Source organism: Mobula hypostoma, chromosome 8 (assembly GCF_963921235.1).
Source record: "Mobula hypostoma chromosome 8, sMobHyp1.1, whole genome shotgun sequence".
Classification (NCBI taxonomy): domain Eukaryota; kingdom Metazoa; phylum Chordata; class Chondrichthyes; order Myliobatiformes; family Myliobatidae; genus Mobula; species Mobula hypostoma.
Window position 1 is genome coordinate 5,696,709 of NC_086104.1, and position 72,089 is coordinate 5,768,797.

General features: G+C 44.9%; 1 protein-coding gene across 1 annotated transcript; it reads right to left on the reverse strand.

Moving 5' to 3' along the window:
• Nucleotides 1-614: 614 nt before the first annotated feature.
• LOC134350346 (interferon-inducible GTPase 5-like) lies at nucleotides 615-22,202 on the reverse strand. The gene is made up of 3 exons (XM_063055416.1): nucleotides 22,100-22,202; nucleotides 19,983-20,056; nucleotides 615-5,542 (listed from the first exon to the last, which is right to left on the reverse strand). Exon 3 carries the CDS (start codon nucleotides 5,534-5,536, stop codon nucleotides 4,316-4,318), a length of 1,221 nt encoding a protein of 406 aa, XP_062911486.1. The 5' UTR covers nucleotides 5,537-5,542; nucleotides 19,983-20,056; nucleotides 22,100-22,202; the 3' UTR covers nucleotides 615-4,315.
• Between the last annotated feature and the right edge of the window lie 49,887 nt (nucleotides 22,203-72,089).

A 72,089-nucleotide genomic window follows, 5' to 3' on the forward strand; every position in this document is an offset into this window, starting at 1 on the left:
AAATTGAAAAGGGTGAATGGAGAAACACACTCAAAATGCCGGAGGAAATTCCTCCAGCACTTTATACGGGTTGCTTGGATTTCCTGCATCTGCAGATTTTTTCTTGAAGGGTGAATAGAGGACTGAATGTGTTATATTGAATTGGCGCAGGATACAGAATAAGTTAGATGAACTTGTAGCACAATTACAGATGGCATATATGATGTTGTGTGTATCACTGAATCATGACTTAAAGAAAATTATAGCAGAGAGCTTTATGTCCAAGGATACACATTGTATCGAAAGGATAGACAAGGAGGTAGGAGTGGATGGTGTAAACAAAAATGAAATCATATAATAAGAAAGAGGTGACAAAGGGTCAAAAGGAGTTGAATCACTGTGGGTGGAGCCAAGGAACTGCATGCATAAAAAGGCTCTGATGCGAGTTCTATACAAATCCCCAAACAGTAATAAAGATCTGGTCTACAAATTACAATGGGAAATAGGAAATGCATGCCAGAAGTACAATGTCATGACAGTAAGAGGGGTAGGTCAGGAAAATCAGGTTGGTGCTGGATCTCAAGAGGGTGAATTTGTAGAATGTTTACAAGATGGTGTTTCATAGCAGCTCATGGTTGAGCCCAGTAGGGGGTCCCCGACTGTCGACTGGGTGTTAAAGATTTCGGCAAGGACTAGCTGGGCCGAAGAGTCTGTTTTTATTCTGTGCTACTCTTTGCATCTATGACCCTATGTATTGTATTTTGGGCCAGTAATGCTGCCACCTGCTGTGCAGTAAAACCTCTGTGTTGTTACCCTGCCCTCTCTCCCCGATACACTGAGTTACCTGGTTGCACTGGAGACCGGGATTCCTGAAGATGGATGGAATTCATCGCTGTTCACAAAGAATGAGCACTGACAGAGAGGCAGTTGCTTGCTTCTGTCAGATCTTTTAATCACAATTCAAAAGTACATCGAAATATTACAGAAGAAAAAAAAAACAAACATAAGCTGGACTATGATGAAATGTGTGTGCACAGTACTTGTCAGATTTAGCTACAGCATCGATACTTGGACTCAACAACAGAGGAGATTGAATTTAAATTCCAGCAGGGCTGAGGAAGTTAAATTCATTGAGCTGAACGATTCGACATTGAAGCCGGGAACACTGACATGAATCCATATCTTACTGGACCCGGCACTGAATAGGGGGAAGGATGTAATCATTGCCAACCTGCTGTCGCTGGAACTGGTCATTGGTAGGTGGACCACCAAACCCTCCAGTTCCGATGAAGTGTCACTGCTCAAACTGTCAACTGTTTATTCTTTTCCATAGATGTAGGATGCGAGTAGATTGGGAAAATCAGGTCAGCACTGGATCTCAAGAGAGAGAATTTGTAGAATGTCTGCGAAATGGCTTTTTAGAACAGCTTGTTGTTGAGCCCACTAGGGGATCGGCTGTACTGGATTGGGTATTGTGTAATGAACCGGAGGTGATTAGAGAGATTGAGGTGAAGGAACCCTTAGGAGGCAGTGATCATAACATGATTGAGTTCACTGTGACATTTGAAAAAGAGAAGCCGAAATCTGATGTGTCGGTATTTCAGTGGAGTAAGGGAAATTACAGCGGCATGAGAGAGGAACTGGCCAAGGTTGACTGGAAAGGGACACTGGCGGGAAAGAAGGCAGAGCAGCAGTGGCTGGAGTTTATGCGAGAAGTGAGGAAGGTGCAAGACAGGTATATTCCAAAAAAGAAGAAATTTTCGAGTGGAAAAAGGATGCAACCATGGTTGACAAGAGAAGTCAAAGCCAAAGTTAAAGCAAAGGAGAGGGCATACAAGGAAGCAAAAATTAGTGGGAAGACAGAGGATTGGGAAGTTTTTAAAACCTTACAAAAGGAAACCAAGAAGGTCATTAAGAGAGAAAAGATTAACTATGAAAGGAAGCTAGCAAATAATATCAAAGAGGATACTAAAAGCTTTTTCAAGTATATAAAGAGTAAAGGACAGGTGAGAGTAGATATAGGACTGATAGAAAATGATGCTGGAGAAATTGTAATGGGAGATAAGGAGATGGCAGAGGAACTGAACGAGTATTTTGCATTAGTCTTCACTGAGGTAGCCATCAGCAGTATACCGGACACTCAAGGGTGGCAGGGAAGAGAAGCGTGTGCAGTCACAATTACGACAGAGAAAGTACTCAGGAAGCTGAATAGGCTAAAGGTAGATAAATCTCCTGGACCAGATGGAATGCACCCTCATGTTCTGAAGGAAGTAGCTGTGGAGATTGCGGAGGTATTAGCGATGATCTTTCAAAAGTCGATAGATTCTGGCATGATTCCGGAAGACTAGAAGATTGCAAATGTCACTCCGCTATTTAAGAAGGGGGCAAGGAAGCAAAGAGGAAATTATAGACCTGTTAGCTTGACGTCGGTGGTTGGGAAGTAGTTGGAGTCGAGTGTCAAGGATGAGGTTACAGAGTACCTGGAGGCATATGACAAGATAGGCAGAACTCAGCATGGATTCCCTAAAGGAAAATCCTGCCTGACAAACCTATTACAATTTTTTGAGGAAATTACCAGTAGGCTAGACAAGGGAGATGCAGTGGATGTTGTATATTTGGATTTTCAGAAGGCCTTTGACAAGGTGCCACACATGAGGCTACTTAACAAGATAAGAGCCCATGGAATTATGGGAAAGTTACATACGTGGCTAGAGCGTTGGCTGATTGGCAGGAAACAGAGAGTGGGAATAAAGGGATCCTATTCTGGTTGGCTGCCGGTTACCAGTGGTGTTCCACAGGGATCAGTGTTGGGGCCGCTTCTTTTTACATTGTACATCAACGATTTGGATTATGGAATAGATGGCTTTGTGGCTAAGTTTGCTGACGATACGAAGATAGGTGGAGGGGCCGGTAGTGCTGAGGAAATGGAGAGTCTGCAGAGAGACTTGAATAGATTGGAAGAATGGCAGAGAAGTGGCAAATGAAGGACAATGTTGGAAAGTGTATGGTTATGCACTTTGGCAGAAAAAATAAACAGGCAGACTATCATTTAAATGGGGAAAGAATTCAAAGTTCTGAGATGCAACGGGACTTGGGAGTCCTCGTACAGGATACCCTTAAAGTTAACCTCCAGGTTGAGTCAGTAGTGAAGAAGGCAAATGCAATGTTGGCATTCATTTCTAGAGGAATAGAGCATAGGAGCAGGGGTGTGATGTTGAGGCTCTATAAGGCGCTGGTGAGACCTCACTTGGAGTACTGTGGGCAGTTTTGGTCTCCTTATTTAAGAAAGGATGTGCTGACATTGGAGAGGGTACAGAGAAGATTCACTAGAATGATTCCGGGAATCAGAGGGTTAACATATGAGGAACATTTGTCCGCTCTTGGACTATATTCCTTGGAGTTTAGAAGAATGAGTGGAGACCTCATAGAAACATTTTGAATGTTAAAAGGCATGGACAGAGTGGATATGGCAAAGTTGTTTCCCATGATGGGGGAGTCTAGTACGAGAGGGCATAACTTAAGGATTGAAGGGCGACCTTTCAGAACAGAAATGCAAAGAAATTTTTTTAGTCAGAGGGTGGTGAATCTATAGAATTTGTTGCCACAGGCAGCAGTGGAGGCCAAGTGATTGGGTGTATTTAAGACAGAGATTGATAGGTATCTGAGTAGCCAGGGCATCAAAGGTTATGGTGAGAAGGCAGGGGAGTGGGACTAAATGGGAGAATGGATCGGCTCATGATAAAATGGCGGAGCAGACTCGATGGGCCAAATGGCCTACTTCTACTCCTTTGTCTTATGGTCTTATGATCTTATGTTGCCTGGCGTGTTGAGTTCCTCCAGCATTTTGTGTGTGTTGCTTTGGATTTTCAGCATATGCAGAATTTCTCGAGTTTGTGACATTAAACATCTACACCAGGATGACTGAATCTAAATTAAATTGTGAGGCATTCTGATGCAAAATGCTGCAGATGCTGGAAATCTGAAATAAACCAGGAAGAGGTGGGTTGTTCACTGGGTCAGGAAGTGACAATAGAGAAACAACTCCCGGAAATGATGGTAACAGAGATCGCCCGCCTTATAGGGGTAACGGGAAACACTTGGACTCAAGAGGTGTGAGGATTAACAGGAGTCCTGATGAATTGTTTATTCCCCTCCGCTGATGCTGCCTGACCTGCTGAGTTTCTGCTGTGTGTTGCTCATGATTTCCAGGATCTGCAGAATCTCTTATTCAGATGGGGATGGGGTGCCAGAAAGACCTTGATTTCGGGTGATAGATATCAGGATGATTTGGCAATCCCTCCGGGATAGAGTAAGAGGGGCGCGCTGACAACAGCCCTCAGTTACCGATGCCTTCAGAGGAAGCGGCTGCCTTGGCATTCTGCAGCACAATTTTAGCTGTCTCCACCATTGTATCCAGCGAATTGTTCAGCATCATGAGAGTCACGGCAAAGGATGATGTTGCCCCAAAGATAGAGCCCAGAATGGGGACAAAGTCAAGGAAGGGCTCGGCAATTGTCAGAGCCATTGCCACGGTGCATCTCTGGATCAACAGCAGGACCTGCTCACGTGTGATCTCTCCGAACACCCAGTTGTGCTCTGTACCTCTCCACAGATCCGTTACACTGGTCCCCACCCTCTGGGCCAGTTTGCTGAGAGACGCCTCATCCAGACCAAGAATCTTCCGTATGAGCAGGATACCAGAGATAATGAGCACCAGGTCACAGGCAAGAGACAAACCCGGAATGGGAACTGCACCGATACCCCCCGATACGGCGGACAGCATCTGGATGAATGGCCGCAGAGCCTCACGTTTTTCCTCTATAGCAGCTTCAGATGTGTTGGGGAGAGCCGTGATGAACAGATTCTTCTGTGTCTCCGAGAGACTGTGTACCACAGCCTCCCTAAATTCAGGAAAATCAAACTCATCAAGGTTAAAGGCGGAATAGAGGAAAACGGAAGTATTTTGTATCCCTGCTGCCCGCAGTGAGGAGATGCAATACTCTCTCACTTTCCGGAACATATCCTCCTGGTTGTAACCCTTCTTGCGGCTTTCTGCCCTGACAGTCTCGTCGATCTTAGAGCGCACCAGGTAGAAAGGTTTGCCCGCCTTCTTCAGTGCTTCAGCCAGTAACTTGTCATTCTCCGTGAACCGAACAGCTGTGACAATGATGCCCAAATCATACTGGGAAAAGTTGGTTTCCTTCATGAACTTTTTCACTGGAAACTTTGGTGTGTTCAACCCGGGGAAGTCATAGTACTGAACGTTAGGAAGGGTGGGGTGGGGGTAACGTGTTATTTCCATGGTGGTCTCTGTAATGCCACCGGTTGGGGCAGCCCCTTCCTCATTCTCATCCAAACCAAGCAGAGCATTGATCAGGGTCGATTTGCCCGATCCTGACTCACCCATCACCGCAATCTGGATCTGTACATTTTCGAACTGCTTGGATTTTCTCTCGATGGCCAACTGAAAACCCTTCTGTCCTTCACGTTTATAGGCAGCCACCAGGTCCTTCACATCCTTGGCGTTGTAATACAGGTTGGATAGAACTCCAGCCATTTCCCACTGAAAGAAAAAAACATGTTTATTACGTTGGAGAAGGAAGTCGTCAGGAGATCTCAAGGGATCCATTGTGAACGAGCCAAATAAATATAAGATCAGCTTGATAGTACATGTAAGAGAGTGGTTGCTTTTCTAATTAGAGGGTGGCAACCACTGGTGACTAAGAGGTCTCCTGCTTCTTGTAATTATATTAATGACTTGCATGAGAATATAATCAATTTGTGGAAGATAGCAATGCTGGTGGTATAGCAGACAGTGGAGAAAGTTGTCTGAGATTACGACACGATCCACATCACTTGGGAAGTTTGGCCAAAGAGCAGCAGATGGAATTTAACGGACATGGGCAAAGTGAGTAATTTCGGAAACACAAGAAGTGCAGGGAAAATACAGTATTGACAGTTCCCTGAAAATGGTGTCACAGGTAGACGGGGCAGTGACATAGAAATTTGAAACAATACACACAAAATGCTGAAGCAAGTTAGCAGGCCAGGCAGCATCTATATAAAATATAAAACAGTTGATGTTGCGGGCCAAGACCCTTCAAGAGGAGAAGTCAGAGTAAGAAGAACAAGATGGTAGGTGATAGGTGAAACGGGGAGAGGGGGAGGAGTGCAGTAAAGAGCTTGCAAATTGATTGATGAAAGAGATTAAGGGCCAGAGGGAGATGATGGGCAGGTAAGTGAGAGATGGAAATGGGGTTAGTGAAGGTGGGGGGGTAATTACCAGAAGTTCAAGAAATTAATGTTTATGCCCTCAGGTTGGAGGCTACCCAGATGGAATATAAAGTATTGCTCCTTCAACCTGAATGTGGCCTCATCACAGCATTAGAGGAGGCCATGGATTGATGTATCAGAATGGGAATAGGAAGTAGATTTGAAATGGGTACTTTCAATTCTATTTTCAATTTCACCCATCTTTGAGGATGTAACAAAACACATAGATGAAGGTAGAGCAGTGCGTATAGTGTATATAGATTTTAGTAAGGTATTTGATAAGGCTCCCCATGTGATGCTTATTCAGAAAGTAAGGAGGCATGGGATCCAAGCACACTTGATTTGTGGATCCAGAATTGGCTTGCCCACAGGAGGCAAAGGGTGGTTATAGATTGTTCGTATTCTGCACGGAGGTTGGTGACCAGTGGTGTTTGGCAGGGATCTGTTCTGGGACCCCTCCTCTTTGTGATTTTTATAAATGACCTGGATGATGAAGTAGAAAGGGGGGGAGGGGCGGGTTAGTAGGTTTGCTGGTATCCTGAATGCCAAGTGACTGAATCTTCCTGACCAAACTCCCATGAGAGGTCTTGGTGAAGGTCTTACTAAAGTCTATTTAGACTACATCCTTCATCAACTTTCCTGGTAGCCTCTTTGAAAAAAAATCTATAAGCTTTGTTAGATGTGACCTACCACGCAAAAAGGGATCTAGACCATCTCTAAACAGTCTCTGTCTATCTAATGCCTGTCAAGAGGAGGGGAAATACACAGCCAACGCAGAATATACCTGTGGCTGATCCCCACAAAAATGAGTATATGACTTTAAATAGCTTTGAAGGGGACTACAACAAGAGCAACAGTGACCAGGTCTCTGGCACTGAGTCTGATGCTGTGGTTTGGAAGAGCAGAGAGATGAAGAGGACTATATATATAGGCACTAATGAAATAGGTAGACAAAGAGAGGAGGTCCTGAAGAGAGATTTTAGAGAGCTAGGTAGAAAGCTGAGAAACAGGAATTCCAGGATAGTAATCTCTGGGTTGCAATCTGCGCCATGTGCCAATGAGGGTAAGAAGAGGATGAGTTAGCTGCTGAAAGCATGGCTGAGGAACTGGTGCAGGAGGCAGGGGTTCAGATTTATGGATCATTGAAATCGCTTCAGCGAAAGGTATGATCTTTATAAAAAGGGACGGGTCATATCTGAACCCAGGGGTTCAATATCCTTGCGGGCAGGTTGGCTGGAATTGTTTGGGTGGGTTTGGGAATTTGGCAGGGGGGATGGGAATTGGAGTGATGTTGAAGAGGTAATTGGTTTACAAACAGAGGCAATGTGTAGTGAGACTCCTCGCAAGAAGATGCTGATGACAGCACAAAATTGCAGTCAACAGGATGGTTTGCAACATAAAAGGCAGACAAAATCGAAAATGGTGACTTCAGGACAAAAGGCGTTATATTGGAATGTGTGCAGTATATGGAATAAGGTCTAGGAATTTGCAACACAGTTGTGGATTGGCAAGTATGATGTTGCAGGTATCAGTGAATCATTAATGTGGTTGTCCAGTTCTTATTCCTCAGTTGCACCCATATGAGCTCAGTAGATGAGTCCTGTCTGTCCGGTCTGAGGACAGGGGGACATTGTCTGTGACTAGTAATGCCTCTCTTCCCTCTTTCATATTCCCCCTCTATTCATCCCTGCAGCATCAAGCTGCCAATCAACTTGCTCAAAGGAAATTCTGACCCTCGGTTCTTGTACCGCATTGCTCCACATATTATGTTATTTATCTGACACAGACAGCAGCAGCTCACCCAGAATGAAATCGGTTCCTTTGTTAATTTTATTGCAGATTGGATAACAGGGAAGTTCACACAACTGGCAAAAGTGTTCCATGTGCTGCTTCCAGCTCCAGGACCATTGGTAACACCAGAGTGCTGGCACTGAGCAAAATGAAACTGGTTCAGGGAGACAGATCACAGGGGTCAAGAACCGAACAGGGAAGGGAGAGGTCCACAGTGAATGACTCACTATGGGGGATTGCTTTACAGGGTTGATCTCAATGCAGAAGGAGAGACCCACAGCAAAGATCACAGCACAGAGAGAAGAGTCCACAGGCAGGTGTGCAGATGCCAGAACTAGGAAGATGATATAGTTTAATATTTGGACAAGGAGTTGATGTAGGACGGAGGGTTGAAGCAGTATCGTAGGAAGGGTGGATAACAGTGCAGCAGATGAAGTAGCTGATTTACAAGCAGAGGCAATGTGTGGTCAGGAGAGTCTGTTATTAGGGCAAAATTGCAGTCAACAGCATTAGTTGCAACATAAAAGGAGGACAAAAGCAAAAAGGGTGTTGTATTTGAATGCCTGCAGTGTATGGAATAAAGTAGATGAACTTTCAATACAGTTGCAGATTGGCAGGTATGACGTTGTAGGCATCAATGAATCATGACTGAAAGAACATTATAGCTGGGAGCTTAATGTCCAAGGATACACATTGTATCGAACAGATAGGCAGGAAGGCAGAGGGAGCAACGGTACTCTGCTGGTAAAAAATGAAATCAATTCATTAGAAAGGTGACATAGAGTCAGAAGTTGTTGAATCATTGTGAACAGAGCTAAGGAACTGCAAAGGTAAAAAGACTATGATGGAAGTTATATACAGACCCCCATACGGTAGGAAGGATGAGGTCTACAAATTACAATGGGAGATAGAAAATGCATGTCAAAAGGGCAATGTCACAATAATCATGAGGTACTTCAATATGCAGATGGATTGGGAAATCAGGTGGTGCTGGATTACAGGGGAGGGGATTTCTAGAGTGCCTACGAGGTGGCTTTTTAGAGCAGCATGTTGTTGAGCCCACTAGAGGATCAGATCATCTGGATAGGGTGTCGTGCAATGGGCCAGAATTAATTAGAGACCCAAAGGTAAAATATCCCTTAGGGGCAAGTGATCATAATATGATCAAATTCACCCTGAAATTTGAAAAGGAAAAGCTAAAGTTAGATGTATTAGTATTACAGTGGAGTAAAGGAAATTACAGAGGCATGAGAGAGCTAGTGACCAGAATTGTTTGGGAAAGAACATTGGCAGGGATGATTGCAGAGCAGCAGTGACTGAAATTTCTGGAAGCAATTCAGAAGGCACAGGATACATACATACCATAGAACCATAAAACATTACAGCACAGAAACAGTCCTCTTGGCCCTTCTTCCTAGTGCTACTGACCTGCACCTGGACCATATCCCTCCATACACCTCCCATCCATGTACCTGTCCAATTTTTCTTAAATGTTAAAAGTGAGCCCGCATTTACCACTTCATCTAGCTGCTCATTCCGCACTCCCACCTCTGTGTGAAGAAGTCCCCCCTAATGTTCCCTTTAAACTTTTCCCCCTTCACCCATGTCCTCTGGTTTTTTTCTCCTCTAGCCTCAGTGGAAAAAGCCTGCTTGCATTCACTCTATCTATACCCATCATAAATTTATATACCTCTATCAAATCTCCCCTCATTCTTCTACGCTCCAGGGAATAAAGTCCTAACCTATTCAACCCTTCTCTGTAACTCAGTTTTTCAAGTCCCAGCAACATCCTTGTAAACCTTCTCTGCACTCTTTCAACCTTATTTATATCCTTCCTGTAATTTGGTGACCAAAACTGTACATAATACTCCAAATTCGGCCTCACCAATGCCTGATACAACCTCACCATAACATTCCAACTCTTATACTCAATACTTTGACTTATAAAGGCCAAAGTACCAAAAGCTCTCTTTATGACCCTATCTACCTGTGACGACACTTTTAGGGAATTTTGTATCTGTATTCCCAGATCCCTCTGTTCTACTGCACTCCTCAGTGCCTTACCATTAACCCTGTATGTTCTACCATGGTTTGTCCTTCCAAAGTGCAATACCTCACATTTGTCTGTATTAAACTCCATCTGCCATTTTTCAGCCCATTTTTCCAGCTGGTCCAAGTCCCTCTGCAGGCTCTGAAAACCTTCCTCACTGTCTACTACACCTCCAATCTTTGTATCATCAGCAAATTTGCTGATCCAACTTACCACATTATCATCCAGATCATTGATATAGTTGACAAATAACAATGGACCCAGCACTGATCCCTGTGGCACACCACTAGTCACAGGCCTCCACTCTGAGAACCAATCCTCCACTACCACTCTCTGGCTTCTTCCACTGATTCAATGTCTAATCCAATTTACTACCTCTCCAAGTATACCTAGCGACTGAATGTTCCTAACTAACCTCCCATGTGGGACCTTCTCAAAGGCCTTACTGTAATCCATGTAGACAATATCCACTGCCTTCCCTTCATTCTCTTTCCTGGTAAGCTCCTCGAAAAACTAATAGATTGGTTAAACATGACCTACCATGCACAAAGCCATGCTGACTCTCTCTAATAAGTCCCTGTCTATCCATGACCTACTTTTAGATCCTATCTCTTAGTACTCCTTCCAATAACTTACCTACTACCAACGTCAAACTTACCGGCCTATAATTTCCCGGTTTACTTTTAGAGACTTTTTTAAATAACGGAACAATATGAGCTATCCCCCAATCCTTCGGCACCTCACTCATAGATACCATCATTTTAAGTATATCTGCCAGAGCCCCTGCAATTTCAACATTAGTCTCCTTCAAGGTCCAAGGGAATACCCTATCAGGTTCTGGGGATTTATCTACTCTGATTTGCCTCAAGATAGCAAGCACCTCCTCCTCTTCAATCTGTATAGGTTCCATGACCCTATCCTGCTTGTTTGACTTATTTCCATTGACTCCATGCCAGCTTCCTTAGTAAATACAGACGCAGAAAACCCATTTAAGATCTCCCGCATTTCTTTTGGTTCCATATATAGACAACCACTCTGCTCTTCAAGAGGACCAATTTTATCCCTTACTATCCTTGCTCTTAATATACCTGTAGAAGCTCTTTGGATTATCCTTCACCTTGACTTCCATCTCAAAGAGGAAGAAGTAAAGGAAAGTTGACACAACTGTGGCTAACAGGAGAAGTCAAACCCAGCATAAGAGCCAAAGAGAGGGCATATAATAGAGCAAGAACTGGTGGGAAGTTAGAGGATTGGGAAGCTTTTAAAAAACAACAGAAGGCAACTAAAAAGTCATTAAGAAGGTAAAGATGGAATATGAAAATAAGCTAGCCAAAAAATTAAAGAGGATCCCAAAAGTTTCTTCAGATACATAAAGTGTAAAAGAGAGGTGAGAGTGGATATCGGACTGATGGAAAATGATGAGGTAGTAATGGGTGGGGGGGACAAAATGGCAGATGAACTGAATGTGTGTGAAGCTATCATAACTACAGAGAAAGTTCTTGGGAAACTGAAAGATCGGAAGGTAGATAAGTCACCTGGACCGTATGGTGTACACCACAGAGTAATGAAAGATATGGCTAGACATATCATGGAGGCCTTAGGAATGAGCTCTTAAGAATCATTAGTTTCTGGAATGGTTCCAGAAGTCTGGAAAATTGTAAATGTCACCCCTTTCTTCAAGATGGGAGACAGGCATAAAAAAGGAAACCACGGGCCTGTTAGTCTGACCTCAGTGGTTGGGAAGATGTTGGATTTCATTATTAAGGATGAGGTTTAACGGCACTTGGCGGCACATGATAAAATAGGCCATAGTCAGCATGGTTTTCTCAAGGAAGTATCTTGCCAGACAAATCTGTTGGAATTCTTTGAAGAAATAACAAGCAGGATCGACAAAGGAGAATCGGTTGATGTTGTGCACCTGGATTGTAAGAAGGCCTTTGACAGGGTGCTACACATGAGACTGCTTAACAAGCTATGAGACCATGGTATTTCAAGAAAGATTCTAGCATTGATTGGCAGGAGGCTAAGAGTGGGAATAAAGGGAGCCTTTTCTGGCTGGCTGCTGGTCAGGGATCTGTGTTGGGATGGAGACTTTTCACATTATATGTCAATGATGTAGATGATAGAATTGATTGTTTTGTTGGAAAGTTTGCAGACAATATGAAGATGGCCAGAGTGACAGTAAGATTTGAGGAAGTAGAGAATCTGCAGAAGGAATAATACGGATTAGGAGAATGGGCAAAGAAGTCACAGATGGGATATAATGTTGGGAAGTGTTTGATCATGCACTTTGGTGGAGGAAAAATGCAGAGAAAATACAAATAACTGAGTCGCAAAGGGACTTGGGAGTCCTTGTGTAGGGATTGCCTATAGGTTAATATGCAGGTTGAGTCTGTGGTGAAGAAGGCAAATGCAATATTAGCAATCTTTTCAAGAGGACAGCCTCAGGGTAGAGGGGCAAACTTTCAAAACAGAGATGCAGTGAAATTTTTTTAGTCAAATGTTCCTCGTATGATAACCCTTTCATTCCTGGAATCATCCATCCTTGTGAACTTCCTCTGGACCCACTTCAATGCCAGCACATCTTTTCTAAGGTGAGGAGCCTAAAACTGTTCACAATACTCGAGGTGAGGCCTCACCAGTGCCTTATAAAGCCTCAGCATCACATCCTTGCTCTTGTATTCTAGACCTCTTGAAATGAGATCATAAGACCATAATATTATGAGCAGGAGTAGGCCATCTGGCCCTTTGAGTCTGCTCCGCCATTCAATCATGGGCTGATCCACTTCTTCCAGTCATCTCCACTCCCCTGCTTTCACCCCATACCCTTTGATGCCCTGGTTTAGTCGTCTCATTCCCAGCTGAGTAGATCTGGTCATTTGCCGCTACTCCAAGTTGGGAATTCTGTCTCTTTGTATCTAGCTGAGGATTGCTGACCATTTGCCGCTCCTCCGAGCCAAGATATGAATTGTCTGTCTTTGTTTGGTGTTGTCAGCTCCGTGTTCCATGTTCCAAGACCCGGCTCCTAGTCCAAGTCCAAGTTCCGAGCCCCAGCTCGGCTCTGGGTTCTAGTCAAGTCCAGGTCCAGGCTCCAAGTCCAAGTTCAGTCCAGGTCCAGGGCTCCAAGTTCCAGTCCAGTCAGGGCTCTGAGTTCCAGTCCAGTCAGGGCTCCGAGTTTCAGCCCAGTCAAGACGTCATGTTCAGGTCAAGTCCCAGTCCAAAGACTGGTTCTGAGTCCAAGACAAGTCCTAGTCTGTCTCCGTGCCTGTGTTCTGCACTTGGGTTCACCCCCAGTCACTCCTTGTAACATAAACTATCTAAGTCTCTCTGCAGGCTCTCTGTTTCCTCACCATTACCCACTCCTCAACCTATCTTTGTATGATCGGCAAATTTAGCCACAATTCCCTTAATACTGTAATCCAGATCACTGACATACATCGTAAAAAGTAATGGTCCCAACACTGACCCCTGTGGAACTCCACTGGTAACCGGCAGCCAGCCAGAATCGGATCCCTTTATTCCCACTCTGTTTTCTACCAACCAGCCAGTGCTCCACCCACTTCCCTGTAATTCCATGGGCTCTTTTCTTGCTAAGCTGCCTCATGTGCGGCACCTTGTCAAAGGCTTTCTAAAAATCCAAGTACACCACGTCTACTGTATCTCCTTCGTCCACCCTGCTTGTAATTTCAATCTCATCCCTAACAATCAATTCCCAACCATTGATGTCAGGCTAACAGGTCTATGGTTTCCTTTCGGCTGCCTCCCACCCTTCTTAAATAATGGAATAATATTTGCAATTTTCCAGTCATCCGGTACAATGCCAGAATCTATTGATTCTTCAAAGATCATCGTTAACACCTCCGCAATTTCTCTAGCTACTTCCTTCAGAACCCAAGGGTGCATTCCATCAAGTCCAGGAGATTTATCCAACCTCAGACCATTCACCTCTTTCAGTCGTAATTTTCACTGCATAAACCCCACTTCCCTGACATTCTTGAATGTCTGGCATTCTGTAGTTTTCTTCCACTGTGATGAAAAATACGCATTCAGTTCCTCTGCCATCTCTGCATCTTTCATTACAATATCTCCAGTGTCATTTAGTATTGGTTCTATATCTACCTGACTCTCTTTTACCCTTTATATACTTAAAAAAAGCTTTTAGTATCTTCTTTGATATTAGTCACCAGCTTCCTCTCACAATTCATCTTTTCCTTCTAAATGACTTTCTTAGTTTCCTTCTGCAAGTTTTTAAAAACTCCCCAATCTTCTATCTTCCCACTAGCTCTGGCTTCCTTGTATGGCCTCTCTTTAGCTTCTGAGTACTAACATTGAGTCAACACTGACTCACTCTGTAAGTTAATCTTCAGGGTATTCTGCACAAGGACTCGCATGTCCCTCTGCATCTCAAATTCCTGGATTTTCTCCCCGTTTAGAAAGTAGTCCGCATATTTACTTCTACTACCAATGTGCATGACCATGCATTTTCCAACATTGTATTTCATTTGCCACTTTCTTGCCCATTCTCCTAATCTGTCTAAATCCTTCTGCACCCCACCTGTTTTCTCAACACTACCTGCCCCTTCACCAATCTTCGTATCATCTGAAAACTTGGCAACAAAGCCATCTATATCATCATCTAAATCATTTGTATACAGAATAAAAAGAAGCGGTCCCAACACCGACCCCTGCAGAACACCACTAGTCACTGGCAGCCAACCAGAAAAGGATCCTTTTATTCCCACACACTGCCTCCTACCAATCAGCCAATGCTTTAACCAGGTTAGTAAGTTTCCTGTAATATCATGGGCTCTTAACTTGGTAAGCAGCCTCATGTGTGGCACTTTGTCAAAGGCCTTCTGAAAGTCCAAATATACAACATCCACTGCATTCCCGTTATCTATCCTGCTTGTAATTTCCTCAAAGAATTCCAACAGGATCTTCAGGCAGGATTTTCCCTGAAGGAAACCATACTGAATTTGTACTTGTCACCACCACTAGATTCGTAGTTGTCGTAGTGATTGTTGAGACTTGGACACAGCATAGCAACTCTTCGCTGCCTGTTTGCATTTGACTTTGCCTGAGAAATTGGACTGTCGAGTCAACTGACTCTGAAGACTAGTGGTATTCATTTAGTATTTAGTTGTTCTTTTCAGCCACAGTGTAAGCTTCATTTTCCATTTGAGAGTTTCAATTAACAGCCCTGTTTGGCCTAGTGTTTATTGTTTTATTTTCCCTTTAACACTGTTCACATTAAAGTTGGTGAACTACTGACCCACTTCAGTGTCTCTCAATCCGCACTTGGGCCATATCTGATCTACTGACAGTACTATCTTGTCCTGTGTCACCAAGTACTCCATCACCTCATCCTTAACGGCTTCCCAATCACTGAGGTTAGGCTAACTGGTCTATAATTTCCTTTCTGCAGCCTTCCTCCTTTCTTAAAGAGTGGAGTATATTTGCAATTTTCCAGTCCTCTGGCACCATGCCAGAGTCCAATCATTTTAGAAAGATCATTTCTAAGGTCAGTACAGTCTCTAACATGACCTCTTTCAGATCTCTAGGGTGCAGTTCCTCTGGTCCGGGTAACTTGTGTACCTTTAGGTCTTTCAGCTTTTTGAGCACCTTCTCCCTTGTAATAGTAACTACACCCACTTCTTTTCCTTCACAAACAGCAACCTCAGGCTGACTACCAATGTCTTCCATAGTGAAGACTGACACAAGATATTTATTTAGTTCATCAGGCACCTCCTTGTCCCCTATTATTATTTCTCCTACCTCATTTTCTGGTGGTCCTATATCCACTCTTAAAAAAACTTTTCCTATCCACTTTGATATTATTTGCTAGCTTGCTTTCATATTTCATCTTTTCCATTCTAGATATTTTTAGTTACCCTCTGCAGATTTTTAAAAACTTCCCAATCCTCTATCTTTCCACTAATTTTTGCTTTGTTCTATGCCCTTTCTTTTGCCTTTACAATAGCTTTGACTTCGCTTGTCAGCCACACTTGTACTATTTTACCATTTGAGTATTTCTTCATTTTTGGAATGCACATGTCCTGTGGATTAGGAAGATGTGATGGAAGATAACAGATGAATGACAGATGAAATCAAAAATCTAATGGAAGAAAGGAGATGGAAGAAAGCAAATCCTATAGAATATAAGTCCTTAGATAAAAAAGTTAAAAGCTTATGTCAAAAAGCCAAAGAAGAATGGTTAAACCAGGAATGTGAGCAAATAGAAAGAATCCCTATTGCTGATCCAAAAAGGTTACATCAACAAATCAAGAATATCACTGGTAAAAAGCTCCTCTGTTCTTCAGGTGGATGTTTGAAAGCAAAGAACGGTACCATTATCATGGAAAAAGATGAGATTGTGAACAGATAGACTGAGTATATTCAGGAATTGTTTGAATATGATCAAGCAAAAAAACAGAAATTAAGGAAAACATTCAAGGTCCAAGTATTTTAAAATCTGAAGTTCGTAATACAGTAAATAAGATGAAGAAAGGAAAGGCAGCAGGTGCTGATGAATTAGTAATAGAACAAATTATTGCCCTTGAAGATTATGGAATTGAAAAACTTACTGATTTAATCAATGACATTTATGAGACTGGAATAATACCAGAAGAGATGGAAAAACTCAGTATTTATCACTCTTCCTAAGAAAGCTGGAGCAATAGAATGTGAATTACATAGGACCATAAGTTTAATGAGTCATATCAACAAGATACTTCTAAGAATTTTGATGACAAGAGCTAAAAGTAAGATACTAGCTGAAACAGGCAAAGAACAATATGGTTTTGTGAAAGACAAAGGTACAAGAAATGCAATATTGATGTTAAGGATATTATCAGAATGAGCTATTCAAGTGCAAAAAGATTTGTTTATTTGTTTTATCAACTACACAAAAGCATTTGATAAAATGAAAATAAGTTATTTGAAATATTACAGCAAACTCTAGATCTAGATTTGAAAGACCTCTGCCTAATCAGAAATCTGTACTGGGAACAAACTGCCGCTGTAAGAATAGACAGAGAAGTGAGTCAGTTTACGAAAATGAAGAGAGGCTTTAGAGAAGAGTGTGTTTTCTCCCCGATTTATTTAATGTATTCAGTGAAACAATATTACATAAAATAAGAGACATTTTGGGAATCAAAGTTGACAGTGAAAACATCAATAATTTCAGATATGCAGATGACCCTGTGTTAATTGCAAGTACAGAGGAAGAACTACAAAACTTAATTGATATAATTGTTGAAGACAGTGCAAAGATGGGTCTATCTATCAATTGCAAAAAGACAGAATGTATGGTGATATCCAAAAAGAAGGAGAATCTTATCTGCAGGCTGAGAATAAATGGGAAGACATAAAACAAGTACAGAACTTTTGCTACTTAGGAAGCTGGGTGACATCAGATGCAGGTGCGACTTGGACATCAAAAGAAGGATAGGGATGGCAAAAGACACTTTTATGAGAATGAAGAGTATACTGACCATCATTAAACTAGGCATGACAACCCGCCTCAGAGTACTGAAATGTTATGTTTATCCAGTTATGTTACATGGCTGAGAATGTTGGACAATATCTAGTAACACGAGGAAACGAATTGTAGCAGCAGAAATATGGTTTTTGAGGAGGATGCAAAGAATATCATGGATGAAACGAATATCTAACAAGCATGTCATGAACAGAGCAAACACAAAAAGAGAAATAATGTATGAGATCATGAAAAGGCAACGTAACTTCATTGGACATGTGATTAGGAAAGAGGAGTTAGAATACACGGTAATTATGGGAAAGATTGAAGGGAAGAAAGCAAGAGGAAGACAAAGACAAATGATGATGGAGATAGCAGCCAGAGAACTGGAAATGAATACCAATGAATTGATCCACTTGACCCAAAACAGGAGTGTGTGGGCCATGGCAGTCAAAGCTCAAACTGGGCACGGCACCTGATGATGACGATAATGATGACGACATGTCCTGTACCTCCCTTATTTTTTCCAGAAATGCACACCATTGCTGCTCTGCTGAGATCCCTGCCTGCAGCTCCTTCCAATTTACTTTGGCCAACTCCTCTCTTATACAACTGTAACTTCCCTTACTCCACTGAAATACTACTACATCAGACTTTACTTTCTCCCCGGCAAATTTCAAGATGAAGACATATTGTGATCACAGACCCTTCAGCTCATCTAGTCTATGGCGACATGACCTGCTTATTCCCACTTCCCTGCAACCGGATCGTATGCTGCCAAACCCCTCCTATCCGTGTACCTATTCAAACTTCTGTTAAATATTACACACTTGATCCCGGATTCAACTCTTCCATTGGCAATTCTTCCCACACTCTCACCATCTCACCACTCTGCGTGAAGACGTTTCTCCTCAGATTCCCTTAAAATATTTCGCATTTCATCTGAACCTATGACCTCTAAGTCTAGTCTCACCCAGCCCGAGGGGACGAATCAAACAAGCATTCACCCTTTCTAATTCTGTTGGATCATCCCTCAATCTTGCTGCGCTCCAGGCAATAAACTCCTAACATTTTCAATTTTGCCTGTAAGCCAGATCGTGAAATCCCGTCAAAATTCTTGTAAAATTTCTCTGCACTCTTTCGATCTTTTTGATATCCTTCCTGTAGGCAGATGACTAGAACTGGACAAAATACTATAAATTAGTCTTCTAAACTTCAACGTCAAAACAGCAGCCTAACCTCTGTACTCATAACTTTGATGAATGGAGACCAATGTGCCAAAAGTTCTCTTTGGGACACTACGTGTGATGCCACTTTCAAGGTATAATGGATGCCATTGACATTCTATTCCTGTGCTAGTTCGTCCTTCCAGTGTAACACCTCACACATGTCTGGTTCAGCTTCCAACTTCCAACTTCCTGCTCAATTTTACCAGATAGTCGAGATCTCGCTGCAAGCTTTGATATCTTTCCTGCCCGTCCACTACGCTCCAAATCTTGGTGTCATCATCAAATCTGCTAAACTGGTTACCACATTCCCGTCTAGATCACCAAAAAGCAACAACGGGCACAGCAGGATCCCCGGCAGCACATCATCAGTCACACCGAGGTGATGGGCCGGTAGTGACGCCGACTGGGATTGGCTCTGAGAACATCTACACTCTAATCTGCTGCAATAAACAAGATATAAGATCTCCCGGTGGCATAGCATTTCAATTCCAAATTCCACTCCCACACTGCTATACTCATCCACAGCTTCCTCTACTGCAACGATGAGCCAAACACTGGTTGGTGGAACAACGTCATATTCCCTCTCAGTAGTCCCCAAACTGCTGTCATGGACATCAATTTCTCTAAGTTAACCTCAGTCACTGTGTCCTCCCCGTTTGTCTCCGCTCGATGCCATCATCCTCTTAATCCTTCGCAATCCCTTTCCCACCCTCACAACCAGATCATCGCGCACCTCGTGTTCGCCATGTCCTTCCCTTTATTAAATGCTTCACTGTCCTCTCCTAACAAAATCCTTCCCCTTTCAGTCTATCAGTCCCGTGCGTCTTACATAATTATGTCTTATCACCTTTCCCTCCCAACCACCTTTTCTTCACCTGAAACTCAACTATCACCTGCCAACTTGTACTCCTCACCCTCCTTCAACATTTTATGCTGGCTTCTGCCTCACTCCTTTCCACTGCCGACGAAGGACCTCGTCCCGAAAAGTCAACTCCTCATTTCCCTCCATAGCCTGACCTTCTGTGTCCTTCCAGCATTTTGATTGTATTGTTAATTCCAGGGGGGGGGGGGCGAAGGGTGTCTACGGGGTTGGTCAAGGTGTCCTGTCAGTTCGAATCCCAGAACCAAATTTGGGAATATTCAGGCAATGGCTGCGAAACTATCACAAATATAAACAACTTACCTGTGTAGTGTTCAGTTTCCCTGCAGTATCACGGTTGCTACAATCGGGGGTCTATACGGCTGGTTGCAGAAATCCTGTCAGTTTCAAACCCAAACAAAGATTGTTAATACTTGGAAACTCGCAAAAATGTAAACATTTTACCTGTATAGAGTTCAGTTTCCCTGCTGTATCACGCCTGTTTATAGAATGGTTTAGAATGTCACTTAGCGCTCCCAATCCAGGATGAAATTAATTCTGGGCACTTGCTGGATAAACATAGAACATAAAACATTGCAGACTCTTGGCTCACGTTACCGCGCCGATCCTTCACCCTAAATCACACTGATCCAAAAACCAATCTAACCCTTACCCCAAGGTGGCGCACTATTTTTTTTTCATCCATATCCTCATGTAGAGCCTCTTAAACGTCCCTAAAATATCTGCCTCAGCCAGTATCCCGGCAGTGTGCCCCAATGTAAAAGTCAAATGTACATACCCCTCCCACAGACCAATACTTTTCTCCAATGACTTTAAAACTATGCCTTCTCCGATTAGCCATTGCCAGCTGTCCGCTCCACTCGTGTATTTTTTTCATGTTACGCAACTCTGTCAAACCTCCTCTCATCCGCCCTCATGCCAAAGAAAAACAACCCTATCTTGCTCAAACATTTTCTCGCAGGGCGTGTCCAGGGAGCATCCTGGTATCTTTACCCCGCAGCCTCTCAAAACCTGACACATCCATCCGATAATGGGGAGACCGAAACTGAACACAATACTGCAAGTGTGGTGTGATAAGAGAGAAATGATCTCATGTCACGCCCCGATTTCTGGGCGCTGTGACTCACGTAGCCCCCTCCTCTCAAACTTATCACCCAGACAAGTCACCTGATCGTGTGTCCCAGTCGCCCCGACACATTCACTGGGAGCGCAGACCATGCCTGAGGGGTGACACAGCGAGACGAACGGTCATAATTTCACCAATCGGAGGGGTGAAGAATATCGAGGGACAAGGACAGAAGCTACAAAGATCTCCCAAACTGGGAAGAATGGGGATTGATGGATCTCCAGCCTTTAACAGGGGGTCGGTAGCGGAGGATAGGGGCCAATAGAGGTCCACAGGATTGGTCACAGATAGCTCGTCAGCTTGAGAATATCGGATAACATTTGGCTCTTGTGAGAAAGTTGTTCAGTATCTAGTACAAACAAAAGGTGGTATGCGCTGAATTGTTGCACAGTGATCTTAATCCAAAACGAAACTAATTCTACGCACTCTCCGAATAACAGTTGAATTACCCCAAAACACACCACAGCGTGATGGGCGATGTTACACTGCAAATGAAATGCCCTCAAATTCATCCACACAGACCAACCACCTCACCGTTAGTCTCAGGTGAACTAAGAAAAAGCAACTCCTTCGTTACACAGTATGTTCCCAGTCTCAGCAATGACCACTCACGCACTGCCCAGTCTAATTTGAAATAGATCTCAGCTCGGGGCTTCGCCCAACAGAGGGAGCCAGACCGCGGCTACACTGCTCAAGGTAAGATTAACTCAGAGTCGGAATCAAGGGGGAAAAGAACAGACCCGACAGGGGAGCTCCCAGCACTGGGAGAGCTCCACAGTGGCGACCCTATACAGGGAGAGAGGTGTTCGTGGATCCCCTTTCTAAAGTCGGTGAAACCCCTTTGGGGGAACCATTTTTTTCCAAAACCTCTACATTAGCTTACATTGGAGAATTTGGTTCTTGACACGGCGACATCCCAGATTCTAGATGGTGTTCACCTATCTCTCACTCGGAGCCACAACATTGCTTTGTTTGAATTGGGAACGAAGACTGTCAAGATCCGTTCATTGACCTGTGAAACTAGATCATTACTTCAGCAACGAAAGAAGTCCGGGCTACTGGGGGAGCAAAAGAAGCTGGGAGACGGGAACAAGTGCAGGACCAACAAGGCAACAGACAGACGGGGCTATCAGAAAGTTCAAGGCCTTGTTAAGTAGTCCTTTAGAGAAGATCCATCTGAATGAGACCATGCACGGGGTCGGTCAGATATATCACGGCAGTTTGAAGTATTGGACAGATTTTGGGATGACTCAGTAAAAGTTTTCTGAAACTGGTGAATATATAAACAATTTACCTGGGAGGAGTTTCCTGCAGTGTCAGTGTTGGACAGAGAATGAAGCTGGAGTGTTGTTCACCGCTCTCAGTCCGGAATGAAACCAACTCTGAACACTCCCTGAAATTTATATGGGTTATTTTAGGACACGCCCAGTAATCTACAAACATTTCCTTACACAGTATGAACAAAGCAGATAAGCATAGAACATGGATCAGTACTTGGAGCTATGATGTTGTGGCCATTACAGAGACTTGGATGGCTCAGGGACAGGAATGGTTACTTCGAGTGCCAAGTTTTAGATGTTTCAGAAAGGACAGGGAGGGAGGCAAAAGAGGTGGGGGCTTGACATTGCTGATCAGAGATACTGTCACAGTTGCAGAGAAGGAGGAAGAGATAGAAACATAGTAAACCTACAGCACAATACAAGCCCTTCGGACCACAAAGTTTTGCTGAACATGTCCCTACCTTAGAAATTACTAGGCTTACTTATAGCCCTCTATTTTACTAAGCTCCATGTACCCATCTAAAAGTCTCTTAAAAGACCCTATCGTATCCACCTCCACCACCGTTGCCGGCAGCCCATTCCACTCACTCACCACTCTCTGAGTGAAAAACCTACCCCTGACATCTCCTCTGTGCCTACTCCCCAGCAACGTAAACCTCTGCTCTCTTGTGGCAACCACTTCAGACCTGGGAAAAAGCCTCTGACTATCCACATGATTAATGCACCTCATCTTATGCACCTCTATCCGGTCACCTCTCATCCTACATCGCTCCAAGGAGAAAAGGCCGAGTTCACTTACCCTATTCACATAAAGCATGCTCCCCAATCCAGGCAACATCCTTGTAAATTTCCTCTGCACCCTTTCCATGGCTTCCACATCCTTCCTGTAGTGAGGTGACCAGAACTGAGCACAGTTCTCCAAGTGGGGTCTGACCAAGTGAGGGTGGAAGCAAAAAATACTAAGGAGAAAAGTAAAAGTGGCAGGCCGACAAATCCAGGGCAAGCATTAAAAAGGGCCACTTTTCAACATAATTGTATAAGGGCTAAGAGAGTTGTAAAAGAGCGTCTGAAGGCCTTGTGTGTCAATGCAAGGAGCATTCGTAATAAGGTGGATGAATTGAAAGTGCAGATTGTTATTAATGATTATGATATAGTTGGGATCACAGAGACATGGCTCCAGGGTGACCAAGGATGGGAGGTCAACACTCAGGGATATTCAATATTCAGGAGGGATAGACATGAAAGAAAAGGAGGTGGGGTGGCGTTGCTGGTTAAAGATGAGATTAACGCAATAGACAGAAAGGACATAAACCGGGAAGATGTGGAATCGATATGGGTAGAGCTGCGTAACACTAAGGGGCAGAAAACGCTGGTGGGAGTTGTGTACAGGCCACCTAACAGTAGTAGTGAGGTCGGAGATGGTATTAACCAGGAAATTAGAAATGTGTGCAATAAAGGAACAGCAGTTATAATGGGTGACTTCAATCTACATGTAGATTGGGTGAACCAAATTGGTAAAGGTGCTGAGGAAGAGGATTTCTTGGAATGTATGCGGGATGGTTTTTTGAACCAACATGTCGAGGAACCAACTAGAGAGCAGGCTATTCTGGACTGGGTTTTGAGCAATGAGGAAGGGTTAATTAGCAATCTTGTCGTGAGAGGCCCCTTGGGTAAGAGTGACCATAATATGGTGGAATTCTTCATTAAGATGGAGAGTGACATAGTTAATTCAGAAACAAAGGTTCTGAACTTAAAGAGGGGTAACTTTGAAGGTATGAGACGTGAATTAGCTAAGATAGACTGGCAAATGACACTTAAAGGATTGACGGTGGATATGCAATGGCAAGCATTTAAAGGTTGCATGGATGAACTACAACAATTGTTCATCCCAGTTTGGCAAAAGAATAAATCAAGGAAGGTAGTGCACCCGTGGCTGACAAGAGAAATTAGAGATAGTATCAATTCCAAAGAAGAAGCATACAAATTAGCCAGAAAAAGTGGCTCACCTGAGGACTGGGAGAAATTCAGAGTTCAGCAGAGGAGGACAAAGGGCTTAATTAGGAAGGGGAAAAAAGATTATGAGAGAAAACTGGCATGGAACATAAAAACTGACTGTAAAAGCTTTTATAGATATGTAAAAAGGAAAAGACTGGTAAAGACAAATGTAGGTCCCCTACAGACAGAAAGAGGTGAATTGATTATGGGGAGCAAGGACATGGCAGACCAATTGAATAATTACTTTGGTTCTGTCTTCACTAAGGAGGACATAAATAATCTTCCAGAAATAGTAGCAGACAGAGGCTCCAGTGAGATGGAGGAACTGAGTGAAATACATGTTAGTAGGGAAGTGGTGTTAGGTAAATTGAAGGGATTGAAGGCAGATAAATCCCCAGGGCCAGATGATCTGCATCCCAGAGTGCTTAAGGAAGTAGCCCAAGAAATAGTGGATGCATTAGTGATAATTTTTCAAAACTCGTTAGATTCTGGACTAGTTCCTGAGGATTGGAGGGTGGCTAATATAACCCCACTTTTTAAAAAAGGAGGGAGAGAGAAACCGGGGAATTATAGACTGGTTAGCCTAACGTCGGTGGTGGGGAAACTGCTGGAGTCAGTTATCAAAGATGTGATAACAGCACATTTGGAAAGCGGTGAAATCATTGGACAAAGTCAGCATGGATTTGTGAAAGGAAAATCATGTCTGACGAATCTCATAGAATTTTTTGAGGATGTAACTAGTAGAGTGGATAGGGGAGAGCCAGTGGATGTGGTATATTTGGATTTTCAAAAGGCTTTTGACAAGGTCCCACACAGGAGATTAGTGTGCAAACTTAAAGCACATGGTATTGGGGGTAAGGTATTGATGTGGATAGAGAATTGGTTAGCAGACAGGAAGCAAGGAGTGGGAATAAACGGGACCTTTTCAGAATGGCAGGCGGTGACTAGTGGGGTACCGCAAGGCTCAGTGCTGGGACCCCAGTTGTTTACAATATATATTAATGACTTGGATGAGGGAATTAAATGCAGCATCTCCAAGTTTGCGGATGACATGAAGCTGGGTGGCAGTGTTAGCTGTGAGGAGGATGCTAAGAGGATGCAGGGTGACTTGGATAGGTTGGGTGAGTGGACAAATTCATGGCAGATGCAATTTAATGTGGATAAATGTGAAGTTATCCACTTTGGTGGCAAAAATAGGAAACCAGATTATTATCTGAATCATGGCCGATTAGGTAAAGGGGAGGTGCAACGAGACCTGGGTGTCATTATACACCAGTCATTGAAAGTGGGCATGCAGGTACAGCAGGCGGTGAAAAAGGTGAATGGTATGCTGGCATTTATAGCGAGAGGATTCGAGTACAGGAGCAGGGAGGTACTACTGCAGTTGTACAAGGCCTTGGTGAGACCACACCTGGAGTATTGTGTGCAGTTTTGGTCCCCTAATCTGAGGAAAGACACCCTTGCCATAGAGGGAGTACAAAGAAGGTTCACCAGATTGATTCCTGGGATGGCAGGACTTTCATATGAAGAAAGACTGGATGAACTGGGCTTGTACTCGTTGGAATTTAGAAGATTGAGGGGGGATCTGATTGAAACGTATAAAATCCTAAAGGGATTGGACAGGCTAGATGCAGGAAGATTGTTCCCGATGTTGGGGAAGTCCAGAACGAGGGGTCACAGTTTGAGGATAAAGGGGAAACCTTTTAGGACCGAGATTAGGAAAAACTTCTTCACACAGAGAGTGGTGAATCTGTGGAATTCTCTGCCACAGGAAACAGTTGAGGCCAGTTCATTGGCTATATTTAAGAGGGAGTTAGATATGGCCCTTGTGGCTACGGGGATCAGGGGGTATGGAGGGAAGGCTGGGGCAGGGTTCTGAGTTGGATGATCAGCCATGATCATAATAAATGGCGGTGCAGGCTCGAAGGGCCGAATGGCCTACTCCTGCACCTATTTTCTATGTTTCTATATAGCTGCAATGTTACCTCTCGGCTCCTAAATTCAATTCCAATATACCGTACGCCTTCTTAACCACGAAGTCAACCTGTGTAGCTGCTTTGAGCATCCTATGGACTCAGAGCCCAAGATCCCTCTGATCCTCCACACTGACAGGAGTCTTACCATTAATACTATATTCTGCCATCATATTTGACCTACCAAAATGAACCACCTCACACTTATCTTAAGAGACTCCTGGATGTCTACATGGAGCTTAGAAAAATAGAGGACTATGGGTAAAGCCTAGGTAGTTCTAATGTAGGGACATGTTCAGCACAGCTTTGTGGGCCGAAGGGCCTGTATTGTTCTGTAGGTTTTCTATGATTCTATGTTTCTATGTTTCCTTTACCATAGCATTGGAGAGGGATAGGAACAAACAAGTTAGGAAAGCATTGAATTGGAGTAAGGTGAAATATGAGGCTATCAGGGGGGAACTTTGAAGCATAAATTGGGAACAGATGTTCTCAGGGAAAAGTATGGAAGAAATGTGGCAAATGTTCAGTGGATATTTGCGTGGAGTTCTGCATAGGTACGTTCCAATGAGACAGGGAAAGGATGGTAGGGTACAGGAACCGTGGTGTACAAAGGCTGCTGTAAATCTAGTCAAGAAGAAAAGAAGAGCTTACAGAAGGTTCAAAGAACAAGGCAATGATAGAGATCTAGAAAATTATAAGGCGAGCAGGAAGGAGCTAAAGAAAGAAATTAGAAGAGTCAGAAGGGCCCATGAGAATGCCTTGGCGGACAGGATAAAGGAAAACCCCAAGGCAATCCACAAGTATGTGAAGAGTGTGACGGGGTCCTGAATTACCCCTATGAACTGTTCTCGTTTACCCCTAAGAGAGAGAGGGAGTTATTTAACACCAACAACTTGTTTTTAAAACAGAGAGAGAGAGATGAAGACTGCTCACAGGTTGTTTATACTTTCTTCAATGACATTGCCTGCTTTTATTCTTACACATTCAGAGAAGGGCAGAGTTATTTGAATGACACGTGGTACCCAGTACGGTGAGATAAATAGGAGGTCAGATGATGTAGACCTCAGATACATGCTTTGGACACTGAATGAGCTTTGTTGTGCCGCAGGAAAATTGGGTTTTTTGGAGGATCGATCAGGCGGATGGATCAGTGGCTCTTGCAGTGAAAAGGAAAGGCAGTGACTGGTGGGGAGTTGTCCATGTGTCCACCCTTGCCTGGGTTGATAACTCCACCACAGAAAACCGGACCCCTTTGTTGAAGTCACAGTCGGTGACTTTTAAAGGATTTCGGAGGACAACGAGAAGATCGACGGCGTCAGCTCACCTGAAGACTCAAATCTCTCCCTCTCTCTCTCCCTCCATCACTACTCAACTCAAAACCATGAACTGAACTGAACTTTACTCATCATCGTAAGACTGTATCTTTTTACCCCTAGACTTGAAGAAGCTTGGTTTTCATATATATTCCACACTTTCTTTTATATAATCGTTGCTAACCTGTTTGATTTATCTACAGTTATATTACTGTATTACGTAGTTACCAATAAATATTATTAGTTAACAGCAATACTGAACTCCAAAGTGTTTTCTATCTCTGCTGGTTCTTTATTCACATCACGGGGTATGTGACAAGAGCAAGCAGATATTCATGAGAGAAAAGGACGAAGGCGGGAGGAAAAGATGGCGGCATGACACAGCGCGCGCAGCCTCACCAGTGAAATAATATTGTATTTGTTAAATCTGGTACCGTGCACAATTCTGATTTGATGGAGACAGCCGTGAGAAGCACAGAGGAACATTTGGAGAAACTTCTGAAATGCTGGGTTTACTGCTGTTGCTACTGTGCGATCGAGAATCTCCAGAGGGAAGGCCTGAAATCCTTGGATTTGCCTGCTGCTGGCAGCCGGGGATGGGGCCGAAGCGCTCGGCAGAGATGGTGCTCGGTGCTCGGTGTCGGAGGGCTGGTCGGAGGCTCGAAGTTTTCGGATGAGTCGGACTGTGATCAGGCATGACAGTGAGAGTTCTCCTCCTTCTCCCATCTGCGTGAGATGTGGGACTTTCGAGAGACTTTGAACTTTTTTTACCGTACCCACGGCCTATTCTTCATCAAGTTACAGTATTGCTTGCACTGTTGTAACTATATGTTATAATTATGTGGTTTTTGTTAGTTTTTCAGTCTTGGTCTGTCCTGTGTTTCTGTGATATCAGACTGGAGGAATATTGTATCATTTCTTAATGCATGCATTACTAAATGACAATAAAAGAGGACTGCGTGTCTTCATAATCTAATAATCTAATAATCAAGTGTGACAGTAGAAAAGTGTGTCCGGAACCGTAGGAGATAGCAGAGGTACTTAATAAGTACTTTGCTTCAGTATTCACTACGGTAAAGGATCTTGGCGGTTGTAGGGATGACTTACAGTGGACTGAAAATCTTGAGCATGTAGATATTAAGAAAGCAGATATGCTGGAGCTTTTGGAAAGCATCAAGTTGGATAAGTCACCGGGACCGGGTGAGATGTACCCCAAGCTACTCTGGGAGGTGAGGGAGGAGATTACTGAGCCTCTGGCGATGATCTTTGCATCATCAGTGGGGATGGGAGAGGTTCCGGAGGATTGGAGGGTTGCAGATGTTGCTCCCTTATTCAAGAAAGGGAGTAGAGATAGCCCAGAAAATTATAGACCAGTGAGTCTTACTTCAGTGGTTGGTAAGTTGATGGAGAAGATCCTGATAGGCAGAATTTATGAACTTTTGGAGAGGCATGATATGATTAGGAATAGTCAGCAATGCTTGTGAAAGGCAGGTTCTGCCTTACGAGCGTGATTGAATTTTTGAGGATCAGACAAAACACATCAATGTAGGTCAAGCGGTGGATGTCGTGTATATGGATTTCAGCAAGGCATTTGACAAGGTACCCCGTGCCAGGCTTATTGAGAAAGTAAAGAGGCATGGAATCCAAGGGGACATTGCTTTGTGGATCCAGAACTCGCTTGCCCACAGAAGGCAAAGAGTGATTGTAGATGGGTCATATTCTGCATGGAGATCAGTCACCAGTGGGGTGCCTCAGGGATCTGTTCTGGAACCTCTGCTCTTCGTGATTTTTATAAATGACCTGGATGAAGAAATGGAGGGATGGGTTAGTAAGTTTGTTGATGACACAAAGGTTGGAGGATGTTTTGGATAGTGTGGATGGCTGTCAGAGTTTACAGTGGGACAATGATAGGATGCAAAACTGGGCTGAGAAGTGGCAGATGGAGTTCAACCCAGATAAGTGTGAGGTGGTTCATTTTGGTAGGTCAAATATGATGGCAGAATATAGTGTTAATGGTAAGACTCTTGGCAGTGTCGAGGATCAGAGGGATCTTGGGGTCCAAGTCCATAGGACACTCAAAACTGCTGCGCAGGTTGACTCTGTGGTTAAGAAAGCATACAGTTCATTGGCCTTCATCAATCCTGGGATTGATTTTAGCAGCCGCGAGGTAATGTTGCAGCTATATAGGACCCTGGTCAGACCCCACTTGGAGTACTGTGCTCAATTCTGGTCACCTCTCTATAGGAAGGATGTGGAAACCATAGAAAGGGTGCAGAGGAGAGTTACAAGGATGTTACCTCGATTGGGGAGCATGCCTTATGAGAATAGGTTGAGTGAACTCGGCCTTTTTTTCTTGGAGAGACGGAGGATGAAAGGTGACCTGATAGAGGTGTATAAGATGATGAGAGGCATTGATCATGTGGATAGTCAGAGTATTTTTCCTGGGCTGGTATGGCTGGGACGAAAGGGCACAGTTTTAAGGTGCTTGGCAGTAGGAACAGGGAAGATGTAAGGGGTAGGTCTTTTACGCAGAGAGTGGTGAGTTCGTGGAATGGGGTGCCGGCGACGGTTGTGGAGGCGGATATGATAGGGTCATAGAACATAGAACATAGAATAGTACAGCACAGTACAGGCCCTTCGGCCCACAATGTTGCGCCGACCCTCAAACCCTGCCTCCCATATAAGCCCAAACCTTAAATTCCTCCATATACCTGTCTAGTAGTCTCTTAAACTTCACAAGTGTATCTACCTCCACCACTGACTCAGGCAGTGAATTCCATGCACAACCACTCTCTGAGTAAAAAACCTTCCTCTAATATCCCCCTTGAACTTCCCACCCCTTACCTTAAAGCCATGTCCTCTTGTATTGAGCAGTGGTGCCCTGCGGAAGAGGCGCTGGCTGTCCACTCTATCTATTCCTCTTATTATCTTGTACACCTCTATCATGTCTCCTCTCATCCTCCTTCTCTCGAAAGAGTGAAGCCCTAGCTCCCTTAATCTCTGATCATACTGCATACTCTCTAAACCAGGCAGCATCCTGGTAAATCTCCTCTGTACCCTCTCCAATGCTTCCACATCCTTCCTATAGTGAGGCGACCAGAACTGGACACAGTACTCCAAGTGTGGCCTAACCAGAGTTTTATAGAACTGCATCATTACATCGCGACTCTTAAACTCTATCCCTCAACTTATGAAACCTAACACCCCATAAGCTTTCTTAACTACCCTATCTACCCTGTGAGGAAACTTTCAGGGATCTGTGGACATGTACTCCGAGATCCCTCTGCTCCTCCACACTACCAAGTATCCTGCTATTTACGTTGTACTCTGCCTTGGAGTTCGTCCTTCCAAAGTGTACCACCTCACACTTCTCCGGTTGAACTCCATCTGCCACTTCTTAGCCCACTTCTGCATCCTATCAATGTCTCTCTGCAATCTTTGACAATCCTCTACACTATCTACAACACCACCAACCTTTGTGTCGTCTGCAAACTTGCCAAACCACCCTTCTACCCTCACATCCAGGTCGTTAATAAAAATCATGAAAAGTAGAGGTCCCAGAACAGATCCTTGTGGGACACCACTAGTCACAATCCTCCAATCTGAATGTACTCCCTCCACCACGGCCCTCTGCCTTCTGCAGGCAAGCCAATTCTGAATCCACCTGGCCAAACTTCCCTGGATCCCATGCCTTCTGACTTTCTGAATAAGCCTACCGTGTGGAACCTTGTCAAATGCCTTACTAAAATCCATATAGATCACATCCACTGCACTACCCTCATCTACATGCCTGGTCACCTCCTCAAAGAACTCTATCAGGCTTGTTAGACACGATCTGCCCTTCACAAAGCCATGCTGACTGTCCCTGATCTGACCATGATTCTCTAAATGCCCATAGATCCTATCTCTAAGAATCTTTTCCAACTGCTTTCCCACCATAGACGTAAGGCTCACTGGTCTATAATTACCCAGACTATCCCTACTACCTTTTCTGAACAAGGGGACAGCATTCGCCTCCCTCCAGTCCTCTGGTACCATTCCCGTGGACAACAAGGACATAAAGATCCTAGCCAGAGGCTCAGCAATCTCTTTCCTCACATCATAGAGCAGCCTGGGGAATATTCCGTCAGGCCCTGGGGACTTATCCGTCTTAATGTATTTTAACAACTCCTCTCCCTTAATATCAACATGCTCCAGAACCTCAACCTCACTCATATTGTCCTCATCATCATCAAGTTTCCTCTCATTGGTGAATACCGAAGAGAAGTATTCATTGAGGACCTCACTCACTTCCACAGCCTCCAGGCACATCTTCCCACCTTTATCTCTAATCGGTCCTACCTTCACTCCTGTCATCCTTTTGTTCTTCACATAATTGAAGAATGCCTTGGGGTTTTCCTTTACCCTACTCGCCAAGACCTTCTCATGCCCCCTTCTTGCTCTATTCAGCCCCTTCTTAAGCTCCTTTCTTGCTTCCCTATATTCCTCAATAGACCCATCTGATCCTTGCTTCCTAAACCTCATGTATGCTGCCTTCTTCCACCTGACTAGATTTTCCACCTCACTTGTCACCCATGGTTCCTTCACCCGACCATTCTTTATCTTCCTCACCGGGACAAATTTATCCCTAACATCCTGCAAGAGATCTCTGAACATCGACCACATGTCCATAGTACATTTCCCTGCAAAAACATCATCCCAATTCACACTCACAACTTCTAGCCTTATAGCCTCATAATTTGCCCTTCCCCAATTAAAAATTTTCCTGTCCTCTCTGATTCTATCCTTTTCCATGATAATTATAAAGGCCAGGGAGCAGTGGTCACTGTCCCCCAGATGCTCACTCACTGAGTGATCTGTGACCTGACCCGGTTCATTACCTAGTACTAGATTTAGTATGACATTCCCCCTAGTCGGCCTGTCCACATACTGTGACAGGAATCCGTCCTGGACACACTTAACAAACTCTGCCCCATCTAAACCCTTGGAACTAATCAGGTGCCAATCAATATTAGGGAAGTTAAAGTCACCCATGATAACAACCCTGTTATTTTTGCACCTTTCCAAGATCTGCCTCCCAATCTGCTCCTCTGTATCTCTGCTGCTACCAGGGGACCTATAGAATACCCCCAATAGAGTAACTGCTCCCTTCCTGTTCCTGACTTCCACCCATACTGACTCAAAAGAGGATCCTGCTACATTACCCACCCTTTCTGTAGCTGTAATAGTATCCCTGACCAGTAATGCCACCCCTCCTCCCCTTTTTCCTCCCTCTCTATCCCTTTTAAAGCACTGAAATCCAGGAATATTGAGAATCCATTCCTGACCTGGTGCCAGCCAAGTCTCTGTAATGGCCACTGCATCATAATTCCATGATGAGTCTTTTAAGAGACTCCTGGACAGGTACATAGAGCTCAGAAAAATAGAGGGCTATGGGTGACCCGAGGTAATTTCTAAGATAAGGACATGTTTGGCACAACTTTGTGGGCAGAAGGGCCTGTATTGTGCTGTAGGATTTGTAGGTTTTCTATCTTTCTGTGTTAGGCCGCAACAGACAGTTCACCTACTGTCCTGTCCAACTTGAAATACATCTCAGATCATGGCTCTGATCCTCAGAGTAACGAATGGAACGGCTGCACTGAGCAAAAGTGTAGCACCCTTAGGGGCAAACAAAGGGGAGCAACAAGGGTGGGACCTGTACAAGAGAGACGGGTTACACTTGAACTACAGGGGGTCCAATATCTTTTCAGGGAGGTTTGTTAATGCTATTGGGGAGACTTTAAACTAGATTTGCAGGGGGATGGAAACCAGAGGGCTTGAGCTGACAGTGTGGCTGGGGTGAAAATAAATGATATGAAAAGTTCAAGCAAATCCGCTAATGGAAAGGTTGTGAGTGGTGGTAAAAATCTTCTGAGGTGAGTTGTTCTCTGGCAAAGATGTGATTGGTAGGTGGGAAGCCTTCAAAGGGGAAATTTTGAGAGTGCAGAGTTTGTATGTTCCTGTCAGGATTAAAGGCAAATTGAATAGGAATAAGGAACCTTGGTTCTCAAGGGATATTGCAACTCTGATAAAGAAGAAGAGGGAGTTGTATGAAATGTATAGGTAACAGGGAGTAAATCAGGTACTTGAGGAGTATAAGAAGTGCAAGAATATACTTAAAAAAGTAATCAGGTGGGCTAAAAGAAGACATGAGGTTGCCTTGGCAGTCAAAGTGAAGGATAATCCAAAGAGCTTTTACAGGTATATTAAGAGCAAAAGGATTGTAAGGGATAAAATTGGTCCTCTTGAAGATCAGAGTGGTCGGCTATGTGCGGAACCAAAGGAAATGAGGGAGATCTTAAATAGGTTTTTTGCGACTGTATTTACTAAGGAAACTGGCATGAAGTCTATGGAATTGAGGGAATCAAGTAGTGAGATCATGGAAACTGTACAGATTGAAAAGGAGGAGGTGCTTGCTGTCTTGAGGAAAATTAAAGTGGATAAATCCCTGGGACCTGACAGGGTGTTCCCTCGGACCTTGAAAGAGACTAGCGTTGAAATTGCGGGGGCCCTGGCAGAAATATTTAAAATGTTGCTGTCTACGGGTGAGGTGCCGGAGGATTGGAGAGTGGCTCATGTTGTTCCGTTGTTTAAAAAAGGATCAAAGAGTAATCCGGGAAATTATAGGCCGCTGAGTTTAACGTCGGTAGTAGGTAAGTTATTGGAGGGAGTACTAAGAGACAGAATCTACAAGCATTTGGATAGACAGGGACTTATTAGGGAGAGTCAGCATGGCTTTGTGCGTGGTAGGTCATGTTTGACCAATCTATTGGAATTTCACGAGGAGGTTACCAGGAAAGTGGATGAAGGGAAGGCAGTGGATATTGTCTATATGGATTTCAGTAAGGCCTTTGACAAGGTCCCGCATGGGAGGTTAGTTAGGAAAATTCAGTCGCTAGGTATACATAGAGAGGTGGTAAATTGGATTAGATATTGGCTCAATGGAAGAAGCCGAAGAGCGGTAGTAGAGAATTGCTTCTCTGAGTGGAGGCCTGTTACTAGTGGTGTGCCACAGGGGTCAGTGCTGGGTCCATTGTTATTTGTCATCTATATCAATGATCTGGATGATAATGTGGTAAATTGGATCAGCAAATTTGCTGATGATACAAAGATTGGAGGTGTAGTAGACAGTGAGGAAGGTTTTCAGAGCCTGCAGAGGGACTTGGACCAGCTGGAAAAATGGGCTGAAAAATGGCAGATGGAGTTTAATACAGACAAGTGTGAGGTATTGCACGTTGGAAGGACAAACCAACGTAGAACATACAGAGTTAATGGTAAGGCACTGAGGAGTGCAGTAGAACAGAGGGATCTGGGAATACAGATACAAAATTCCCTAAAAGTGGCGTCACAAGTAGATAGGGTCGTAAAGAGAGCTTTTGGTACATTGGCCTTTATTAATCAAAGAATTCAGTGTAAGAGCTGGAATGTTATGATGAGGTTGTATAAGGCATTGGTGAGGCTGAATCTGGAGTATTGTGTTCAGTTTTGGTCACCAAATTACAGGAAAGATATAAGTAAGGTTGAAAGAGTGCAGAGAAGGTTTACAAGGATGTGGCCAGGACTTGAGAAACTCAGTTATAGAGAAAAGTTGAATAGGTTAGGACTTTATTCCCTGGAGTGTAGAAGAATGAGGGGAGATTTGATAGAGGTATATAAAATTATGATGGGTATTGATAGAGTGAATGCAAGCAGGCTTTTTCCACTGAGGCAAGGGGAGAAAAAAACCAGAGGACATGGGTTAAGGGTGAGTGGGGAAAAGTTTAAAGGGAACATTGGTGGGGGGGGCTTCTTCACACAGAGAGTAGTGGGAGTATGGAATGAGCTGCCAGATGAGGTGGTAAATGTGGGTGGTTTTTTAACATTTAAGAATAAATTGGACAGATACATGGATGGGAGGTGTATGGAGGGATATGGTCCGTGTACAGATCAGTGGGACTAGGCAGAAAATGTTTCGACACAGCCAAGAAGGGCCAAAAGGCCTGTTTCTGTGCTCTAGTTTCTATGGTTTCTATGGTAACAGAACCAGCAACTGTTTTAATACTTGGAAGAACTAACAGAGAATAGACAAAGGAGATGGCGGATGTTGTTGACAGTATTTAGATTTTTAGAAAGCCATTGACAAGGTGGCGCACATGAGGCTACTAAGCACTATAAGAGTCCATGGTTTTACAGGAAACACACTGGCATGGATAGAAGATTGGCTGAAAAACAGGAGAACAGACGGAGGGGGCGGAATGGACCGTTTTTGGTTGACAGCAGTATCCCTTTTATTTATATACAAAATATCTTTATTACAAATTCTATGTTATATATACAAAATAGTGACTGACACAATTACTTCACTACGAATAGACAATACACATTAAACCAAAATGTTTTCATCTCTATCAATGATGGCAATTTCACTCCACAGAGCCAGCGGTCCCGGAACACCTCTAAGGTCGCCATGGACTGCGTGTGTTTCTTTTCAATATTTACCCGGGCATGAACATACCCCTTAAACATTGCCAAGCAGTCTACCCAAGCAGATCCTCCCGCCACCCATTTCCAAGACCCACGGATGATTGATTTCGCCAGCCCAGGAGCAAGTTGACAAGGACATCCTCATCCCACCATGCCCCCTCCTTACTGGATGACTGTATATGAATACGGTGGGGCTAAAATGCAACCAGAAGGTGAGAAGTAGCCCACGCAGATATGCAAAAAGGGACCGTAGCCTCACACACTCCATGTACATGTGGTACACAGTCTCCTCCACCCCAGATCCGCCAGGTGCATGAGAAGAACTCCCTCGTAAAGGGACTTCCATTGGTGACCCCCTCACACCTCCAGGTGGAAAGACCAACTGCCATGGCGTGACGGGACGGTGGACAAGGGCTAGGAAGTGGAGGGTGTGAAGCAGCAGCCCATAGAGGTACCTCCTACTTGCATCCTGAATGTGTTTGTGGGTGTCAAGGAGAGGCGGCTCAAGATGTGTGGACTCGGCTCTCGGATAAGGTTGCGGGGCCTAGGCCTGACAAGCGGCTCAGTCTGAGTCATTCCACACGTCTGAACCGCACCGACATCCGTTGTGGTAAGGCAAGGGTCGGCCAGGACTCTGCCCTCTGCCAGAGGAGGGGATTCTCAGCCTGATGGATCCATGTTCCAGAGTCTCAGTAGGTCCTGGTAGAAGCTGGGCAGACTCCGCAAAGCAGCCCGACTGATGCCCGCTGGTTGTAGTCGCCTATCTTCGTGAAGACAGCAGCCCGTCTGGAGGAAGAATGTCGCCAACATGTGCCACCTGGGAGGGTGCTCGGCATACAGGAATCTCTGCAGAGTCCTGAGGCGGAGAGCCGACAGTCGTGTACATACACACACCAGCGACTGTCCGCCATCTCCCACTGGGAGACTCAAGACCACTGCAGAGACCCAGTGTTTCCTGTTACCCCAGAAGAAGTCCACTAACTTCCTCTGCATCCTCACAACAAAAGGGGCAGGAGGGGCCAAGGTGAGCATTCGGTACCACAACATGGAGGCCACCAGCTGGTTTATGACCACCATTGCTGCTCTGCTGTCATGCCTACCAGTATTCCTTTCCAGTCAATGCTGACCAACTCCTCTCATGCCTCTGTAATTCCCTTTACTCCACTGTGATGCTGGTACATCTGACTTCAGCTCTACTTCTCAAATTTCAGGGTTAATTCCATCATATTATGATCACTTGTCCCCAAGGGACCATGAACGTTGATTGAGAAATCACTTTAGAAGCCTCCTCTGGGCTCTCTCCAATCACAGGAAAATAATGAGGGGTATCGATAGGGTAAATGCAATCAGGCTTTTTCCACTGAGGTCGTGTGAGACTAGAATCAAGGGTTAAGGGTGAAAGGTGAAACGTTTAAGGGAAACAGGAGAGTAACATCTTCACACAGACAATGGTGTGAGGGTGGGACAAGCTGCCAGAGGAAGTGTTCGATTTCAACATTTAAGACAAGTTTGGATAGGTACATGTATGGGAGCAATATAGAGGGCCAAGGCTTGAGCAGGTCAATGGGACGAGGCAGAATGATCGTGCTTCACAGACTAGATAGACTTAAGGGTCTGTTTCTGACCTGTAACACTATGACTCTGTCTCAAAATCAGAGCATTTTCAAACAACAAAGTTTCTTTTTGATACTTGTGATGAAAATCCATTCCTGGTTCTCTTCTGACTCAGCAACAAGTTCAAAGTAAATTTATTATCAGCTACATATGTTTCATCAGATACAACCTGGAGATCCATTTTCTTGCCGGCATACTCAGTTAATCCAAGACCAATAACAAAAGCAGTGAAACTCCACACCCAACAGGGTGGACAAACAACAATTTACAAAAGATAACAAACTGTGCAAATACAAAAGAGAAAAATCATAATCAGTAAGCAATTAATATTGACAACATGAGAGGAAGAGTCCTTGAAAGTGAGGTACCCACATCAATCTCTCTCTCTCCTGTCTTTCCCCCCTCCTCTCACCCCTCCCTCTCTTTCTCTCACTCTTAAAACTAAACGTGACCCAGCCTGAGGGACGACGGCCATTTACACCAAGTGCCCCTTCTTATCGCCTTCAAAAATATAACCACAATATTTTTCTATCTCCAAGCAGTATCAGCCTGTACCTTTTTATTTTGTGACCTTCTGCCTAAACACATAACTTAGAAACATAGACAACAGGTTATAGGAGGGACAGACCCCTCACCAGTATCTCATCTCCAGGATGTGGTTTCATGCTCTTCTCCAGGATGTGGTTTCATGCTCTTCTCCACACTATTACCATTTTCTAAGATTACACCATTTTGTCTTATAGACTTAGATTTTGTCTTACAAGTCTTACCAAGGCGGAGCCAACTTTAACTCTTTCCTTAGCAACGTGCACAAAATGCTGGAAGAACTCAGCAGGTTGAGAAGCATCCATGGTAATGAACAAACAGTAGACATTTTGGACCGAGACGCTTCTTTAGGGCAGGAAAGGAAGGGTGAGGAAGCCAGAATAACAAGGTGGGGGAGGAGGACAGAGATTGATCGGTGATATGGTGATAGGTGGTGCCAGGTGTGTGGGAAATGTTAAGGGCTGGAGAGGAAGGAATCTGATAGGAGAGGAGAGTGGATCACTGGAGAAAGAGAAGGAAGAGGGACGCCAGGGGTAGGTGACAGGCAGTTGAGAAGATTTAGAGGCCAGAGAGGGAAATAGAAGTAGAGGGGAGCAAGAGGGATTTTTTTTACTAAAAGGAGAAATCAATATTTTTCCATCAGGTTGAAAGCTAAGCAGCTGGAATAGAAGGTGTTGATACTCCATCTGGCACAAGAGGAGGCTTTGGACCGACATGTCAGAACAGGAATTGGAGTCGGAATTAAAATGTTTTGCCACTGGGAAGTTCTGTGTTTGTCAGATGGAGTGAAAGTACTCAATGAAGTGGTTCCCCACTTTACAACTGCTCTCACCAATGTAGAGAAGGCTGCACAGTTGATAAACACAGATTTGCAGCTGAAGAGTTGCCCCACCTGGGAGAACAGTTTGGGGCCCTGAATAGAGGTGAGGGAGGAGGTGTCGCACGTTGATCGCTTGCAGAGATAAATACCAGGAGGGAGATTAGTGGGGAGGGTTGAATGGATGAGGGAATTAAGAAGGGAAGGATTTCTGCGGAAAGTGAAGAGGGGAGATGAAGATGTACTCGGTGGTAGGATCCCTTTGGAGATGGTGGAAATTGCGGAGGATGATGTATTGGTTGCAGAGGCTCATGGGGCGGTATCTCTTTGTTACAATGTGAAGAGGTCCAATTATAGTCAATCCCTTGTACCACGGGGTTCCAATTGCCTGTCACCTCTCCCCTAATGGCTCCTGTTATCACTTCCTTATTTATTGGAGTGGAGTGCTGGTGGGCTTTGAGTTCCTGCCTAGTCCCCCTCCAGCAGGGTCTCCACTCTCAGCCTCCCCTCCTCCTCCTCCACTATCTGCCCATCAGCTTTACCGCTCTACCCATCGATCACTTACTGGCCCCCTTCACAGTGCTGTCCCCTCACACTACCTTCCCTCACCCCTCTCAGTCCCAATGCTGGGTCTTGACCCATAAAATCAACAAGTCCTTCCTGTCAGCAGATGCTGCTCGACCCACTGAGTTCCTCCGGCATTCACCCCTGTCCTGTCTGACTTCACTCTTCCCCACTGAGCCTGAGAACCGGGCTCAATGCCACCACCTTTGACAGGTGGAATATCAAAGGTAAGTTTTTTATTTTTGTGCAGTGAGTGGTGGGTGTGTGGAACACCCTACCAGGGGTGGTGGTAGAGGCAGATACATTAGGGACATTTCAGAGACTCTTAGACGGACACATGGATGAGGAAAGATGGAGGGCTATGTGGGAGGGAAGAGTTTGATTGATCCTGGAGTGCAAAGAACGTAGTGTCACAACCATAGATCCGGCAACACAGTCGATACAGCAATTGCGCATACGAATTTGCATTTGTCAGGTAATTATTATTAATCGTGATAGTATTTAACTCCATACTTATCATCGTCGTGCTTGTCGAGACTTGGACAGAGCATAGCAATGTTTCGCTGCTGTTTTGCATTTAGCCTTCCCTGAGATATTGGACTTTCAAATCAACTGACTCTGAAGTCTAGTGGTACCCGTTTAATGTTTAGATGTTCTTTTCAGCCACAGTGTAGGCTTCGTTTTCCTTTCAGAGTTTTAGTTATCGGCCCTGTTTTGCCCCAGCGTTTATTGTTTTCTTTTCTGTTTAACAATATTCGCATTAACGTCTGTGAACTATCGATCTGCTTCAGTGTCTCTCACTCCACACTTGGGCCACATCCGAACCATGATGACACAAAGAGCAACCCTCGCAAAATGCTGGAGGATCTCAGCAGGTCAGGCAGCATCTACACTCACTCGAATCCTCCTACTCCTTATTGTAAACACAACACTGTGCAACTGGATGTTGAACTTCACAACGAACAGACCCCAGATAGTCAGGATGCGTGACCACACCTCCCTCCCCATCATCCTCAGCACAGGAGCCCCCAGGGCTGTGAGCTGAGCCCACTGCTGTACACTCTGCTCACACACGACTGTGTGGCCAAACACCCGAGCTATCACATTGTCAAGTTCACCGATGGCATGACAGAGATGGGGCTCATCAGCAACAGTGATGAGACGGATTACAGAGAGGAGTGGAAGAACTGGAGTCCTGGTGCCAGGCAAATAACCTCCTGCTTCATGTCAACAAGACAAAGGAGATGGTTATCAACCTCAGGAGAACTGGCAGCACTCACATCCCTCTTTACATTGCCAGCACAGGAATGGAAATTGAAAACAGTTTCAAACTCCCCGGAGTGCACATCACAGACAACCTCTCATGGTCTCAGAACACATCCTGCACAGTCAAGAAAGCTCATCAGTGCCTCTACTTTCTGAGGAGGTTGATGTGAGCAGGACTTGGCACATCCATACTCACATCATTCTGCAGGTGTGGACTAGGAAGCATCCTGCCAAGCTGTATCATTGCTTGGAACAGAATTATGATGATAATGATGATGTCGACTCAGGGGCCTAAGAGGGCAGTATCGGGCACTTTCATGCCTTACAAGGCACAGAACATAAGGCTGTGTGGCACGCCACTCCGCACACAGACATTTCACAGTATTTTTCTTTATTTTATGAGGTCGAGTTGCGAGCTCAATATTCAACCCGGCACGGATGGAAAGCGTACTCGGGAATGGCTCAACTGGATTCGAACCCAGGAACCTCCATTCCGGAGTCTGGCGCTGATGTCACTGCGCCACCAACCGACCAACAGAAACTACACTGCAATGGAGAGGAAGGCTCTACAGCTGTTAGTCAAAACACCCCAATACATCACCGGTACCAGCCTACCAACCCCGCACGCACCCCCCATCAAGAACATGTATACAGAAAGGTGCTGGAAAAGGACCAGTAACATCGTGATGGATCACACTTCACCCTGCTCATGGATTGTTTGTCCCACTCCCATCGGAGAGGAGGCTATGTAGCATCCACACCAGGACCACCAGACTCCAACACAGTTACTTTCCCCAAGCAGTAAGGCTGATCAATACCTCCACCAACTAACTCTATCACTACTTTATTATTTCTTGTCAGTCTCCGTATGTACAGCCTAGCATCCTTTTATGACCTAGTCAATTTATCTACTATTTTATGTGTAATGGCTTCTTTGTAATGTTCACTGCTGTGGTAACGGTTTTTCTGTAGCAGCCATGTTTGGGTTTTTGTTGGCGATAACAGGAATATTAGCCAATCGAGGATTGTTGTTTTGTCTTGTGTTTCTGGAAAAATGTTGTTTTCACGGTCTTTTGTCGAGGAGAGATGAAGAGGGAAGACACGAGTGGAGGAAGTTGGTAGACCACCAGATGGAGTGGACTGGGATCTGAGGGTCCGAAGGTCGGCGACTTTCGGAGGAGATCCATGGTGAAAGGATGACTACTGAGTGAGCTCGAACTGGAACTTTGACTTTGACTTGTGCCTTTTTTTGTTTATCTTCATTACTAACCCTGTATTCAGATTAAGATTCATAAAGTCTATCATTTAATTGCATATGGTATACTGTCTGATATTTTGCATTGTGGGTTTGTAACTGGGGGTACATTACACAGCAACCACACAAACGTGATTACCCAGTTTGGCAGGGCCGAATGCTGATTCCCCTAGACGAACGTGTAAGCGCGTGTAAGTCGGACCGTGAGGCAGAGGGAGTGTTTAACAGAGAGCAGATTAACGGAGCGGGCGACGTTGTAGCGGGTGAAGGAGTAGAGAGAGACAGAGTAGGAAGGCTTTGGCTCCTGAGGCTTTGGCGAGCAGAGGCTGAGGAAAAGCTTCACTCCAAGTGAGGTAAGGTTGGTAAGTTCCTTTAATAAATGTAATTACCTTAAGAGTAGGTAATGGAGGCAGCAATTAGGGCAGTTGAGTGCTCCGTTTACCGTATGTGGGAAGTCAGGGCGAGCACAATCGTCCCTGATGACTACACCTGTAAAAGGTGCATCCAGCTGCAGCTCCTGACAAATCGAGTTAGGGAACTGGAGCTGGAGCTGGATGAACTTCGGATCATTCGGGAAACAGAGGCAGAAATAGACAGGAGTTTCAGGGAGATAGTCACCCCTAACAGTCAGGAGGCAGGAAGCTGGGAGACTGTCAGGAGAGGGAAGAGGAATAGACAAAATGAGCAGAGCACCCCTGTGGCCGTTCCCACCAATAATAAGTATATCGTTTTGGATATTGTTGATGGGGACGACCTACCAGGGACAAGTTGCAGTGGTTGCGTCTCTGGCACCGAGACAGGGCCCTCAGCTCAGAAGGGAAGGAGGGAAAAGAGGAGAGCAGTAGTGATAGGGGATTCGACAGTTAGGGGGACAGATAAGAGGTTCTCTGGAAGAGATCGAGAATCCCGGATGGTCTGTTGCCTCCCTGGTGCCAAGGTCCGCGATATCTCGGATCAAGTTCTCAGTATTCTCAAGAGGGAGGGTGAGCAGCTGGATGTCGTGGCCCATGTAGGGACCAATGATGTGGGTAGGAAGAGTAAGGAGGTCCTGAAAGATGAGTTTAGGGAGTTAGGCGCCAAGTTAAAGGACAGGACCTCCAGGATAGCAATCTCAGTATTGCTACCAGTGCCACATGCAAGCGGGTTTAGAAATAGTAAGATAGCGCAGATCAACATGTGGCTGAAGACATGGTGCAGGAGGGAGGGCTTCAGATTTATAGATAATTGGGCAGTTTTCCAGGGAAGGTGGGACCTGTTCCGGTGGGACGGTTTACATCTGAACTGGAGGGGGACAAATATTCTTGCGGGTAGGTTTGCTAGAGAGGCTCCAGTGGATTTAAACTAGATGCAAGGGGAGAGGGGAACCAGAGTGTAGGAACAGATGTAGGGAAGAAGGAAGAAAAAGAAAATAGTAAAGTTGTTTAGACCGTTAGTGATAAACAGAGTGTAAGAGGTAGAAAATTTCTTAAATGCATTTATTTTAATGCTAGGAGCATTATAAGAAAGGTGGATGAGCTTAAAGCATGGATTGATACCTGGAAGTATGATGTGATAGCTATTAGTGAAACAAACTATTAGTGGTTACAGGAGGGGTGTGATTAGCAACTAAATATTCCTGGTTTTAATTGCTTCAGGAGTGATAGATTCTGAGGGACAAGAGGGGGAGGTGTTGCATTGCCTGTCAGAGAAAATATTACAGTGGTGCTCTGGCAGGATAGATTAGAGGGCTCGTCTAGGGAGGCTATTTGGGTGGAATTGAAGAATTAGAAAGGTGTAGTGATGCTTATAGGGGTGTATTATAGACCAGCAAATGGGGAGTGAGAATTGGAGGAGCAAATTTGTAAGAAGATAGCAGATATTTGTAGTAAGCACAAGGTTGTGATTGTGGGAGATTTTAATTTTCCACACGTAGACTGGGATGCCCATACTGTAAAAGGGCTGGATGGTTTGGAGTTTGTAAAATGTGTGCAGGATAGTTTTTTGCAGCAATACATAGAGTACCAACTAGAGAAGGGGCAGTGTTGAATCTCCTGTTAGGGAATGAGATAGGGCAGGTGACAGAGGTATGTGTTGGGGAGCAGTTCAGGTCCAGTGATCACAATGCTATTAGTTTCAATATAATTATGGAGAAGGATAGGTCTGGGCCCAGGGTTGAGATTTTTCATTGGAGAAAGGCTAACTTTGAGGAGATGCGAAAGGTTTTAGAAGGAGTGGATTGGGACAATTTGTTTTATGGGAAGGATGTAATAGAGAAATGGAGGTCATTTAAAGGTGAAATTTTGAGGGTACAGAATCTTTAAGTTCCTGTTAGGTTGAAAGGAAAGGTTAAAAGTTTGAGAGAGTCATGGTCTTCAAGGGATATTGGAAACTTGGTTTGGAAAAAGAGAGATATCTACAATAAATATAGGCAGCATGGAGTAAATGAGGTGCTCGAGGAATATAAAAAATGTAAAAAGAATCTTAAGAAAGAAATTAGAAAAGTTAAAAGAAGATATGAGGTTGCTTTGGCAAGTAAGGTGAAAATAAATCCAAAAGCTTTCTACAGTTATATTAATAGTGAAAGGATAGTGAGGGATAAAATTGGTCCCTTAGAGAATCAGAGTGGACAGCTATGTGAGGAGCCAAAAGAGATGGGGGAGATTCTGAACAATTTCTTTTCTTCGGTATTCACTAAGGAGAAGGGTGTTGAATTGTGTAAGGTAAGCGAAACAGGTAGGGAATTTATGGAAACTATGATAATTAAAGAAGTGGAAGTACTGGCACTTTTAAGGAATATAAAAGTGGATAAGTCTCCGGGTCCTAACAGAATATTCCCTAGGACCTTGAGGGAAGTTAGTGTGGAAATAGCAGGGGCACTGGCAGAAATATTTCAAATGTCATTAGAAACAGGGATGATGCCGGAGGATTGGCGTATTGCTCATATTGTTCCATTGTTTAAAAAAGGTTCTAAGAGTAAACCTAGCAATTATCAGCCTGTGAGTTTGACGTCAGTGGTGGGTAAATTAATGGAAAGTATTCTTAGAGATGGTATATATAATTATCTGGATAAACAGGATCTGATTAGGAACAGTCAACATGGATTTGTGCGTGGAAGGTCTTATTTGACAAATCTTGTTGAATTTTTTGAAGAGGTTACTAGGAAAGTTGATGATGGTAAAGCAGTGGATGTTGTCTATATGGACTTCAGTAAGGCCTTTGACAAGGTCCCACATGGAAGGTTGATTAGGAAGGTTCAATCGTTAGGCATTAATATTGAAGTAGTAAAATGGATTCAGCAGTGGCTGAGTGGGAGACACCAGAGAGTAGTGGTGGATAACTGTTTGTCAGATTAGAGGCCGATGACTAGTGGTGTGCCTCAGGGATCTGTACTGGGTCCAATGTTGTTTGTCATATACATTAATGATCTGGATGGTGGGGTGGTAAATTGGATTAGTAAGTATGCAGATAATACTAAGATAGGTGGAGTTGTGGATAATGAAGTAGGTTTTCAAAGCTCACAGAGAGATTTAGGCCAGTTAAAAGAGTGGGCTGAAAGATGGCAGATGGAGTTTAATGTTGATAAATGTGAGGTGTTATATTTTGGTAGGACTAATCAAAATAGGACATACATGGTAATGGTAGGGCATTGAAGAATGCAGTAGAACAGAGGGATCGAGGAATAATGGTGCATAGTTCCCTGAAGGTGGAATCTCCTGTGGATAGGGTGGTGAAGAAAGCTTTTGGTATGCTGGCCTTTATAAATCAGATCATTGAGTATAAGAGTTAGGATGTAATGTTAAAATTGTACAAGGTACTATTAAGGCCAACTTTGAAGTATTGTGTACAGTTCTGGTCACTGAATTATAGGAAATATGTCAATAAAATAGAGAGAGTACAGAGAAGATTTACTAGAATGTTACCTGGGTTTCATCACCTAAGTTACAGAGAAAGATTGAACAAGTTGCGTCTTTATTCTTTGGAGCGTAGAAGATTGAAGGGGGACTTGATAGAGGTATTTACTATTATGAGGGGGATAGATAGAGTTGACGTGGACAAGCTTTTCCGTTGAGAGTGGGGGAGATTCAAACAAGAGGACATGAGTTGAGAGTTAAAGGGCAAAAGTGTAGGGGTAACATGAGGGGGAACTTCTTTACTCAGAGAGTGGTAGCTGTGTGGAACGAGCTTCCAGCAGAAGTGGTTGAGGCAGGTTCTATGTTGTCATTTAAAGTTCAATTGGATAGATATATGGACAGGAAAGGAATGGAGGGTTATGGGCTGAGTGCAGGTCGGTGGGACTAGGTGAGATTAAGCATTCAGCACGGACTAGAAGGGCCGAGATGGCCTGTTTCCGTGCTGTAATCGTTATATGGTTCTATGGTTATATGGTAACTATAAGAAGCTGGTCTCCCGAGTTTTATTCAGATTCAACTTTAACAAAGTCTCGGCCTCCACAGTTGCCTGTGGCAAAGAATTCCACAGATTCACCACTCTCTGGCTCAAGAAATTCCTCCTCATCTCTATTCTGAGACTGTGTCCTCTGGTCTTAGACTCTCCCACCATAGGAAACATCCTGTCCACATCCAGTCTTTCAAGGCCTTTCACCATTTGAGAGGCTCCAAAGGTTCATTATCAAAGCATGCGTCCATATACAATTTGAAAATTGTCTTCTCCAGATAGCCATGAAAGCAAGAAAGAACATGAAAGCCATTCAGAGAGAAACTTCAAACCAAACCCCCCCATACAAAAAAGAACACCATCCCAATCAGCAATCCCTCAAAATCCCCCTACTTCCACACAAAAAGGAACAGGAAAATCGACCCCAAAAACAACCCCTCCCCCACAAAAAAAACGAATAGAACATCCACCCCCAAACACCCTCCCCTCACACAACAAAATGGAAAAAGAACTGATGACAAAAAACACAAACTATAAAAACCATCAGTCTGAAAGAGTCCACAGTCCATAAACGCAATAGTCTAATCGATGAACCCAGAACCATGATACCTTCCCACAATCTCACCAACATTCATTGAAAGAGAGGAGCACCACACAAGGCAGAGAGGCCCACAGCCTGCCACAGCGATAGCCCGCATTCGCATCGATGTCTAAATCTTTCTCGACGCTTTAATCAGGGATTAATGGACACGTTAAACAGCAAAATAAAATCGAAGCAACACACACAAAATGCTGGAGGAACTCAGCATGCCAGGCAGCATATATGGAAAAAAATACAGTCAACGTTTCGGGCCAAGACCCTTCAGCAGGACTGGAAAAAAAAGCTGAGAAGTAGATTTGAAAATCGGGGGGAGGGGAGAGAGAATCGCCAGGCGACAGGCAAAACTTGGAGGGGGAGGGATGGAGCAAAGAGCTGGGAAGTCGATTAGTGAAAGAGACAGAAGGCCATGGAAGAAAGAAAAAGTCGGGGGAGGAGCACCAGAGGGAGGTGATGGGCAGGCAAGGAGATAACATGAGAGAGGGACAAGGGAACGGGAAGTGGTGAAGGGGGAGGGGGGAGGCATTACCTAACATAGACTGGGAGAACACTTCGCCGAGCATCTATGCTCCGTCCGCCAGAACAAGTGGGATCTCCCAGTGGCCCCCCATTTTAATTTCACTTCGCTTACCATTCCAATATGTCAAAGCATGGTCTCCTCCACTTTTGGGATAAGGCCACCCTTTGGTTGGAGGAACAACACTTTATGTTTCGCTTGGGTAGCCTCCAGCCTGATGGCACGAACATCGATTTCTCCAACTTCCAGCAATGCCACCCCCCTCAGCTTTTTCTCTTCAGTCCTGCCAAAGGGTTTTGGCCCAGGATGTAGACTGTACTTTTTTCCATTGATGCTGCCTGGTGTGCTGAGTTCCTCCAGAATTTTGTAAGTGTTGCTCGGATTTCTAGCACCTGAAGATTTTCTCTTGTTTGTGAAATAAAGTCGAACACCAGCTCGCTCCCTGTCTTGAAGTTTGTTTGCCTCGAGAACATTGCTTCCCAGAATCTTCTCGGAGACAGTAAAACATTGGATCATGCAAACGATCTCCAAACTGTAAGTTACAGGCTCTAACTCTAACAGTCCTCGAAACACATTTAAGGCGAAAAGCAGATGTGAAAGAAGTAAAATGGATATTTTCCTGAGCCATCTGGAAAATGTTGACCGAGGGAGCGTTGTACACTGGCACCATCTTTTATTCCATCATCAGGAATGAGGACACCCCACAATCTTCTGAATTCTGGTGAATACAGTCCCAGAGCCACGAAACACTCTTCATATGACAGGCCATTGAATCCTGCAGTCTCTTTCGTGAAGATCCTTTGAACCCTCTGCAGTTTCAGTACATCTCCCTGAAGAGAAGGGGCCCAAAACTGCTCATAATACACCATGTGAGGTCTCACCAGTGCTTTCTAAAGTCTCATCATTACATCCTTGCTTTTATATTCTAGTCCTCCCCAAATGAATGCTAACATCGCATTTGCCTTCCACACCACAGTCTCAATCTTCAAATTAACCTGTAGGGAATCCTGCACAATGACCCTAAGTCCCTTTGTACCTCTGTTCTTTTTATTATATTTTCTCTCCATTTAGAAAATAGTCAACCATTCATTTCTTCTGCCAAAGTGCATGACCTTATATTTCCTGACACTGTATTCCATCTGCCATTTTTACCCATTCTCCTAACCTGTCTCATTCTGTCACAATAGCGGGGGCTTTGGGAGCAAGGGTGGACCCAAATGCAAAACATATCTTGTGAGGTTACTTAGATTTAGTTTATTGTTCAATACCAGGAGAGCAAGGCAGAAGCAGGAATAGTGAACTGGGCAAGGACTCAGGACTACGACTAGGCTGGGACCAAGGGTCTGGGCTTGGACTCAGAATCAGCTCCCAGAACTAGAGGAGACATGAAGGGGCTAGGGTATGGACTCCGAGCCAGAGACTGGGCAAGCACCCAGAACCTGGGTCTTGCCTCGGGCTCGGACCCCAGAACCAGGCATGGACATGACATGGGCGAGGGAGAGGAGGGACGTGGGAACACAGAGCCTCGGTCTCGGGGAGCAGGTACATGGAACCATGGACACATACACAGAACAGAGAGCCGGGACCCCTCCTTGGGTACAGGACATAGGGCCAGGACTCATGACCCTTCGCGGGGCAATGGCAAGATGGCCTGACTTACCCCACAGAGGCGAGGACAAGACAAGACAAGACCAACACGAAGTACCTATCTAGCTCCGGTGATGGAACTAGACTGAAGTGTAGGCTAGAGCTGCAGACGAGGGCTAGAGGCGAGAGGGGCAGAGAAGGGATTCAGACAAGGGGGTAGGACAGGAATCAGAGACCGCCAGGGTCAGGACTTGACTCGGAACTGGGAAGCCGCCAGGGCCAGGACTCGACTCAGTACTTGAATGCCGCTGGGGCCAGGACTCGACTTGGAGCCTCCGGGTAGTGGCGAGCTCTCGACTCGACCCAGGAACAGTAGACAGCGGCTCTTGATTGTCTCCTGGGGGTTAACTGACAGACCCACCTCAGTAAGGAAACTTTGCAGGCTCGCTTCGGCTAGGTAACTGGACTGGGTTGCTCCGGTGAGGAAAAGGTGAATTACCGACACTCGCTTCGGGCGGAGACCAGGCTTGCTCCGGCCGGATGACATTGGCACGCCGTGACTTTGCAGACGCTCCCGCCCCGAACGGCTGAAAGCCAGAGACTATAGACTACTGGTTCAGCTGAGTGTTAATTGCCTCTAATCACCAAAGTCGAGGGACACGGGAAGACAGGGAATAAACGGTCCGGATCGTAACATATGCAAGGTAAATTTAAAGGGACCCCGATCCGGACAATGACAGAACCCCCCTCCCAATGGGAGCCTCCAGGCGACCAACAGATTTGCCTGTATTATCGATGACCCGGGTGGGTGGGGGGGATTTGACCGGCGGGCAAAACAGAACAACAACACCTTGACTTTCAGGCTGACAAGAGTTTGGAGAAACAGTTTGTGTCTGCTGGGTCCATGTTTGGCGAGGGCGTTCTGTCACAATGGCAGGGCTTTGGGAGCAAGGGTGGACCCAAATGCAAGACACATCTTGTGAGGTTACTTAGATTTAGTTTATTGTTCGATACCAGGAGAGCAAGGCAGGAGCAGGAGTAGTGAACTGGGCAAGGACTCAGGACTACGACTAGGCTGGGACCAAGGGTCTGGGCTTGGACTCGAAATCGGCTCCCAGAACTAGAGGAGACATGAAGGGGCTAGGGTATGGACTCCGAGCCAGAGACTGGGCAAGCACCCAGAACCTGGGTCTTGCCTCGGGCTCGGACCCCAGAACCAGGCATGGACATGACATGGGCGAGGGAGAGGAGGGACGTGGAAACACAGAGCCTCGGTCTCGGGGAGCAGGTACATGGAACCATGGACACATACACAGAACAGAGAGCCGGGACCCCTCCTTGGGTACAGGACTTAGGGCCGGGACTCATAACCCTCCGCGGGGCAATGGCAAGATGGCCTGACTTACCCCATGGAGGCGAGGACAAGACAAGACAGAACATGACCCCCTGTGGGGCAACAGCAAGACAGCCTGACCTACCCCACGGAGGCGAGGGCAAGACAAGACATGACCCTCGCGGGGCAACGGCAAGACGACCAGACTTACCCCACGGAGGCAAGGACAAGACAAGACAAGACCAACACGAAAGAACACCAGACAGTACCTATCTATCTCCAACGATAGAACTAGACCGTCGTGCAGGCGAGGGCTGCAGTCAAGGGCTAGAGGTGAGAGGGGCAGAGGAGGGATTCAGACAAGGGGGTAGGACAGGAATCACAGACCACCAGGGCCAGGACTTGACTCAGAACTGGGAAGCCGCCAGGGCCAGGACTCGACTCGGTACATGAATGCTGCCAGGGCCAGGACTCGACTTGGTACATGAATGCTGCCAGGGCCAGGACTCGACTTGGTACTTGAATGCCGCCAGGGCCAGGACTCGACTTGGTACTTGAATGTCCCCGGAGCCAGGACTTGACTTGGAGCCTCCGGGTAGTGGCGAGCTCTCGACTCGGCCTGGGAACAGTAGACAGCAGTTCTTGATTGTCTCCTGGGGGTTAACTGACAGACCCACCTCAGTAAGGAAACTTTGCAGGCTCGCTTCGGCTAGGTAACTGGACTGGGTTGCTCCGGTGAGGAAAAGGTGAATTACCGACACTCGCTTCGGGCGGAGACCAGGCTTGCTCCGGCCGGATGACATTGGCACGCCGTGACTTTGCGGACGCTCCCGTCCCGAACAGCTGAAAGCCGGAGACTATAAACTACTGGTTCAGCCGAGCGTTAATTGCCTCTAATCACCAAAGTTGAGGGACACGGGAAAACAGGGAATAAACGGTCCGGATCGTAACATAAACAAGGTAAATTTAAAGTGACCCCGATCTGGACCATGACACATTCCTTCAGTAGCCTCTCTACTTCCGCAAAACTACCTGCTCCTCCATCAATCTTCATATCATCTGCAAACTTTGCAACAAAGCCATCCATTCCATCATCCAAATCACTGACATATAATGTAAAAAGAATCGGTCCCAACACAGACACCTGTGGAACACCACTAGTCACCAGCAGCCAACCAGGAAAGGCTCCCCTTATTCCCACTCTTTGTCTCCTGCCAGTCAGCCACTGCTTTATCGAGGCTCGTATTTTACCTTGAATACCATGGGCTCGTAGCTTGTTAAGCAGTCTCATGTGTGGCACCTTGTCGAAGGCCTTCTGAAAATCCAAGTACACAACATCAACCCATTTTCCTTTGTCTATCCTGCTTGTTTCTTCAAAGAATTCCAACAGATTTGTCAGGCAAGGTTTTCCCCTTGAGTAAACAAACCATGCTGAACACAGCCTACTTTATCACGTACCTCCAAGTACCCTAAGAGCTCATCCTTAATAATTGACTGCAACATCTTCCCAACCACTGAGGTCAGACTAACTGGCCTATAGCTCCCTTTCTTCTGTCTCTCTCCCTTCTTGAAGAGTGGAATGACATTTCCAATTTTCCAGTCTTCCAGAACCATTCGAAAATTTAGTGATTCTTGAAAGATCATTACTAATGCCTCCACAATCTCTTCAGCCACCTCTCTCAGAACCCTGGGGTGCACACCATCTGGTCCAGGTGACTTATCTACTTTCAGACCTTTCGTTTTCCCAAGAACCTTCTCTCTAGTAATAATAACTTCATACACTTCATGCCCTCTGACACCTGCAATTTCCATCATATTGCTGGTGCCTTCCACAGTGAAGGCTGATGCAAAATACTTATTCAGTTCATCAACCATTTCCTTCTCCCCCATTACTACCTCTCCAGCATCATTTTCCAGCAGTCTAATATCCACTCTTGTCTCTCTTTTGCATATTATGTATCTGAAGAAACTTTTGGTATCCCTTTTCATTTATTGGCTAGCTTAGAAACCATAGAAACCATAGAAAAACTACAGCACAGAAACAGGCCTTTTGGCCCTTCTTGGCTCTGCCGAACCATTTTCTGCCTAGTCCCACTGACCTGCACACGGACCATATCCCTCCATGCACCTCCTATCCATGTATCTGTCCAATTTATTCTTAAATGTTAAAAAAGAACCTGTATTTACCACCTCGTCTGACAGCTCATTCCACACTCCCACCACTTTCTGTGTGAAGAAGCCCCCACTAATGTTCCCTTTAAACTTTTCCCCCTCCTCACCCTTAACCCATGTCCTCTAGTTTTTTTCTCCCCTTGCCTCTGTGGAAAAAGCCTGCTTGCATTCACTCTATCCATACCCATCATAATTTTATATACCTCTATCAAATCTCCCTTCATTCTTCTACGCTCCAGGGAATAAAGTCCTAACCCATTCAACCTTTCTCTGTAACTGAGTTTCTCAAGTCCTGGCAACATCCTTGTAAACCTTCTCTGCACTCTTCCAACCTTATTAATATCCTTCCTGTAATTTGGTGACCAAAACTGAACACAATACTCCAGATTCGGCCTCACCAATGCCTTATACAACCTCGTCGTAACATTCCAGCTGTTATACTCAATACTTTGATTAATAAAGGCCAATGTACCAAAAGCTCTCTTTATGACCCTATCTACCTGTGACACCACTTTTAGGGAATTTTATATCTGTATTCCCAGATCCCTCTGTTCTACTGCACTCCTCAGTGCCTTACCATTTACCCTGTATGTTCTACCTTGGTTTGTCCTTCCAACGTGCAATACCTCACACTTGTCTGTATTAAACTCCATCTGCTATTTTCAGCCCATTTTTCCAGCTGGTCCAAATCCCTCTGCAAGCTTTGAAAACCTTCCTCATTGTCCACTACACCTCCAATCTTTGTATCATCAGCAAGTTTGCTGATCAGTTTACCACATTATCATCCAGATCATTGATATAGATGACAAATAACAATGGACCCAGCACTGATCCCTGTGGCACACCACTAGTCACAGGCCTCCACTCAGAGAAGCAATTCTCTACCACCACTCTCTGGCTTCTTCCATTGAGCCAATGTCTAATCTAATTTACCACCTCTCCATGTATACCTAGCGACTGAATTTTCCTAACTAACCTCCCATGCGGGACCTTGTCAAAGGCCTTACTGAAGTCCATGTAGACAATATCCACTGCCTTCCCTTCATCCACTTTCCTGGTAACCTCCTCGAAAAACTCCAATAGATTGGTCAAACATGACCTACCACGCACAAAGCCATGTTGACTCTCCCTAATAAGCCCCTGTCTATCCAAATGCTTGTAGATTCTGTCTCTTAGTACTCCCTCCAATAACTTACCTACTACTGACGTTAAACTTACTGGTCTATAATTTCCCGGATTACTTTTCGATCCTTTTGTAAACAACGGAAAAACATGAGCCACTCTCCAATCCTCCGGCACCTCACCTGTAGACAGCGACATTTTAAATATTTCTGCCAAGGCCCCTGTAATTTCAACACTAGTCTCCTTCAAGGTTCGAGGGAACACCCTGTCAGGTCCCGGGGATTTATCCACTTTAATTTTCCTCAAGACAGCAAGCACCTCCTCCTTTTCAATCTGTACAGTTTCCATGATCTCACTACTTGATTCCCTCAATTCTATAGACTTCATGTCAGCTACTTTCACTTTCCATCTTCACCTTCTTATTGGCTTTTTAGTTGTCTTCTGATGGTTTTTAAAAACTTCCCAATCCTTTAACTTCCCACTTATTTTTGATCTCGTATATGCCTTCTCTTTGGCCTTCAGGCTGGCTTTGATTTCTCTTGTTAGCTACGGTTGTTTCATCTTTCCTATAGAATATTTCTTCCTCTTTGGAATGTACATATCCTGTGCCTTACGAATTCTAGCCATTGCTGCTCTTCCACATCCCTTCCAGTGTTCTTTTCCAATCAATCCCAATATATCCATGTTGGTATAAAGAAGGAAGATAGCAGCAATACCTTATTAGGATTTTGAAGAGATTTGGCATGTCATCGAATACACCCAAAAACTTCTATAGTTGTACCGCGAAGAGCATTCTGACAGACTGCATCACCATCTGGTATGGAGAGGTTACTGCACAGGACCGATAAAAGCTGCAGAGGGTTGTAAATCTAGTCAGCTCCATCCTGCGTACTAGCCTACAAAGTACCCAGGACATCTTCAAGGAGCGGTGTCTCAGAAAGGCAGTGTCCTTTATTGTGGACCTCCAGCATATATGGCATGCCTTTTTCTCACTGTTGCCATCAGCAAGACAGTACAGGACCCTGAAAGCACACAATCAGCGATTCAGGAACAGCTTCTTCCCCTCCGCCATCCGATTCCTAAATGGACATTGGATCTTTGGACACTTCACTTTTCAACGGACAGCCTCACTTTTTACAGTATTTCTGTTTTTGCATGTTTTTTTAAACCTATTCAATATATGTATATTGTAATTGTAATACTTGTTTATTGACTATTATTATTTTATTTATTATTTTTCTTCCCTGCTAGATTATGTATTGCATTGAACTGCTACTGCTAAGTTAACAATTTTCACGTCACATGTTGGTGATAATAAACCTGATTCTGATTCTGATTTCGGCCAGCTCCTCTCTCATGTCTCTGTAATTCCCATTACTCCACTGTAATACTGATACATCTGACTTTTGCGCCTCTTTCTCTAATTTCAGCATGAGATTATGATCACTTGACTTTGTCCATAAGACAAAGGAGCAAAATTAGGACATTTCGAGTCTGCTTCGCCATTCAATCATGGCTGATCCTTTTTTTGTCTCCTCCTCAACCCTAGTTTCCGGCCTTCTCCCCGTAACCTTTGATGTCATGTCCAATCAAGAACCTATTGATCACTGCCTTAAATACACCCAACGACCTGGCCTCCACAGCTGCATGTGGCAACAAATTTTGCTACCATCCTTTGGCTAAAGAAATTTCTCCGCATTTCTGTTTCGAAAGGGCGCCCCTCTATCCTGAGGCTGTGCCCTCTTGTCTTAGACTCTCCCACCACGGGAAACATCCTTTCCACATCTACTTTGTCGAGGCCTTTCAACGTTCAAAAGGTTTTAATGAGATCCCCTCTCATCCTTCTGAATTCCAGGAAGTACAGACCCAGCGCCATCAAATGTTCTTCGAATGATAACCCTTTCATTCCTGGAATCACCTTTGTGAACCTCCTCTTGATCCACTCCAATATCAGCACATCTGTTCTAAGATGAGGGGCCCAAAACTGTTCACAATACTCAAGGTGAGGCCTCACCAGTGTCTTATAAATCCTCAGCATCACATCCCTGCTCTTGTATTCTAGACCTCTTGAAATGAATGCTAACATGGCATTTGCCTTCCTCACCACGGACTCAACCTGCAAGTTAACCTTTAGGGTGCTCTGCACAAGGACCCCCAAGTCCCTTTGCATCTCAGATTCCTGGATTTTCTCCCTGTTTAGAAAATAGTCCACACATTTATTTCAACTACCAAAGTGCGTGACCGTGCATTTTCAAACATTGTATTTCAGTTGCCACATTCTCCTAATCTGTCTCTGTTCTTCTGCAGCCTACCTGTTTCCTCAACACTACCCGCCTCCCCACCAATCTTTGTATCATCTGCAAACTTGGCAACTAAGCCATCTATTCAATCATCTAAATCATTGACATGCAGCGTAAAAAGAAGTGGTCCCAACACCAACCTCTGCAGATCACCACTAGTCACTGGCAGCCAACCAGAAAAGGATCCGTTTATTCCCACTCGCTGCCTCCTACCAATCAGCCAATGCTCTAACCATGTTAGTAACTTTCTTGTAATTCCATGGATTCTTAACTTGGTAAGCAGCCTCATGTGTGGCACCTTACCAAAGGCCTTCTGAAAGTCCAGATATACAACATCCACTACATCCCCTTTATCTATCCCACTTGTAATCTCTTCAAAGAATTCCAAAAGTTTAATCAGGCAGGATTTTCCCTGAAGGCAACCATGCTGACTTTGTCCTATCTTGTCCTGTGTCACCAAGTACTCAATCACCTCATCCTTGACAATTGACTCTAACATCTTCCCAACCACTGAGGTCAGGCTAACTGCTCTATAATTTCCTTTCTGCTGCCTTTCTCCTTTCTAAAAGAGTGGAGTAACATTTACAATTTTCCAGTCCTCTGGCACCATGCCAGAATCCAATAATTTTTGAAAGATCATTTCTAATACTGCCACAACCTCTAACGCTATCTCTTTCAGAGCCCTAGGGTGTAGTTCATCTGGTTTGGGTGACTTATGTACCTTTAGGTCTTTCAGCTTTTTGAGCACCTTCTCCCTTGTAATAGTAACTACACCCACTTCTTTTCCTTCACACACTACATCATCAGGCATACTGCTAATGTCTTCCACAGTGAAGACTGACACAAAATACTCATCTTGTTCATCAGCCATCTCCTTGTCCCCCATTATTATTTCTCCTGCCTCATTTTCTAGCGGTCCTATATCCACTCTCATTTCTCTTATATTTTTAACACACTTGAAAAAACTTTTACTATCCACTTTGATATTATTTGTTAGCTTGCTTTCATATTTCATCTTGTTGCTTCTAATGATATTTTTTAGTTGCTCACCGTAGGTTTTTAAAAACTTCCCAGTCCTCTATCTTCCCACTATTTTTTGCTTTGTTGTATGCCCTTTCTTTTTCTTTCACAATTGCTTTGACTTCCCTTCCCAGCCACGGTTGTGTCATGGTCCGGTCCGTGAACTCCGCATTCCGGTTCACGGTCCAGTCCATCGATCCGTATTCCAGGTTTTCCATTGTTCTGTTAGGTGGTCTAATTAAGGCACATGATTCTCATTTGGGCAAACTCATAAATACCTCCGGAGACCAGGGCTTGTCTGCTGGATTTTTCCTGTCCAAACCCCCCATCTGAATCCCTTTTCTGCCTCTTCCTCCTGAAGCCTTGCCCTGCAACCAGTGTCTGAAGCCTTGGCTTGCCCGAAGTCTTGCCTGCGTCCTCGCCTGTATCCTTGTTAAGTTCAACTGCTGGAGCAAGATCGGAGCCTTGCTGTGTCTAGATAAGGAAGTGCTTTTCATTGTTTGGAACTGTCTCTTTGTGTCCATGCCTTCGCTAGGTAGGTCTGGCCATTTGCCGCTACCTTGAGTTGGGAACTGTCTCTGTGCCATGCCTTCACTAGGTAGGTCTGGCTGTTTGCCACTACCTTGTGTTGGGAACTGTCTTTCTGTGTTCTGTGTATGAGTCCTGGCCCTATGTCCTGTTCCCAAGGAGGGGTTCCGGCTCTGTATTCCACATTCCTGTCTCCCAAGACCAAGGCTCTGTGTTCTACATTCCTGTCTCCTGAGACCAAGGTTCTGTGTTCTGCGTTCCTGTCTCCCAAGACCAAGTCAAGGCTTCGGGGTCTCGTCCTGTCCTTGTGCCTTGCCCAGCCCAGGAGTACCTTATCTAGTCCAAGCCACGTCCAAGTACCTCGTCTAGACCAAGTCAAGGCTTCGTGTTCTCATCCTGTCCATGTGCCTCGCCCAGCCCAGTGTTGGGGTTCCCTTGTCCTGTGCTGGGGTTACCTCATCCTGACCAAGTCAAGGTTTTGTGTTCTCATCCTGTCCATGTGCCTTGTCCTGTGCAGGAGTTCCACGTCCTGTTCTTGCCAGACTTGGACCCAGCGACACAAACACTGTCATTAAACTCTCGCCGTCCAGGGTTCCCTCTTGTTTAATGCCCCCCCCACCCGCCTGGGTCGCCAACAATCCTGGCAAGCCTGTTGGTCGCCAGGAGACTCCCATGGAGGGGGAGTGGTACTGTCATGGTCTGATCCGTGAAGACCACATTCCCGTTCATGGTCCAGTCCATCGATCCGTATTCCAGGTTTTCCATTGTTCAGTTGGGTGCTCTAATTAAGGCACATGATTCTCGTTTGGGCAGACACATAAATACCTCCGGAGACCAGGTCTTGGCTACTGGATTGTTCCTGTCAAAACCCCCTGTCTAAATCCCTTCTCTGCCCCTTCCTCCTGAAGCCATGCCCTGCAACCAGTCTCTGAAGCCTTGCCTCACCCCGCCTCGCCTTGCCTCTGCCCGAAGCCTTGCCTGCAACCTCTGCCCGAAGCCTTTCCTGAAGCCTTGTCTGTATCCTTGTCAAGTTCAACTGCCGGAGCAAGACCGGAGTCTTGCTGTGTCTAGATAAGAAACTGTCTTTCATTGTTTGGAACTGTCTCTTTGTGTCCATGCCTTCGCTAGGTAAGTCTGGCCGTTTGCTGCTACCTTGAGTTGAGAACTGTCTCTGTGTCCATGCCTTCACTCAGTCAGTCCAGCCGTTTGCTGCTACCTCGTGGTGGGAACTGTCTGTCTGTGTTCTGTGTATGAGCCCTGGCCCTATGTCCTGTTCCAGCTCTGTGTTCCGCGTTCCTGTCTCCCAAGAACAAGGCTCTGTGTTCTGTGTTCCTGTCTCCAGCTTGCTCCATTATAACAGGTTGTACTATATTACTTTCACCTTAAACTCTCTAATCAATTCTAGTTCATTGCACAACATCCAATCCAGAATAGATGATCCCCTGGTGGGCTCAACCACAAGCTGCTCTAAAAAGCCATCTTGTAGGCACTCGAGAGAATCCCCCTCATGGAATCCAGCACCAGCTTGATTTTCCCAATCTATCTTCAAATTTAAATCCACTATGACAATTGTAAAATTGGCCCTTTGGCATGCATTTTCTATCTCCTTTTGTAATTTGTAGACCACAAACTTATTACTGTTTGGGGGTCCGAATACAACTCCCATCAGGTTCTCTTTAACCCTTGCAGTTCCAGAATGACTCATCTCCTTCCGACCCTATGTCACCTCTTTCTAATGATTTGATTTAACTTTTCACCAACAGAGCAACGCCATCCCCTCTGCCCTCCTGCCTGTCCTTTGGATACAATATGTATCCTTGGACCTTAAGCTCCCAGATATAATCTTCTTTCAGCCATGATTCAGTGATGTCTACAGCATCATACCTGCCAATCTGCAATTGTGATGCAAGTTCATCTCCCTTATTCCATATCCTGTGTCCATTCGAATGTAACACCTTAAGTCCTGTATTCACCCATTTTGATTTTAACCACTTTGTACATTGCAACTCATTCTGTTTCTGCAATTTTGTTCAATCAACAGCTTCTCACTGCACCTTACCTCCGTTTGTAAACCAGCTATCTTACCTTCAGCATTATTACCTGTCTTTTCTACTCGTCGCACTGTTACATAACCAGCAACAATGAATATCAATTGAGTCAGGTTATATAAAAACAACCATTTATTAAACACTGATAAACAATTAAAAAAAATGAAAACCTTAACCGGAAATTAACTGCCATGCGGCCATTCCACAAACTGCCACTCAGTACTAGTTCTTAAAACGATAAATGCGAAAACAGTTCTTAAAGCGGTAAAGTCAAACACAGTTCTTAAAATGGTAAATTTGAAAGTCCAAGAGATTTATACAGTCAATTAGGAGAGACTTCTCTGGAGAAGGATTTCTTCATAGACGTGACTTTCCTGCTGGTTCTGTCCAAAGGATTCATGACGAAGAAAATAAACGGCTTAAAAACAACTGACCTTTCTTCCAGCGAGCAAATCCTGCATGAACTACCTTGCTCTTTTGGCAGGAGTTATCTTCGATGCAGGTCGCAACTTCTTCAATGAAGACTCCATAAGGTCGATCCTTTATTAAACTGCCGAACGATACCAACTTCTCTTATTCCTTCAGGTCCTGTACTTCCATATAGTCTTCACTCTCCAATACGACTGAAAAGGTACATCAACAAATCTGGCAGAAATGGGTAAACTGCCAGTCCAGCACTATTGTACCTTACAGTAGAATGTAAAACTCCATTTTAAATCCAAACTGCATCTTAGACCAAATACGCAACAGAACGGAGTCTCTGGCTAACGTTCTAACTGGAAAACTAAACTGCGTCACTGGGGTCTCCCTTTTATATACCTGTTGAGAACAGGTCATCATGTGACCTCACATCGGTGGGAAAATTACATCAGGTGACCTCCAACAAAAAAAACCATTACATCATGGTCATAAGACAGTCACAAGATATCCATGAGGTATGTAACATTGCACCATGTTCAATCTTTCAATTTCTAACTTTGTCTGAGGCCTTACCAACATCTACCTCCGCTATCTGTTCTGGCATTCTGGTTCCCATCTTCTTGCAACTCTAGTTTAAACCCCACCATGCAGCATTAACAATCTTTCTGCTGGGATATTAATCCCACACCAGTTCAGGTGCAAACCGTCCCTCCTGTACAGGTCCCACCTTCCCTGGAAGAGAGCCCAATAATCCAAAAAATCTTATGCCCTCCCTCCTACACCAACTCTTTATGCAGATCCTGTATGGCCTGTCCTCCAGTTGACCTACATGATTGCTGTGTCAGGATTCCTTCCAGGTACTCCTAACAAATTCTGCCCCATCTCAACCTTTTGCACTAAGCAAGTGCCTATCAATATCAAGGAAGATTAAGTAACCCATAACAACAGTCCTGTTTTCGCAACTTTCCAAAATCTGTCTCCTGATCTGCTCCTCAGAGTCTCTGCAGCTATCGGGAAGTCTATGGCATACTCTGTATAGAATGATTGGTAACTTGCTGTTTCTAACTTCAGCCCACTCTGACTCAGCAGATAACCCATCACTGCAGAACTTAACCTAGAGCATAGAACAGTACAGCACAGGAACAGGACCTTAATGATGGAAGCTGCTGTCATGTGACAGCAGTCTTTCTAGATGAGCTCATAGATGACCTGTGATGAACTGGGCTGTATCCACTACTATAAACACAAGAGGTTCTGCAGATACTGGAAATCCAGAGCAACACACAGAAAATGCCAAAGGATGTGAGCAGGTCAGGCAGTCTATGGAGGGGAATAAACAGTCAACATTTTTGTAGGCTTTTTTGTTCAAGGGTATTGATACTTTCATATTCGGCTGTGATGCAAGCAGTACCAATTATCAATGTTTGAGATGACATGCCGAATCTCATCGTGCACGGCTGAATATATATATATAAAGTGGAGCTTAGATTAGATTAGATTATGAGGACACTCAGTCCTCGTTTATTGTCATTTAGAAATGCATGCATTAAAAAATGATACAATGTTCCTCCAGAAAGATATCACAGAAACACAGGACAAACCAAGACTAAAACTGACAAAACCAAATAATTATAACATATCAAAGTTGCTGGTGAACGCAGCAGGCCAGACAGCATCTATAGGAAGAGGCGCAGTCGACGTTTCAGGCCGAGACCCTTCGTCAGGACCTGACGAAGGGTCTCGGCCTGAAACGTCGACTGCGCCTCTTCCTATAGATGCTGTCTGGCCTGCTGCGTTCACCAGCAACTTTGATGTGTGTTGCTTAAATTTCCAGCATCTGCAGAATTCCTGTTGTTTGTGTTAATTATAACATATAGTTACAACAGTGCAAAGCAACACCGTAGACCAGACCATGGGCACGGTAAAAAAAAAGTCAAGTCCCGATAGCTCCATCATCTCACGCAGATGGTAGAAAGGAGAAACCCTCCCTGCCATGAACCCCATAGAGCCGCAAACTTGCCGATGTCTTGGCAGCACCCGACCGCAGCCAACTCTGAGTCTGTCCGAAAACTTCGAGCCTCCGACGCCGAGCACCGAGCACCATCTCTGCTGAGCGCTTCGACCCCACCCCAGCCGCCGAGCAACAAGCAAAGCCGAGGACTCGGGGCCTTCCCCTCCGGGGATTCTGGCTCACACAGTAGCAGCGGCAGTGAAGCAGGCATTTCAGAAGTTTCACCAGATGTTCCTCCGTGCTTTCAACGTCTGTCTCCATCAAATCAGGATTGTGCACGGCACCCTACTTGACAGATTACAGACATCACCACCGGAGTGGCCGCTGTGAGCTGCGTCGCGCCGTCATCTTCTCCTCCTTACTAGATACTTGTTAGTCAGGGTGTCAAAGGTTACAGGGGGAAGGCAGGAGAATGGGATTGAGAGGGATAATAAATCAGCCATGCTCGAATGGTGGAACAGACTTGAAGAGCCGAGTGGCCTATTTCTGCTCCAATGTCTTATGGTCTTCTGGTATTATGCCCAATCAGCGGCGGGCACGGAACACAGCCACTAAGTTTTTCACAGGTTGGTAATGCTTGTTTAGAAGGACAGCTCACAGTCTTTGGACATTCCAGAAGCCTAATCAGCGGCAGGAACAGATCACAGTGAATTAAGTAAAGGTACAGAAGGGACAAGCAGGGCGGATGTTGTTGGGAGTAGGCTAGTGGTGAGAGTAGGAGTGTCAAGCTTTGGCTTGAAAGACGCTTCTGCTCAGAAAAGGCGTTGCCTCTGGGTAAGTTTCTATTAAGGTTCCCTTTTTCCCTCTTCCTGTAGTAAATGGCTGTTGGGGGTTCTTCATGCCAGATGTTGGAGCCCTGGGAGACACAGAGTCTCCAGGGAGCTACATCCGCGTGAAGTGTATCTGACTGCGGCTCCCTGAGGACCGTGTTGGTGATCTGGAGCAGCGGCCAGCTGACCTTCAGCTTGAAAATCAGAGTAAGGAGATCATTGACCAAACTTGCAGGGAAGTAGTCACCACAAAGTTGCAGCAGGCAGGTAGCTGGGTGACTGTCAGGAGAAATGGAAATGTGAATAGGCAGTTAGCACAGAGCACCCCTGTGGCCATTCTCCTGAAAAATAAGTGTACTGTTGTGGGGCTTGAGCTCCCAGGGGAATGCCACGGAGACCAGGTTACTGGCACTGAGCAGGGGTCTGTAGTGCAGTAGGTAAAGAGGGAGAAGAGGGGTGCAGTAGTGAAAGGGAACTCAATCGTCAGGGGAACAGACAGGAGATTCTGTGGATGTGATTGGGACACCCAGATGGTATGTTGCCTCCCAGGTGCTAGGGTAAGGAATGTCTCAGATCATATCTACAGCATTTTGGAAAGGGAGGGAGAGCAGCCAGATGTCTTAGTACATATTGGTATCAATGCATAGGAAGGAAAAGCAATGAGGTCCTGAAGAGAGAATTTAGAAAGCTGGGCAGAAAGCAGAGAAGTAGGACCTCCAGGATAGTAATTTCTGGATTGCTACCTGCACCACATGCTAATGAGGGGAGACACAGAATGATTTGGCAGATAAATGCATGGCTGAGAAACTAGTTAGGGGGCAGGGCTTCAGGCTCTTGGATCATTGGGATCTCTTCTGGGGGAGGTATGACCTGTTCAAAAGTGACAGGTTGCACCTGAACCCGAAGGGGACCAATATTCTTGCTGGCAGGTTTGTTAGAGCTGTTGGAGAGGGTTTGAACTAATTTGGCAGGGGGGTGGGAACCGGAGTGAACGGACTCAGGATAGGATGGATGGTTTACAAAAAAGCAAAGATAGCATGCAGTCAGACAGTCAGGAAGGACAGGCAGATGACAGAACAAAATTGCAGTCAGCAGGGTGAGTACTATAGACAATAGACAATAGGTGCAGGAGTAGGCCATTCACCCCTTCGAGCCAGCACCACCATTCACTGTGATCATGGCTGATCATCCACAATCAGTACCCTTTTCCTGCCTTCTCTCCATATCCCTTCACTCCACTGTCTTTAAGAGCTCTATCTAACTCTTTTTTGAAAGAATCCAGAGAATTGGCCTTTACTGCCTTCTGAGGCAGAGCATTCCACAGCACCACAACCCTCTGTCTGAAAAAGTTTTTCCTTAACTCCGTTCTAAATTGTCTACCCGATATTCTTAAACTGTGGCCTCTGGTTCCGGACTCCCCCAATATCGGGAGCATGTTTCCTGCCTCTAGCTTGTCCAATCCCCTAATAATCTTGTATGTTTCAATCAGATCCCCTCTCATCCTTCTAATTTCCAGTGTATACAACCCCAGTCGCTCCAATCTTTCAATATACGACAGTCCCGCCATCCCGGGAATTAACTTCGTGAACCTCCGCTGCACTCCCTCAATAGCTAGAATGTCCTTCCTCAAATTTGGAGACCAAAACTGTACACAGTATTTCAGGTGTGGTCTCACTAGAGCCCTGTACAACTGCAGAAGGACCTCTTTGCCCCTTGTTATGAAGGCCAGCATGCCATTAGCTTTCTTCACGGCCTGCTGTACCTGCATGCTTGCTTTCAGTGACTGATGAACAAGGACACCTAGCTCTCGTTGTACTTCCCCTTTTCCTAACTTGACACCATTCAGATAGTAATCTGCCTTCCTGTTCTTGCCAGGAAAGTGGATAACCTCACATTTATCCACATTAAACTTCATCTGCCATGCATCTGCCCACTCACCCAATCTGTCCAAGTCATCCTGCATTCTCATAGCATCCTCCTCACATTTCACACTGCCACCCAGCTTTGTGACACCGGAAAATTTGCTAATGTTACTTTTAATCCCTTCATCTAAATCATTAATGTATATTGTAAATAGCTGCGGTCCCAGCACTAAGCCTTGCGGTACCCCACTAGTCACTGCCTGCCATTCTGAAAAGAACCCATTAATCCCTACTCTTTGTTTCCTGTCTGCCAACCAATTTTCTATTCATGTCAGTACCCTACCCCCAATACCATTGACTCTAATTTTGCACACTAACGTCCTATGTGGGACTTTATCAAAGTCTTTCTGAAAGTCCAGGTACGCTACATCCACTGGCTTTCCCATGTCCATTTTCATAGTCACATTCTCAAAAAATTCCAGAAGATTAGTCAAGCATGATTTCCCCTTCGTAAATCCATGCTGACTCGGACCTATCCTGCAACTGCTATCCAAATGTGCCACTATTTCATCTTTTATAATTGATTCCAGCATCTTCCCCACCACTGATGTCAGTCTAACTGGTCTATAATTGCCTGTTTTCTCTCTCCCTTCTTTCTTAAAAAGTGGGATAACATTAGCTACCCTCCAATCCACAGGAGCTAATCCTGAATCTATAGAACATTGGAAAATGATTACCAATGCGTCCATGATTTCTAGAGCCACCTCCTTAAGTACCCTGGGATGCAGACCATCAGGCCCTGGAGATTTATCAACCTTCAGTCCCATCAGTTTACCCAACACCATTTTGTGCCTGATGTGAATTTCCTTCAGTTTCTCTGTTACCCTAGGTCCTCTGGCCACTGTTACATCTGGGAGATTGTTTGTGTCTTCCCTAGTGAAGACAGATCCAAAGTACCTGTTCAGCTCATTACTAGTACTAGTCCATTAGGGATGCAAAATCAAAAAGGGCAGCAAATACATCACTCAACGTGTTATATCTCAATGCAAGAAGTATAAGATCGTGTTTAACGTGGTAGATCGTATTTAACAAATCATGTAGAGTTTTTCGAGGAGGTTACCAAGAAAGTAGATGAAGGAAGGGTTGTGGATGTTGTCTGCATGGACTTTAGTAAAGCACTTGACAAGGTCCCACATAGGAGGTTAGTTCAGAAGGTTCAGACACTAGGTATCCATGGAGAGGTTGTAAACTGGATTCGAAATTGGCTGTGTGGGAGAAGACAGAGTGGTAGTGGATGATTTCCTATCAGACTGGAGGCCTGTGACTAGTGGTGTGCCTCAAGGATCTGTGCTGGGACCACTGTTGTTTGTTCTCTATATCAATGATCTAGATAATAATGCGGTAAATTAGATCAGCAAGTTTGCTGATGACACTAAGATTGAAGGCATTGTGGACGGCGAGGAAGGCTTTCAAAGCTTGCAGAGGGATCTGGAACAAATGGAGGGGTGGCCCAGAAAGTAGCAGATGAAATTTAATGCAGACAAGTGTGAGGTGTTGCATTTTGGAAGGACAAATCAAGGTAGCACATACACCGTAAATGATAGGGCACTGAGCAATGTGGAGGAACAAAGGAATCTGGGAGTTCAGATACATAATTCCCTGAAAGTGGCGTCACAGGTAGACGGGGTTGCAAAGAAGGCTTTTGGCATCCTGGCATTCATAATTCAAAGTATTGAGTATAGGAGTTGGGATGTTATGGTGAGGTTGTATAAGATATTGGTGAGGCCAAATTTGGAGTATTGTGCTCAGTTCAGGTCACCTAACTATAGGAAGGCTATCAGTAAGATTGAAAAAGTACAGAGAAGATTTACTAGGTTGTTTCTGGGTCTTCAGGAGTTGAGTTACAGGGAAAGATTGAACAGGTTAGCACTTTATTCTTTGGAGCATAGTAGAATGAGGGGAAATTTGATAGAGGTTTACAAAATTATGAGGGGTATAGACAGAGTAAATGTGAATACGCTCTTTCCATTTAGATTAGGAGAGATAAATATGAGAAGACATGGCTTTAGGGTGAAAGGGGAAAGGTTTAGGGGGAACATTAGGGGGAACTTCTTCACTCAGAGTGGTGGGAGTGTGGAATGAGCTGCCATCTGACATGGTAAATGCGGGCTCACTCTTAAGTTTTAAGAATAAATTGGACAGGTACATGGATGGGAGAGGTTGGAGGCCTATGGACTGGATGCAGGTCAATGGGACTAGCGGAATAAAGTTTCGGCACAGACTAGAAGGGCCGAACGGCCTGTTTTCTGTGCTGTAGTGTTCTATGGTTCTAAGAAATAAGGCGGATGATCTTGGCAATTACAGATTGTCAAGTATGATGTTGTGGCCATCACTGAATTATGACTGAAGGATGGTTGTAGTTGGGAACTGAATGTCCAAGGTTACACGTTATATCAAAGGGATAGGAAGGTAGGCAGAGGGAGTGGTGTGGCTCTACTGGTAAAGGATGGCATCAAATCAGTAGAAAGATGTGACATAAGAAGGGAAGATGTTGAATCCTTGTGAGTTGAGTTAAGAAACTGCAAGGGTAAAAGGATGTTGATGACAGTTATATACAGGCCTCCCGACAGTACCTGGGAGGTGGACCACAGATTACAACAGGAAATAAAAAAGGCGTGTCAAAAGGGCAATGTTATGATAGTCATGGGAGATTTCAACATGCAGGTTGATAGGGAAAATCAGGTTAGTCATGAATCCCAAGACAATGAGTTTGTTGAATGCCTATGAGATGGCTTTTTAAAGCAGTTTGTCATTGAGCCTACTGGGGGATCTGTTATACTGGATTGGGTGTTGTAGAATGAACCAGAGGCAATTAGGTAGCTTAAGGTAAAAGAGGCCTTTGTCATGGTCCGGTCTGTGAAGTCTGCGTTCCGGTTCACGTACCGGTCCGTGGACTCCGGACTCTGGATTCCAGGTCTTCCGGCTGTCCCTTGTTTCAGTTGGGCTTAATCATAGGCACTTGATGCTCGTCTTGGGGGCCGGGAACGTAAGTGGCCCTGGGTTCGAGTGTAGGTGCTGGTTCATCTCGTCAGTAACCCATCCTCGCCTCTGTGGGGTAAGTCAGGCCGTCTTTGCCGTTACCCTGAGGCTGGACTGTTCCCTTCCCTTCCCCTTCCTTCTGGAGCCTTGCCTGCAATCTTGTCAAGTTCAACCACTGGAGCGAGACCGGAGCCTTGCTGTGTCAAGATAAGGAACTGTCTATCATTGAGTTGGAACCGTCTCTTTGTCCACGCTTTTGTTAGGTATGTCCGGCTGTTTGCTACTACCTAACGTTGGGAAACGTCTTGTCGCATTCATCATTCTGTGTACGAGTGCCAGCCCTACGTCCTGTTCCCAAGGAGGGGTCCTGGCTCTGTGTTCCATGTTCCTGTCTCTCAAGTCCAAGGCTCTCTGTTCCCGTGCTCTAGACCAAGGCTTTGTTTTCCTGTCCTCCCTGATTACCAAGTCAGGGCTTCATGTTCTCATCATGTCCATGTGCTAGTCTTGTGCTGGAGTTCCCTCGTCCTGCACAGGAGTCTCCCATTCTGTCCTGTAGCCTCGCCTAGTCCTGTCTCCCAAGACCACGTCATGTCTTCGCCTAGTCCCGGAGTCCAAGCTAGAGTCAAGACCCAGGTTCTGGGTCCTTGTCCAGTCTCTGGCTCGGAGTCCGAACCCGAGTCTCCTCATGTCCTTGTCTCAAGGAACCCAAGCCTCGAGGGACCCAAGCCTCGAGGGACCCAAGCCATGTCCAGTCCTGTAGCCACCTCATGTCCACACCTAGTTCCGGGGTCCGAGCCCGAGTCGAGACCCAGGTTCTGGGTCCTTGTCCAGTCTCTGGCTCAGAGTCCAAGCCCAGGCTCCTAGATCCCAGTTCCTTGTCCTGGTCCCACTCTCCTAGCCAAGTCCTAGCCCAAGTCTGTGTTCCTGTCCCAGCTCCTAATCTGCATCCAGTCACGTCCCTAAGCCTAGCCACGTCCTGGTCCTCGTACTTCAGTGTCTGTGTCTTGCAGTTGGGTCCACTCCCAGCACCACCCTCCACACTATGACACCCTTAGGAGGGAGAGGTCACAGTATGATTGAGTTCAACTTGAAATTTGATAGGGAAAAAGTAAAGTCTGACCTAGCAATATGTCAGTGGTGTAAAGTAAAATTACAGTGGTATGAGAGAGGAGTTGGCCAAAGTAAATTGGAAGGAGCTGCTGGCAGGAATCTCAGCACAGTAGCAATGGCGTGAGTTTCCTGGAAAATGAGGATAAATGTATTCTAAAAACAAATATTCAAATGGCAAAATAGTACAACCATGGCTGACAAGGGAAGTGAAAGCTAATGTAAAAACAAAAGAGAGAGCATACAACAAAGCAGAAATTAGTGGGAAGATAGAGGATTGGGAAGTGTTTTAAACCCTACAAAGAGCAACTAAAAGAATCATTAGAAGAGATAAGATGATCTATGAAAGCAAGCTAGCAAACAATATCAAAGTGGGTAGTAGAAGTTTTTTCAAGTATGTAAAAAATTAAGGAGATGGGAGTGGTATAGGACTGCTAGAAAATGAGGTCAGAGAAATAATAATGGGGGACAAGGAGATGGCAGATGAACTAAATGAGCATTTTGCGTCGGTATTCATGGTAGAAGACACTAGCAGTGTGCCAGATGTTGTGTGTGAAGGAAGAGAAGTGGGTGCAGTTACTATTACAAAGGAGAAAGTGCTCAAAAAGCTGGAAGACCTAAGGGTAAATAGTCGTGTGGACCAGATGAACTGCATCCTAGAGTTCTGAAAGAGGTTGTGGTAGAGATTATGGAGCCATTTACAATGATCTTTCAAAAATTATTGGACTCTGGCATGGTGCCAGAGGACTAGATAATTGCAAATATCAGTCCACTCTTTAATGAAGGAAGAAGGGAGCAAAAAGGAAATTATAGACCAGTTAGCCTGATCTTAGTGGTTGGGAAGACGTTAGCATCAATTTTTAAGGATGAAGTTATGGAGTACTTGGTGCCACAGGACAAGATAGGACAAAGTCAGCATGGTTTCCTTAAGGGAAAGTCTTGCCTGATGAACCTGTTGGAATTCTTTGAGGAGATTACACATAGGATAGATAAAGGGGATGCAGTGGATGTTGTATATTTGGACTTTAGAATGCCACAGACGAGGCTGCTTACTAAGTTAAGAGCCCATGGTATTACAGGAAAGTTACTAACATGGTTAGAGCATTGGCTGATTGGGAGGAGGCAATCAGTGGGAATAAAAGGATCCTTGTCTGGCTGGCTGCCAGTGACTAGTGGTGTTCAACAGGGGTCGGTGTTGGGACCGCTTCTTTTTATGCTGTGTATCAATGAGTTAGATGATTGAATTGATGACTTTGTTGCCGGGTTTCCAGATGATACGAAGATTGGTTGAGGCTACAGGTAGGCTGCAGAAGGACTTAGATTAGGAGAATGGGCAAGAAAATCGCAAAAGAAATACAATGTTGGAAAATGCAATGTCAAGTACTTTGGCGGTAGAAATAAATGTGCAGACTATTTTCTAAATGGGGAGAAAATTCAAAAACCTGAGATGCAAATGGACTTGGGAGTCCTTGTGCGGAATGCAGTAAAGGTTAACTTGCAGGTTGAGTCAGTGATGAGGAAGGCAAATGCCATGTTAGCATTCATTTCAAGAGGTCTAGAATACAAGAGCGGGGATGTGATGCTGAGGCTTTGTAAGGCACTGGTGAGGCCTCACCATGAGTATTGTGAAGTTTTGGGCTTCTCATCTAAGAAAAGATGTGCTGGCATTGGAGAGGGTCCAGAGGAGGTTCACAAGGATGATTCCAGGAATGAAAGTGTTATCATGCGAGGAATGTTTGATGACTCTGGGTCTGTACTTGCTGGAATTTAGAAATTTGAGGGCAGATCTCATTGAAACCTTTTGAATGTTGAAAGGCCTAGACAGAGTCGATGTGGAAAGGATGTTTTCCATGGTGGGAGAATCTAAGACAAGAGAGCACAGCCTCAGGATGGAGGGGTGTCCATTTAAAACAGAGCTGCAGAGAAATTTCTTTAGCTGGACGGTGGTGAATCTGTGGAATTTGTTACCACAGGCAGCTGTCACTGGGTGTACTTAAGGCAGAGATTGATATGTTCTTGATTGGACATAGCATCAAAAGTTATGGGGAGAAGGCCGGGAAAATGGGGTTGAGGAGGGGAGAAAGGATCCGCGATGATTGAACAGTGGAGCAGGCTCGGTGGGCCAAATGGCCTAATTCTGCACCTATGTCTTATGGTCTCATTGTCTCTCCTATTAGCCATTTTTGCCTGGGAAAAGGTCTTTGGCAGTCCACTTTATCTATACCTCTTATCACCTTGTACAACTCTATCAAGTTGCCTCTCACCCTCCTTCACTCAAAGAAGAAAAGCCCTAGCTCACTCAACCTACCCTCATAAGACATGCTCTCTAACCCAGGTAGCATCTCTACTCCCTCTCTAAAGCTTCTGCATTTTTCCTATAATGAGGTGACCAGAACCGAACACAATATTCCAAGTGTGGTGTAACCAGAGTTTTATAGAGTTGCAACATTACCTCACGGCTCTTGAGCTGAATTACCTGACTAATGAATACCAACACTCCATACACCCTCCAAACAATCCTATCAACCGGTGTAGCAACTTTGCTGGACCTATGCATCTGGACCCCAAAATCCCTCTTTTCCTCCATATTCCTGACAATCCTGCCATTAACCCTGTACTCTGCCTTCCAGTTTAACCTTCCAAAGTGTATCACTTCACCCTTTTCCAGATTGAACACCATCTGCCACAGCCCAACTCTGCATCCTGTTAATGTCTTGTTGTAATTGGTGACGACCTTCCACACTTTCAACACCACCAATATCTGTGCAGGTTGCAGGCCTGCTGAACCACCCTTACAAAGTTATGGTTACAAAGTACCCAGGACATCTTCAAGGAGCAGTGTCTCAGAAAGGCAGCGTCCATTATTAAGGACCTCTAGCACCCAGGGCATGCCCTTTTCTCACTGTTACCATCAAATAGGAGGTACAGAAGCCTGAAGACATACACTCAGCGATTCAGGAACAACTTCTTCCCCTCTTCCATCCAATTCATAAATGGACATTGAATCCTTGGACACTACCTCACATTTTTTAATATTCTGTATTTGTTTCTGCACATTTTTAATCTATTCAGTATACATATACTGTAATTGATTTACCTATATATTTATTATTATTATTTCATTTATTATATTTTTTCTATTTTATGACTTCTTTGTAATTTTTCAATGCTAAGGCGAGTATAATGGCTTCTCTGTAATGTTAACTGCTGAGATAATGGTTTCTCTGTAGCAGAAATGTTTGGGATATGGCTGAAGATAATAATGCATGCTAACCAATCGGGATTCTGTTGCCCTGTCTGGTGATTCTGGAAGCTGTTGGTTTTGCGAGCTTTTGCTGGAGGGCGAGAGAG

What these genes read in the sequence shown, in the direction of transcription:
- LOC134350346 (XM_063055416.1), bottom strand. Translation starts at nt 5,536, where the DNA reads ATGGCTGGAGTTCTATCCAACCTGTATTACAACGCCAAGGATGTGAAG.